This window comes from Halichoerus grypus, chromosome 11, assembly GCF_964656455.1.
Source record: "Halichoerus grypus chromosome 11, mHalGry1.hap1.1, whole genome shotgun sequence".
Lineage (NCBI taxonomy): Eukaryota > Metazoa > Chordata > Mammalia > Carnivora > Phocidae > Halichoerus > Halichoerus grypus.
Genome location: NC_135722.1, coordinates 25,047,118 through 25,108,065, shown reverse-complemented (window position 1 = coordinate 25,108,065; position 60,948 = coordinate 25,047,118). Strand labels below are relative to the sequence as shown.

General features: G+C 47.8%; 1 protein-coding gene across 1 annotated transcript; it reads right to left on the bottom strand.

The window, feature by feature from the left end:
• Positions 1 to 464: 464 nt before the first annotated feature.
• Positions 465 to 21,740, bottom strand: ELF5 (E74 like ETS transcription factor 5). The gene is made up of 6 exons (XM_036107014.2): positions 21,620 to 21,740; positions 11,710 to 11,943; positions 8,583 to 8,633; positions 2,559 to 2,627; positions 1,155 to 1,350; positions 465 to 708 (listed from the first exon to the last, which is right to left on the bottom strand). Exons 1-6 carry the CDS (start codon positions 21,738 to 21,740, stop codon positions 612 to 614), a joined length of 768 nt encoding a protein of 255 aa, XP_035962907.1. The 3' UTR covers positions 465 to 611.
• Between the last annotated feature and the right edge of the window lie 39,208 nt (positions 21,741 to 60,948).

The window sequence follows — 60,948 nt, the reverse complement described above, 5'->3', positions numbered from 1 at the left end:
ATACTTACTTTAACCTATGCTAAATCCAATCATGTCCCAGCTTGATGCATTCGCTCTTTTATTAATTAAGAAACGTTTCTATGGCATTTGACTTTAATGATTAAAAATCTACAGGAGGCTTGTCTTACCCACATCTCACCCTGTCCTACTATACTAACTACCAAAGAGTCACTTTTCCTGTTTGCCTTTGCCAGGTGCCACAGTTAAATATGTGAAAACTTTTGGGTCCTCGGAAGGGGAGCACTGGATGAGTCTCACATGGCAGAAAGGGACCCTTTTCCTCAGAGTAGGTACCAATAGCACGGGCTATTGTGTTTCTGCAACTCTTGATTAGGGAAGGAATGTTTGATCAAGGTACCACAAAAGATCATTCCTTCCTTCCCATGGGTAAGAAAAAAAGAAGGAATTCCTTCAAGGGTTGCTGTCACCGTGGGAGCAGACAACAACAACTCTGAGTCCAAATGTAAGCTGAGAAGTGGAGAAATTTTATCAGCACCTTTGCAGGTGAACGACAACAACAACAACGAAAAGACTTTCAAATGTCTATTGCAATGCGATTGATTGTTTTAGAAGACAAGAAATCTGTACAAGGAGTTTGACGACGGAGCAGATCATAGTTTGTCTTCCTGCCACCCGTGTGCGTTTTTTCCAAATTTGTACACTAGCCTTCGGTCGACCCGTTCCAAAATTCCCGTTTTGTAGTAGTACCTGAGGAAGATAGTAGAAGAGAAATGCGGGGAGGCCCACACCCCAGGAAGACAACAGAACATAAACACTCCCCTCATTCCTCTTGGGTGACCAGGCTGGTCTTTGGTTACCCTGGTGTTTTCACACCCTGTTATCAGCTTACACTTAAACCTTTCCCAGACACCTTGAAGACTAAGCCTCACCACACTCAGCTCAAAACGAGTTTTGTGTGTGTGTGTGTGTGGGATGGCCTGCATTCAGAGTGATCCCCGGGGCCACTGCCAAGAATGAGAAGGATGGCGTGTCCGTTTACAAACCATAATCCCACCTGTAACTAAGAACCAGAGTGTTGTCTCATGACCTTTCGATTATCAAGAAAAAAGCTGCAAAAACAGTTTAATTTTCTATGGCTGGCCATTTTATATAACTCTGCCCAAAGGCTCATGCATTTCATGCTATTAACTCACCTCAGAGCTCGGCTCAACTTTTCATACGTCATTCTGTCATTTTTCTTCCTTTGTCCCCACATCTTTGCCAGGGCTTCTGACTTTACCACCCGAAAAATACCTTGTTCCCTATCTTCCCATTCCAGAATGCCACAGTTTTCTTCAGGAGAGAGAAGCAGGTCTCGCACAAATTCCCATAGATGAGAACTTTGGAGGCCTTTTGAGAAGGAAAAAAAGAAAAGTTACTTACAAATTAAAAAAGAAAATTCTAAAAGTTGTACAATTTCTCATCAACTCATGAGAATTGCTGTTTTATTGGGGTTATTTTCTATATTATGACTGAGTGCTCTACTTGGACCCTCATTGGGCTGTGAAATGTCTGTCTTCTATTAAAGCAATCATAAGGGACACCTGGGTGGCTCAGTCGGTTAAGCATCTGCCTTCAGCTCAGGTCATAATCCCGGGGGCCTTAGATCAAGTCCCGCATTGGGCTCTCAGCTCAGCGGAGAGTCTGCTTCTCTCTCTACCCCTCCCCCCTGCTCCTGATCTCTCTCTCTCTTTCACACACACACACTCTCTCTCAAATAAATAAATAGAATCTTAAAAAAAAAATGAAGCAATCATAAAACACACGTATAGGGACACCAGATTTATACCAACTAGAAACGCCATGGCTCCCAGCCTGTCCTTGCTCTGTGGAACCATGGACTAATTCTTAGGAATTAATAAAATGACAGTCAAATGATCTTTCTGACAGACAGTATGGTGGTACTAAAAATCCATAGCCACACCAGTCTGGGCAGACCGGTCCTACAATGATGTTTTTCATGAAAAGCTGGTGTTTCTCCTGTTTCATTAGAGTTGTGGTTAAGATTGGTTCTAGGGTCCAACTGCTTGGGTTTGGGTCCTGAATTCACCTCTTCCTAGCTCTGTAATTGTAATCTCTTCAGTTATCTGTAAAACAGGATCAGAGGAGTACCTACCTCATGGCAGAAGTTGGAGGATTATGATTTTACACATACTAAGTGACTGGCACCAAGCCTGGCAGACTTGATTTGGCCCTGGGTAGGTCTGTCTTAGGGTCGGGGAAAGGCTAAGAGAATTGCCAGCACACGGTGTTTACTATCGTCTCTGAGTCCTTAAGAGAGAGGGACCCTCAGCAGACCAGGAGAAATAAACCCTTATTCAGAAATTCACCATGGTTAGACAATTTCTTTGCTTCGTCATTTTAATTCTCACAACACCATGTCCAAGTGAAAAGAAATGTAATTTTGGTAACAATTTATAAAAGTCAACTTCTCTGCTGTCTTCTTTGGGGGACACCTGGTCCCCTTCAAACATTCAGTGGTCCAAGCTTATTAGAGGACTTCGTCTCATGAATGGTTTTCAGAAATTAGAAACGAGAAAGGGCATGTCTACACTTACTCGTTCGACTATGACTGGGACAGTCTTGGCTTCTGACGCCACTTGTTTTCAAGCAATTAGAATCAGCATCTGCAATAGAATGAGTTACAGCAGTAGGACTGGTTCAGACCTCAAATCACACCAAAATGAGCAACTATGAACTGGACACCGTTGCAGTAGAAGACCCCACGTGAGGCTTTGGGGATAATTAGTAGGTGGGCGGTGTTTGCCTTTAGGGGGCATTTGTGTTCAAACACTAGGGGCCTGCAGGGTGCCAGGTTCTGGGCTCCGTGCTGGGAATAAGCGAGAACAAGACAGCTCTGGTCCCTGACTCACGGGCAAGGTGAAATACAAGTCAAACAAGTCACCCATAGTAAGTGTTATGAAGGAAGCAAGACATGGGGTAGAGAATGAAGGGTGGGGGGGGAGTGCCTGCTTTAGACGGGGTGGCCAGGGAGGGCCTCGTGCACAGGAGGCATCCGCACTGATGTGAGGGGGTGAGAGAGTCTTCCGGAGGGAAGAAGCAGCACAGAGAGAGAACCCGTGAGGCAGGCATGTGGTGTGCCCAGGGGCGTGGGGTAGACAGTGATGCTGGGGCCCGAACCCATGGATATCCCAGGAAAGAGCACTCAGGGCAGAGGGAGGGCACGTGCAAAGACCCTGGGGTGGAAGGTGTGGGGGAGTCTCAGAAAGAGCCAGGAGGCCATTATGGCTGGAGCAAAGTGAGCAAGATAAAATTCTAAGAATTTTATCCAGTGTGGTGGAGGCAGGGCTTGAACCAGAGCAGGTCCGTTCCAAAGCTAATGTTCAGAACTACTACTTTTATCTTGTCTTTCACAGTAGGTGTTCAATGAACACTTCGTGACTAATTATTAGCTGAGTTTGTTGAGTGTTTAGTATTGCCAGGCTCTCAATCTCACCCACCCTTGTGATGAATGTCTATTCCTATCCCCATTTTACATAGAAGTAAATGGAGGCAGAGCGAGGTCAGGGAGCTCACTGCAGCTCATTCACTCATTCGTTCATGAGCGTTGAGCCACAGTATGCCCACTGTACGAGGTGCTGGAGGCACAGGCCGAGGTGGGTATCTCCTCTTGGGGACTTACATCCAAGTGGGTAAGAACATCTAATGAACAAGCGATAAATGCTGAGCATATTGAAGCAGGGTGGGGGTGGGGAAACAGTGGTGAAGAGGGGTGAGGCAGCAGACAAAACTCCCTGACGAGGAGGTATTGGAGCAGGCAAGCAGCGAGCGCCGGGAATGTTTGGGGGGGGGGGGGGCGCCAGGGTTCAGGTCACGTGCCCGGCCGCTGGTGGAGCCCAACTCTGCACCCAAGCAGGCCGGCCTCAGAGCCCTCAGCTCTAGTAGCTACAGCGCATGTCCGCTGGAACGAACAACGAGACGAATGCAGGCCTTCAGCTTTCAGGGTCCCCTCTTTTCATGGGCTACAGCCTGGAATTGCATTGATGCGGAACACCAGGCCCATGCACCCAGGCAGGTGTGTGCAAAGCACAAATGGATGCCCAGGTGGAACCAGCTGAGGACAGAAGGTAGCTGCCGGCTGGAGCGGAGTGAAAGCAGCTGAGCAGGGCCGACAGCTGGCCGATGACCCGAGGGAAGACGGCCGCCCTTCTGTGTGGTGGAGCGCCCTGCTGCCTGGCGCCACCCGCAGGGCGGACCTAGTGTTGCTTTAACTTAATCTTTGAAGAAGAGAGAAAGCAAATGGAGAGGCGAGATAAACCAAGGTGAGTTATGAACCGGTGAGTAGACAGTAAGCTTGCCCTGAAATGCCGAAATGGCCAGAAGAGGGAGGGAAAACGCTGCCCTTTTAATTTGTGTGACGGCTCCCATGTGCTGCGGGTGAGGGATCTCTGGCTTGGTCGGCTGAGCCCAGCACAGGTCAGTGTGAGGCGGGGTTGTGTGGACTGTGGGAGCCTCTCCTGGTGGGGCTTGCCAGAGATATCCCTGTTTTATCTGCTCCCAGTTCCCCGCGGTGGCTTTGACGCCATTCATGGCTCCACGGATCGGAGGCCTCGCTCGGCTGGGGGTGGCCGTGGGGTGGCCGTGGGGGCAGAGGCCCTGCAGCCGTACGAGTTAGCTGGGCAGAGGCAGGTTACCAAGTCAGAACGTCCACCAGCGCCAGCTCCAGGACCCCACCGAACTACTCCGCAGATGCCCCCGGTGCTCCGGGCGACAGGTCCCCCGGACGCAGAACTATCTTTGTCTCGGAGGGGTCCCCGCAGCTGGGCGGTGCCTGGTGCAGGGGCGACGGGGGCATGGCCTGGGTTCTCTGCTATCCGAGCAATCTGGAGAGGTTTGGTTGCCTGGAGACTAGAGACTGTTAAAATGTGGCCACAGGATATATTCTCAGTCCAGAAGCCGAGATGGGGGCTGGAGGGGCAGTTTCCCAAACAAGCTCATGATGTCCCCCATGCACGGGTGGGGCTAGGGAGCCCACACTCTGTGACGGGAGGAGAAGCTCTGAGCCTCCGAACAGGACGCTCGCGGCAGCGACCCCAAGCCTGCAGGCTTGGTTTTCTGGCATTTCTGCAGTGAGGGTGGGAAAGGGCGGGTGGAGAGAGAGACAAGTGGAGAGTGGCCGGGGGGTGTCACTTGGGCCAGCCCGACAGCTTCAGAGCTTGTCGTGCCTGGGCCCCTTCCACAGGTACCGAGTTGGAAATCCTCTTGTTCTCTGGGTCACTGAGGAGCTGCAGACCCAGAAGAGTCTAGAGCCTTGGGTCTCAACTGAGGGGGCAGCAGAATGAAGAGAAGGGTCTGGAGGTATGTTCACCTGTCTGTGTGCATGTGTGTGCGTGCACCTGCGCATGTGTGCACATGTGTGCATATGTGTGTGCGTGTATGTGTGTGCATGTGTGTGTGTGTGTGTGCACACGTGTGGTGAATGGCCCAATGTTAGAAGCACAGACTTTGAGAAAATGAGTTGGAATCCCATCTTTGCACTGCTTTGCAAGTCATTGCTCTTCTGGTTCCTCAGATGTAAATGGGGGCAACCATCCTACCTCATGGAGTTAGAATGAGGATGAAATGAGTTAGAGCAGGTAAAATACTCCGCCTGGCACTGCCTGGGGCCCAGGGCTTCACAGGTGGTAAGGGTAGGTGTTCGTCTTCGCTGCAGACTGATGGGAATGCCGCTTGCAGCCCCGGGATGCCAGCTCTCCTCATTGGCCAGGCCTTGGCCTCTGGCCGGCACATCTCATTTCTGCATTGGGGGTGACTGGGATCACGAAACATTAGCCGGGCCATAGGCATTGTGATCATACGTCCTGGATTTTCTAGAACAGGCTCATGGTATAGTCTGTCAGTCTGTTGTCTTCATTCTTGTTAAACTATATGTTGGGGGTTCTGTCTGGGGAGAGCTGTGGGAGAGCCAGAGATGGGCCTCAGTGGCTCCGGCGGAAGGCCACGGTTTCCTGGTGTGGTAGTGGAGGCTGCCATTCGGCAGAGCTGGGGTGCTGCTTTTTGGTGTGCTCACTGGACCACTTAACCCTGAGTTCAGTCTAGAAATGGTGCCTCTCTCATTGGTAAGGCTGGGCAGGGCCTGCACGGAGCAAAGCCTGGGGCAGCCGCCGTCGTGCAGGGTTTGTCTCCGTAGAGATGCCAGCTCAGAGCCCTTGTCTTATCACCACCTTTACCTCCAGAAACTTCTCTCTGTCCCTCCCATCACCATCACTCTGCCTCCTGGACAGTAGCCTCCTAGCTGGGCTCCTTCCTGACCCAGACATGGCAGTCTGGGGCATCTTCTTAAAATGCAGATGGGATCTTATTGTTTCCTGCTTCAGCGGCTTCCCAGCCTGCTCAGAATGAAATCCAGACTCAAAAGCTGTATGTGACCTGCTCCTGCCCTGCTCTTGGCCTCAGCTTCCGCTTCTCCCTCTGCTGATGTTGCTGATGATCTACCAAGGTGCTATCCGAGAGAACCATAGTGATGGGAATCTGAGCAGTAGTACGTGGTAGCCACTAGCTGCCTGTGGCTATTGAGCACTTGGAATGAGCCTAGTGTGACTCAGCAGCTGAATTTTCACTTTATTTAATTTTAATTAAACTTAATGTGGCTACCGGTCACTGCATTGAGCCTCCTAGTGCTAGTTTTCTGATTCTTTCTCGAGGCCTCCAAAACTGTTCCTGCCTCAGGGCCTTTGCACTTGCCGCTCACTCTCTGTACCCTTTTCTTCCCTCTTCCTGGCTCACTTCTGCTCATCTTTTAGGCTTAATTTAAATATCTCTTCTTCCAGGAAGTCTTCCCTCATCCCTAATTGAAATGCAAACTGTTCTCCATCACACACACAGCACCCTGTCCTTTTTCTTTGTGGTATCATCATACTTAGCCATTACAAATTTATTACAGGGATTGTTTGTTTGATGTCTCCCTCACTTGCTTTATGATGGAAAGACCAAGGTTGCGCCCATTGCTGCAGCCATGGCACGTAGTAGGTGCCTGGGCCTGGCTCATGGTAAGGGTACACTAAATGGTTGTTGAATGAATGAATGAACGAAAAGGGAAAGGAAGGGATGCGTGAGGAGAGGAAGGGATTAAGGGCTTCGGACTTAGACACACCTGGGTTATCTGTCACCTTCCTAACCTTGTCACCTTTAACCTCTAAGCTTGGTACTAGGTCTTGTCTTACAGGGTTATTAGAAAGATTACCTGAAACAACGTTGGTAAAGATTCTAGCACAGGGCCTGGCTCATTATAAGCACCCGGGGAACGCTAGCCGCCATTATTATAGCAATGACTCTAATTGGGGCTAGTTCTATACTCAGGTAACAACTTCTACAGAACTTACGGGACACACTATCTCTCCCTAGCTGTGAGGGAGGCAGGCTGGCAAAGAAAGACACCCATTTATAGGCAGGAACACTGATCACTGGGAGAAGTTTGGGCAGGTCAAACTCACTGCTGCTTAGGAGTATGGCAAGCGCCTGCCCTGGGCTCAAGCCTTTAGACAGACTCAGTAATGGCCCCTAGGCCTCAGTGGGCTCATTTCTTTCCGGGGAGCGGGAGGGCTTTGCCTGGACTGGGCTGGGTGGAGACAGCAGGGTTTGTACCCCGCAGACCGTTATGGATGGATGGGAAACTCCACGGGAACTTTGTTCACAGGTAGGAGAGGCTCTGCCCTGCGGCCCGAGTGTGGGGAAACCGCACGGAAGGCAGAACTACTCCTGGGATGGCTGAGGGGCTCTGTGGGGCACGGCAGGCCTCCGTAAGCCTGCAGTGTGTGCTTTAAGGATGCAGCTATTCCTGGGCTAAAACCCTGAATGGAAAAATCTACATTAACCAGATAACCTAAATCCTCAGTTGATTGCTTGGGACTTTCAGGACAGGAAAAATAAGTCATGAGAAACCATCCATCTGTGTCTGCCCCTCAGAGACGTCACAAGTCCCCACCCCCCCATTCCCTATCCCCTCTCTGTGGATGAAGGGGCTGAAGTCCACGGAGGAAAGGGGCCTACCCAGGACCCATGTCTCCCGCTGGTCCCCAGGCCAGGGCCGTTGTGTGGCACTCAGTAATTAAAAGCAATAACATCATCCTCTTTTAAAACAATGAAAGCCCCAAAGTTGCATTTCCTAAACCTTCTCCATCTGCAAAAGTGAGATAGCGTTAATTCTCAGAATCAACAGGGCCGCTGGAGCGCCATCACCTTATGATTAAAAACTTAGGGAGCTCAGATCTTCGGAGACATGGACTCTAGGGTTGGTCATTATGGTTATTGTTGCTCACAGCTACCACTGCCTGGAGCATCCGTGTGGCCAGGCACTTCATACGCACCATTTCTCCAACTCACCACAACCGGGGACGGTCGCTCCATTGTACAGATAGGGAAACTGAGTCTGGGGGTGGACGAGGAATCCATAAACCCAGGCCCTGCGCTCTGCCCACCACATTTGCCCTTGCTGTCTTCTGGTCTGTGACTGGTTTATTAGGTCATCAACTTTTCGGTTGTGGTCACAAAAGAACCGTCAAGCCCATGGTGCCACCAGTGGCCTTGGCACCGCCTTGGGCCACGTGAACCTGGCTACTTACAGTCTTTGATGGCAGCCTTGGTCTCTTCAGTGTCCGTAAAGAAGGAGTAACCTGGGAAGGAAAAAGAAGTCCACAAGTGGTACCAGGTGACCCTGGGTTCCCCGACCGGGAGAGCGGGTACTGGGGAGAAGGGGAGCAACCATCTCCTCTGCGGGGTAGTTTTATTTCAGAAAGAAACTTTGAGACCACCTGGCTCTTATTGGGCCATGCTGAAGCCACCTTTGAGAGAGAACCATCTCCTGGTTTTTAAAGGGCTCCTGGAGCAGGCCCCGGGGCCAGGCATTCCAGCAGCCTCGAGGATTTTCCAAGGGCGCCTGTGCCCTGCCTGAGCTGGGCCGTGTCACCACCCCAGTGTGACTTCACTCAGTCTCCGGGCAGCATGTGACAAGACTCCCGCTGAGTGAGTTCCCCTTCAGCTCTGCTCGCAGGGTCTGTGATCTGTTTTGGGGCCTCCAATCCCTTGGGGGTTTGAATGCCCATTATGTGCTGGTAAGGGGAAAATGGACATAGGAAGCCAAAAGGAGTGCAAGACCCACCGAGAGGCTGTAATAAGAATTTGGGAGATTATGTCGGGGCCTTGGTTTGCTCCTCTGAAAAATGGGGTGGGCTGGGTGGGGGAATTCAGAGTCTCAAATCAAGTTACCATGTGGTGTCACAGGCCAAGGGACACCTCTTTTCTAGCTTGGTGTTCAGTAGGATTAACTTCCACTGACTGAGGGGCCTGGAACAGGACACATTTGTGACTGTTTATTCCCAGTGCCATTTTCTGATGGGTTCTGGTCAGCCAGGGCACCTGGGTGCACTCTGCCCGGAGGGCTGCCCAAGAACAGGATGGAGGACTGACCAATGAGGGACCCATTCCACTCCCACCGTGGAAGCCACCCACGGCCCCCCGCCCTCCCTGCTGGCCTCACTCTCCAGCGACCAGTGTCCCCGAGTTTCTGAGCCCTTGAATCCTATTGAAATACCTCCTGAGCCAGACAGCACACTGGACCCTATCCCCCTCCCTGTAGCTCCTCCCACTGTCCAAACTTACTTTTTCTGTGTCCTGTTCTGCCGGAGTCCTAATCCATGCAGTAAGAGAAGGCCTAAACTAGGTAATAACCAGATCGTCATCTAATTTATTGTACAAAGGCAGACACTTTTGAGAATGAAAGATAGCGCTGGTAATAATTAGTCTGGGATAACAGGTGAAACAGTGTGTCTTGGGCACATTGGGACGCTGTAAACTCTGGTCTTACTACATGTATTTCGATTCACGATACACAGTATACATTCCTGCTTGAAGAACATTTAAGGAGGAATTTCAGTGTGGAGCAGCTTGGTGCTGTAGGTTGTTCTACTGCTCAACACGGTTAACTACCCTGGCCTGAAATTCCACCATTGGAGTTGGCCTTGTGACCCCAGGGATTCCTCAGGATAAGAGGCAAAATATGGCCTGTTGGAAAAACAATTGTGTTTGGCTTGTTTTGCACGGGCCCTAAGGTAATGGCTCCAGGCACAGAGATTTGGGGATGAAACAAGGGTTAGGGAAGGGAGGCGCCCAGGCTGAGAGACCCCAGCACAGGGGCTGCTGGGGTCTGGAGACAAACTTGATTGACATGATGTTTGGTGAAGGCTGGTGATGCCAAGCTACATCCTCTTCCAGGATGGAACATCTCCCTCTCTGTGGCCCAGGGAGGGTTCTGAATGGAGCCCCTCCCTGAGCTGCTGTGATTTATTCAGACTTTCTCCTTTTCACGGAGGGCCCACTCTATGCCCTGGGCCACTGCTCCTGGCAGGGCCCTGTCACCGGCTATAATGAAGCCAAGACTGGACAATGATGGACACCAGGTCTGTTGGTCCCTTCCTTGCTGCACCTGGTGGGTTGTAGCTCCCAGGGCAGAAGCTGAGAAGTGCCCCAGGACCAACATCCATAGCTTTCCTGCCCTCAGGCACTCATAATGGGGGAGAGCAAGGGGAAAGCAAAGAATCTTAGAGTTGGAAGGTCCTCTGTGGTTTCCTGCCCAAACAGGAATCCCTGCCACAGCATCCCCATCAATGAAGGGCTATTAGCCTGCTTGATTATCTCCAGTGATGGGGAGCTTCCTACCTTTAGTATCTTCTGAAGCAGTCTTTCCAAAAAAAAAAAAAAAAAAAGAGGCTAACTTTTAGAAAAGTCTTTCTTAAAATTGAACTGAGATGTATTTCCTTATTTTTTAAAATGTCTTTCCCCTTGGTTATATTCATAATGACAAAAACGGCTGCCATTTACTGCATTTGCATCTTTATATGCTGCTCCGGGCCATGTTTCATGGAGTCCTGTCACCTGTGAAGGTGTGTATTATTATCCCAACGTACAGACGAGGCAGTGGAAATTCAGAGAGGGCAAGCCCTTTGCCAGAGGACCTGTGGCTCCAGAGCGTTGGAGTCAGGGTGGCAACACAGGCCTTTCCGAACTCAAAGCCCTTGCTTTGTGTTGACTTTCCACAAATCAACTCTGTGTGCTGTGTGACCTTGGAGAAGTCACCTAATCGCTTGGGACCTTAGTTCCTTTATCTGTGACATGGGGATACAGAATTATATGTTCTCAAAGAAACATTTCCAATCTGAAAACACCTGTTCTTCCACATTCTGCTCTTGTGGGGCATTGAAATGTTAAATAACGCCCCTGGCGCCACCTTCCGGCCGTTTGATCCCTGACCATTAGGCAAGCGGTAATGAAATGCTAATTAATTGGACTCCTCTGGAAACGGGAAGGGAAAGGGTCTAGTTCATTTTCTTCTCCTCCTGCTTAGTGAAAAGTCAAGCAGAAAGCTCTTTTTTTCCCCATGTCTTCTGGTGGCGAATCTTAATTAACAGAATACATTATTTCGTTGTCTCTGCCTGGTTCCTGAATGTCTTTTTAGGTTTTCTTTTCTTGTTAAAAAAGTACTCAACTTGCTTCCTTGTAACTTGCTCCCTTTGATCTACAGTCTCTAATTCTAGCAAAGGAGAACTTCCAGGGATTGAGAGATTTTGGTTAAGGGGCTTTTGGTGAATAGAGAGTTCCAGTTCATGAAATCCCACTTGGGGGGCGGGGAGGGGGAGCTAAACTGGGCCCCACCCCCGGCCCCTCCCCCGGGGGCCCGGCCCCCTGGACACTGACCTTGCGAGCGGATGTTCTGGAGGATGAAGTAGAGGTACTCCCCGCAGATGCCAGCCGCCTCGATGAACTCGTCCTGCGTCATGCTGCAGAGCTGCGGGCCGCTGATGTTGAAGTGGCAGAAGGAGATGCAGTTGGCGTCCAGCTTGTACTGCTCGCAGCAGAACTGGAGCCATTCCCAGACGTGGCGCTTAGTCCAGTACTCGGGGTGGACGGACGTCCAGTAGGAGTCGCAGGCTACACCAGGAGAGAGAGAAAGTGAGGGACTGCGGTCCCCAGGAAAGCCTCCAGGGGGCCCCCTGAAGGAGGCTTCCCATTCCTTTAACGTCCACAACCCTCGGCTGTGGGGTGTTCTCCGGGGGCCCAGGCTTATCTGCTCCACCGCCAAAACCAGAGGAGACTGGATCTTCCGGGAGCACCTGGGGGCGGGAGAGAGAAGGAGCCGCGAGAAACCCAGTCATGGCTTGGGAGCGCGGGGGCCTAGTTTTGGTGCTTGGAAAGAGGGGGACTAGAAGAGAAAGGGAAGAACAAGGCCCTTGAGCAGTTGGGTTTCAGACAACAGGGTATCCAGAGCACAGTCTTTGGAGGCTGACAAGCCTGAGTTCAAACCCGAGTTGGGCTGCATTTGACCTGGGCAGGGTCCATAGACAGTTAAGCCTCAGTTTCCTCAAATGTACAATAGGTGTAATATGCCCAACTCACAGGGCTGTTACACAGTTTGGAGTTGACGGGTGTATAGGCTGTGTAGTGCCTAGAAAACTGCCAACCAATTCAATAGTTACTAAATGCCTAGTGTGTGCCAGGCACAATTTGAAGCTGATTTGATTCCCTCTGCTCTTACACACAGTTGCCGACACTAGCTACTGGTTTGTGCACGGCCTCTGGTCATCTTGTGCAGAGGGCCTCCAGCTGGCGAGACGTTGCCCAGAGGCCAGCAGAGCTTGGGTCACCACAGCAGCCTCCGCTGGGGAAGAGGGAAGTGGGGGAGTAGGTTGTATTGTTGTTTTTGTGGTTTTGATGATGCTTTGAGGAATTTCCATCCTGAGGCCAGAGCCTCTTCACTGCTTCAGAGGAGCCCCATACAAACCCAGACAGAGGTGGGCACCCTCTTGTCTGGGAGGCTGGGAAGTGGCCATGCCTGGCTTGGAACAGAGATTGGGTGCTCCACAGTTCTGTCCCAATGCCAGGAGAAACAGAAAGGGGGGGCAGACAAGGGGTATGGAAGAAGTGAGGTACCAGGTACTTGGTTAGGCTCTTGGACACAAGTCTTGTGGCTGTCATGGTGCTCATTCATTCATTCATTCATTCAATAAATGAGCTTCAGTCTCCTCATTGGCAAAATGGGGATAATGATAGCACCTATGTCATAGAGTTGTTTCGTGGATTAAATGAGCTACCATATGCAAAAGTACTTAGAACAGAGCCTGGAAGATTCTAATGCTATTATTAAGATTGTCATTGAACACCTGTTATGTGTGAAGCAACAAATTGTGAGCTAAAGAATCACGGTGGGAGGTCTGGTCCTTGTGCCCTAGAAGGTAACAGATTATGAACCGGAGGGTCACAGAGGACTTGCCCCAAATCCCACAGCCAGCATGTGGCAGAGCTGGGATTTAAACCCTAGTTGGAACTTGAAAGCCATCGCTCTTCCCATTCCATCGCACCTGGTCCTCAGAGTGTCAGGACAGAGAAGAGATGAAACGTGGAGAGAGAGGCAGAGGCAGACAGCGAGAGTGAGTGAGAAGGCCTGAGGAGAACGGCGGAGAGGAGTGTGTGGCTCAGGCTGTGTGGACGACAGAAAAGGTCACTCATGAGTAAGACACCACAGCAAATATCGATGAGGCTGTTCTGATTCCCCCATAAATGTTGCATTTGCAGCCACTGTCCCCAGTGAATCTGTGGAGCTTCCAGTCCCAGCAGGAGAGATGTTCTGTGCCCTCTCAGGGGTATTGCTCCCTTGGGAGCTTCTTTGGCATCTCCTGTGTGTTAGCTTCTCACGTTCCTCAAATCCTCCCAAACAGGTATGATTTCACAAAGGAGAAAACTGAGGCTCGCCCTAAAAGTCAGAGCCCCAGAAATCTCCTTTCCCATCATGGAGTAGATTGAGGGGTGATCAACTTAAACAATAGATTTGTTTTAATTTATCTTAAATTTTTAATCAGAACTTTATATGCATGTGGATAAAGGGTCGGGGGTACTCTGCCAGGATGGTGGAGGTCAATGTCGTTGCCTCTCCCTGGTGGGTGAGGAGACAAGGGGGCTGCCTCTCTCCTTGCTTGCTGGTCGCTGGCTGGAGCCGGCTCACTAGCCTGTGGGGGGGGGCCCTTGTGGCCAATAGGGTCTCCTGAGAAAATAGGGCGGCCATTCTCCAGTCTGGTCTGTGCTTTCATCTACTGATTTCTGGCTTGAGTAAACCTAGGGGGCCTTTGACATTCCTGGTATTCTGATGAGGGACGTTTATGAGCCTTGAAATTCTTCCGCCCTTGGTCCTGAGCTGAGCCCCCAACAGAGATGGCTATCGGCGTGCAGCAGTTGGAGGACACACTTTATTTCTTTTCATGGAAAGGTTTCTAAGTCTCCATCCCCTCCTCTCTCCACTTCCACCCCCTTGTTATTTTCTTTGGCACGTGAAGAGGGCCATGTTGTTTCTGGAAGCCAAAGGGCCTAGAGGATTCGGAGAAACGCTGGGTGGGGGTGGGCACTGACATGAGGAGGTGTTGCTGGCAGGCTCCCTTCCCCTCAGCTCTTTCCTTTGAAGCTCACCCACAGAGCAGGCTTTGTGTGCAGCTCCCTCTGGAGGGGAGCCAGAGCCAGAGCCAAGCATGGCGGGCTCTCCTCACCAGGAAAGGCCTTCCCACAGCCTTGGGAGCTGAGAGGAAAATGGCTGTTCTCACTACACGGAGGGCAAAGAGAGCCAGCATCATGGGTGCTTTCTGGTTGCGGTGTGTTTCTGTGGTCCTATCCTCACTAGAGGGGCGCAGAGGTGAGGCTTACAGAGGTGAGGAAGGCCTGCTTCATCTGGCCCCTCCTCACCCCTCCCCTCAGGATTGCTTCTGGCCCAGAACAAGGTCTCCACCTACCTTCTCCTAACTAATTCCTACTCATCTTCAAGACCACAGCTCACTCCCCCCATCTCAGGGAGACCTCCCATACCTGCACAGCCCCTGCAGGTGTTCTTCTCAGAAGGATTCATACCTCACCCCCCTCCCCAAACCATGAACTCCACATGGCTGGCCAGCTCTGCTTTGCTCACCCTGAGTCAGGAGTGCTTGGGGACTGGCCTACCCTGCTGTGGGTGTCCAGTGAGTGTAACCAACTGGCCAAATCACCAAGGCCTATTATTCCCTCTTTACAGGGGAGGAAAAGGAGGTTCTGAGAGATTATGGCCTACTAAGGCCACATGGCTAGTCAGTTAGGTCCACATCAATTTTTCCATCTTTAAATGTGAGAATTTTGCATCATATCATGCCTCACTGTTCTTGGTTGAGGAGGACCAAGTTGGACACACATCTCCAAGACTGACTAAAAAAGATTTGGACAAAGGCATATACACACATAAAATTATATATATATCTTTTATACATATAAAAATTTAGGTTACAAAAGGTTTACAAAATCAGAAAAAGGATGAGAAACTGATGATGACAAGGTTTGCAACCTCTGTGATGATGTGAAGAAGACCCTCTTGCTACTTGGAAGAGATGAACTCAGGGAAAATAAAAGAAGGGGTAATGCACCCACAGAGTATGTTATCTTTAATAGATTATATTGTCTGGAAATACAAAGTGTTTTTCTCAATGCATCTAGCATTTATAAATAATCAAAACTCTTTGGAGAAGTTGAGCGTTGAAACCCTTCTGCCTATGTGTATGGGTTGGGGACGAATCACATCCCATGCCTTGTAGCCTTAATCTAAATGTCCACGGGCCACTATTAAGCACAGTCTCAGTCAGCTCCTTTGAAGCTGGAAGTAGGTCAGGACATTTGTTTAAGGGCCAGCTATACTGGGAGGAAGAACTGAGCAGCTAAGGGGGTTTTCAGCAATTCTGGGGGGGGGGTGGAATTCTCACAAGTGATGCTATAACTTGGGACGTATTTAAATTCAGAGGGAGGGCTTAAGCCTGTAGAACTGGGGTGGCACACTCAAATGCCCACACGGTCAGCAGGGAATGTCCACGGAAGGTGCTTAGAACAGAGGCAGGCATGTAGTAAGTGCTCATCAAATACCATCCATGTATACTTCTTAATATTGAGGCTACCCATACACCTACTTTATATTTCCTCAAATACTTCTAATATGTTCTTTCTCTCTGTGTGTGTAGGTCAGCAGCTTTGTTCCTTTCCAGAGATTTGGGTTTATTTTCTTAATGAAAACTGAGGAAGTTATATTATAAACGAAGCTAATTTGTCCTTGAATGGCCAGCCTGAGTTAGGCGGCCAATACTGTCCAAAATGTGGGGATACTGGCGAGTCTGTGTGATTTTGTAAAATGCTTGGTGTTCAGGACACACACGAGACGATGCTTCTGACACTGGGGTGGAGGGGCAGGGGCTAATCCCCTGCCCCGGGGCGGGGGAGTGGACAGAGGGTGCCAAGGGTAATTGAACCCACATGATTAATGCCTGTGCATCTCCCGTGGAAATGCCAGAGTGTGGGTCCAGTAATCCACAACTCTCTTTCTTCATTATAGACATCTATGGTCTTCTCAATCTTAGGCAAAGTGCTCTTAAAAAAATTCTAGGCGAGTCCCTTTGCCATCTCTTCCAAATGGATGGCTGCCCCTGAGCCCTTCCTACGTAGAAATTCTGGAGCCAACATTGTTCATTTTGGGGGAGCCTCCCTTCAAGCAAATATCTGGGGGGAGATTTTGACTTATTACAACAAAATAGATATGCAGCAGAATGCAAAATCTGTGGGACTGGAGACTGTGAAAATAATTTGAGCTTAGAGCTCTGAGTTCGGTCCCCAGACCCTCTGCAGGAGAACTTGGTCTTTCTCCTCCGCTGATCGGGGAGCCTCAGTGAGAAACTCTGTGAAGCTAAAGGAACCTGCCAGCTCCCAGAATTCAATCAGACTCTTGTCCCATCCTCCATTCTACAGTTCCATCGAATGACCTGAAGAGCAAGGGACCTGCAGGAAGGGACCAGGAAGGGAGGTGAGGATTGTGTGGAGTTAACTGAACATGGCCTGGGGAATGGACCTCCCTGATTTGCAGTCCTGGCTCTTCATCGTATTAGCTGTGCAACCCTAGCGGAGTTTCCTAACCTCCCTGGACCTCAGCTGCCTTCTGCAAAACAAGAACAATAGTGCCTACCTCATAGGAAGTTTGCTGTGAAAAGGAAAAAAATGGTACATGTAAAGAACTTAGCCCAGTTATCTGGAGGACAGTAAGCCTTCAATATAAGTCACCTGTAATTTGTTACTATTTTGGGACTGTGTTTTTTCTCAGAGAAATGAGGCCACGCCCCCCCCGCCCCCAGCCTCCATCTAGCTGAGGGACAAGCAGAACAAAGCAAGCCCAGGGCTAGGCGTGGGGAGGCAGAGAGTCTGGGTCACAGGAGGCCCAAGTTAGCCTGGACTGTAATTAGTGTGATTTATTAGCATAGGGAGTTGGGAAAGTTTTTTGCCTGGGGCCGCACTGAAGAGAGCCTGCGAGTGGACTGGGTAGCACGGGGCACCATCAATTGTGGCTTTGTCACTGAAAGGAAGGACTTTATGGGAGGCGGGGGGAGCCTGAAATGAAAAATTGTTTCCAGGTTTCCTCCCAGGGATGGTCGAGCTCCATCTAATAGCCCTTCTTGGCCTTCCTTCCAAGCCTGTGGAATGATTTAGACCATGAGATGGTGGAATGGGAGGGAAGCCCGGAGTAGTGTAAGAAACTGAATGGAGAAGAGACTAGAAGGGTTGGTGGGCATCACCAAAGAGCTATGGCCTGGGGCATGTGGGGTTGGGAAGGCGCAGGGAGCACCAAGCCCCTAGTGGTCCCGGGGCCACAGCTTCCCAGAAGGCTCAGATGTGTGCAGGGTGGGCTGCTGGTGGTGAGCACTGAGATCTCTCTCTGGGGGTGCTCCCGGGATGTCACCACCGCCACGGGCCCACCTCACGCTCTTCAATGATGTTATTTATCTGGTTTTCATTTAGAGATTCTTAAGACTCTTTTGCATGTGCTCTCAGACTTCTATACCCAGTGCATGGATCTTGCTGAGAAAAGCCCACGTGGGACCCAAATGCCTCTCTCCCTGATCTTTTGGATGTTAATACCCAAAAGATTTTGCACCTTTTCAAATAAAGTTCTCTTTTAAATAAAATTTCCCATGGTGTAGCAACAGCTAACATATTTGTGGAGCACCGAGGCTGTGGCAGTTAGCGTGCTCTCCTCTCTGCTCCTGTGGCCTCCCTCCCCCCGCCACCAGGTCCTCTGAGGGAGTGGCGGAGCCGGGAGTAGGTCATGTAGGGGTTCTCCAGCTCCTGCAGCTGGGCCTTCGTGCCTTCGAGGTGCAAGAGCCTTGCGTGACAGTGGGGATGGAGAGTGGCAGCTGGGGCCCGGCCTTCTCAACCGTCTCCCCAGGTTCCTGAGGGACCGCTCAGGAACCCCTGGAATGGCCCCAATCTAGAAACCTTTGCTGCAGACAAAGTAGTAACAAGAATCCAAAGCAGAGGGGGCACCGCATGTCGGCGTGGTCACCTCGGCAAACAGGGGAGGGCTGTGTGGGTGTGTGTAGGTTCAGGGCGGAGAGCCAGCAGCGAGGTGTGAGGCCGGGGTACTCCATGACTTGTCAGAACTTGAGTGGAGAAATACTTTAAAAAGTATCGTACGCTTGTGAAGTACAGATGGCCTGCCCTGCACACTTTGATAAAGTTTTCCAGTGTCGCTAATTCTTTATTTTAAGAGAGCGGAAGGGAAGCCCCACAGGGAGTTAATGAAATTCTAGAGTATTTTGCAGTCTGTGAGCATCCCCTCCCCAGCCTTGCGGGGAGGCCACGCAGAAGGCCCGCTTCAAAGAGCAGGTCCGATCCTTTGCGGTTAGCGCGTGGCGGGCACAGATTCGGCTGCTGTCAGCTACAGCCATTGGAAAAGGTTGTGAAAACACCTGGTTTTCCTGACTAAGTTGATTATTCCTCCCTGCCCTCTTGTAGACATCGGTTGTCTAGTGGGCACATCATTTCTTTCTCCCTTTCCTTCCCTTTGGTCTCAAAGTATCTAAGCTGTCAAATCCTGACTTGGAAAGGATGAGATGGGGCCCCTTGTTGCTTTTGTTCAATAGGAGAAATGAAGAGGGGAGAGAGACCGAGCTGTTTTTCCACTAACTGGGAGGCGTGGGGCTGGAGGGATGTCGCACTGGCCACAGACCATGGGGAGTTTGCAGTCCCCTGCTGCCTCCCTGTCTGCAGACGCTTGGATGGCAGCATCACCTCTCCGGGATAGAAAAGACAGAGGCAGGTGCTCTGAGGAGGGCCAGGGCCTACAGGGCCCACCCAGTGCCCAGGCAGCTCTCAACTATCCTTGCACATCCAACTTCTCTCCACCTTTAGGAGGTCAGAGACATTCAGCTCCTTCAGGAATCCAGAGAGCCAGGTGGCAAGTCAAAAGTCGGGCTCCTCCCTCAGGGAGGGTTACTCCTGCAGTACATTTTATTTTCATCGGCCTCATGCCTTGGTGGGATTTGGTCTTCTCTCAGTGGGTGGTGGAAGAAGAGGGCTACATCTGTGATGCAGGAAGCAGAGAAGCTTCTGGAAGGGGTCTTAGCAATGACCCGGTCCAACCTCTCATTAGACTGTTGGAAATGCAGAGGCCTCAGATAGGAGAAAGCTGTGTCTTTATGTCTGAGACTGTCAGGTATCAGTCCCATTGGCAATCCTACTGGTGATCACTTCTGTTAACCCTTCGTTTTTGTTTTTGTTTTTGTTTTACTGTGGTAAAATAGACCTAGAATTTACCATTTTAACTCTTTTTAAGTGTAGAGTTTAGTGGCATTAAGTCCATTCACATGATTGTGCTAACCATCACCTCTGCCCGTCTCCAGGACCTTTTCGTCTTCCCAAACTGAAATTAGTCCTTCATTTTTAGACGCCCATGTGTGCTTGTCCTGCACCTGACTGTGTCCCAAACACTTCCCACATATTCACAAACTGCCCTGATAACCATTCTACGAGGTAGGCGTTACTGCCATCTCCATTTTACAGATGAGAAAACTAAGGCACAAGAAGTTACAACGCTACAGTTATTAAATCTCAAAGCCAGACTGCATTTAGGATATGCGGCTCCAAAGTCTGAGCTCTCGATGACTACAGAAACTGCTCCAGTGCCTGGAACACTTCCCTGGGCAGACAGGCCATCCCCTCCTGCCACCTCTCTAGCTGCCACCTGGCAGAATGGGCAGGAAGAGGGGGCTCCCGGGATGGCAGGTCTGGGTTATGCATGTGTGGAGAGAAGGACCTTCTTTCTGGACCCTGCCATCATCAGACAAAGGGGGAGACAATGGGGACACAAAAGCCTTCATTTTCCTCCTTCAAACTTAGCCTCAACCAAATATTGAGGGGCAGAAATAGAGGACATTCTTCATTATCTCTGAATCAGAGTGTTTCTTAGGCCTAAAGGAGAACTGGAATATGTATCTGGCTGACTCAGGACCCTCCAGACAGGGGGAGAGACATCCTGTGCGTGTGTGAGCTCCTGCGTTGGTGGTAGGAGCAGGGGCAGGACTGGATTATGGAGGTAAGGGCCTCAGGTGTGTCTGTGATGCCTTGGCCTCTGGCCTGGAGGCAGGGGCTTCCTTCTGGTGGGAGACATTTTGCAGCAGCCTCAGAGGCTTGGCCTCTCCTGGACGCGCCCGCCTCCTGCCCCTGAGTGTGGACCATGCCAAGCCGGGAGGCACAGGGTTAAGGCCCCATGAGGACTGACAGCTTGATTAGGACTTGCATCACCAGCCTCGGGGCGTGCACCCGCCCTGTGAGCACTCTGCCAGGTTTGCTGTGATGTGCAGTCACCCGAGCACCTGGGGACAGAGGCCCTCAGAGAGATGCTGGGGCAAAGCTCAGCTGGCCCCCCTCTGGCATGGGATTTGCACAGGGCCCCATGCTTCCTTTTTAGGTGGAGAAAACTGGCCGAGAGAGGAGGAAGGGTGGGAAGGGAGGCCTGGTGGACAGTGTAGGGATTCATGTTTACCGAGCACTTGCTTTGGGCCAAGCTATATATTTTATGCAGTTTGGCTCTCGTAATCCTCACAGTGATTCTCATCATCCCTGCTTTAGGGATAAGGAAATAGAAGCTCAGAGAAAAACAGTAATATTAATAACAATAACCACAGGGTAACATCATTTATAAGATGACCATGTAGGATACTTAAGAGTACAGGTGCTCAAGTCAACTTGCATGAAACTTAATTAACCATAAGACCTTGGACAAGTCACTTGACCTCTCTGTGCCTCAGTTTCTTCATCCATACAGTAGAAATAATAATTGTTCATTTCTCATAGGGCTGCTGTAAGGATGAGATGGGTGCTTGGCACAGGGCCTGAACCATAGCTAGTATTCAGCAAATGTTAGCTAAAACCATGATGATCAAGCAATCACAGCGCGCTAGGCTCTAGGCTAAGGGTTTCTTTCCACTACATTGCTTAAATATAATAACTCCAAGAGATTGATTCTGTTAGCAAAACGAGGCTCGAAGACGTTAGTAGAGTCCCCCAAGGCCACAGAGCTGGGAAGAGGTTGGGGTGAGGATTCTGGTACTTTTCTCTCTGCAGAAGCTGCCCCGCCTGTTTCCCAGACCTCCTCCAGTCTTCTGCCCTGAACACTGGTGGAAGCTGGCATTTTCAGGCCCCCAGCATGGCCTTGCCGCCTCCTAGAGGCCAGCACCACCTCCTGCCCAAGCTCTTCCCAGCTCGGATGGGCTTCTCTGGATTTACGCACCTGTCTGATGCTCAAAGGCAGGATAATACTCTTCATTGCTGAACAGATCAGTCCACGACATCAGGGGGTCACAGAAGGACGTGTTGGGCAGGAAGGTACTGTGTGTCACTGAGTCCAACATCACCCTACAACGGCAGGAGAGGGCTGTGAGGAAGCCGACGAGGGCCACAATGCAGGAGCCCCCCACGGGGCACAGTCGGTTTTTAATAGCAAACACACAGCCTCCTAGGAACCAGGTACCTCTCTACGTGCTTGCCACAATGTTATTCAATCCTTGCCACATCCCGAGAAGTTTGTACATCTGTCCCTGTCTTACATACAGGAAAACCTAGACAGTGGGGTTGAGACAGTTGCCCACGTAACATGGCCCGTAAGTGGCAAAGCTCAGGGTTTGACAGGAGGCTCTTATGATGCAATATTGCCTCTTTCTTTACTTTTCCTACTGGCTCACATCTGACCCCTGAACTCTGGCTTGTAACGCTTAACCATATGCTTCTGAAGGCTGGGCAAGTGTTGCTGTATGTTAATACACCCCCAAACCCTTACCCACATTCTGAAATCCACAAGCTCTGAAGTTGAAAGTATGTGTGTGTGTTTGCAAACTTATTTCCCAGCAAAACACAAAACAAAATAAAATGAAAACCATCCTAAATTATTGTTATATAGTTTTATATACCGTTATGTATATATTACATCCATACATCTATACTCAGGCATATAAACCATGTACTAAACATGCATATATATATAGACACACACATATATATATACACACGTATATGTATATAAGCAATGTATTATACATATATACATTATAACTATGCTCTGTAGTTTTATAATTATAATTATAGTTTTATTTATTCTACTTGATGGATATTCATGTGATACATACAATACATATGATTCTTAGAAGGAATACCCAGAGAAAAGGATTCTGTATCCTGCAGTATATATATACCGTATAACCTTCCTAATACCTGAGGAGTTCTGAATTCTGCAGCACATCTAGTCCCATGGTTTGGGTTCAGAGAGTGAGGACCTGTGATAATTGGAACATATACCTACTACACTTTGGGTTCTGTGCTGAGCACTTCACTTTATATTCATTATTCATGGTCTCCTCGGAGCAAACTCTGAGACAGGTTCTGTTTTAGTGATGAGGATGGATGCTTAAGATTTTAGGTCGTATACCCCAAACCACCTGGTTGGCAGATGGTGGAGTTTGGATAACAACTCAGGTTTATCCACTTAAGAAGTCACGTTTCTAATCACAGGGCTCTCCTCCCTGCATACACTGGCGAGGAGGAAGATTTGGGAGAAGGTGTCTGGTTGAGGCTAGAAAGAGGGCAAAACGGAATGGGCTCGGGGCCCTCATTCATGTGCATTCCTGCCCATGCTGGTTTCATCTTTCAAGTTTGCTACTTCCCATATTCCCACAATTCAGAAAAAAAAAAATGAATTCATGTTTGCTAAATTAGAAAAATCTGTTTGCCCAACTTCTCTTTTCTGATTATCACAATAATGTTGATGAGATAGGGAGCTTCTACCCCCATTTTGCAAAGGGGACCCCGCAGCTCAAGGTCACACAGCTGGTAGGTTAAATGTCAGACCAAAGACTGGATTCTGGATCTTGGGATATTAAGCATATAGAATTTTCAGATGGCCGGGGGCTTAATAATCATCTAGTTCAGTGTTTTGCAAACTTTAGTCATTTGCCTACCATCCCGATAATTTACTTAACACGCTAAAAAAAAAAAAAAAAAAAAAAAATCAACTTTCTTTTTGTTTTAAAACAACTACATTTATTTAAAAGGAAAACTTTATATCACCATTATAGGTGGAAATTCTGTCTCCTTTTAACATGCAGAAAAATAAAGACAGCATTTAAATAAAAACTGTTGGTCCATGCATCACCTAAATCAGAGGTTAGCAAACTACAACTTACAGGCCCAATCCAGCCCACCACCTATGTTTGAATGGTCCACAACTGAAAATGATTTTACATTTGTAAATAGTTACATAGTAAACGGTTATATAAATACCCACCTACTATAATCCATTTTGCCTTTGGGCCTATATATCCTAAGATACTAACTACTTGGCCCCTGAAATAAAAGTTTGCCTACCCCTGACCAGATCTATTTCCTCTATCATGAGTGGTGTGAGCGCCATGTGTTGGAAAGTCCAGAGTTAGTCCAATCTTTCCCTTTACCCCATCATTGTATAGTTGAGACAAGTAAGGCCCAGGGAATTTGCGTAACCCGCTCAGGGTCATACAGTCAATGGGTGTCAACATTATGTTGTAGCGAGTTCTTAAGTTTTCCGAATTTTGGATCATCTGCTTCCTTTTCTAGAAACACTCACAGTCACATCTGCCTACAGACATATCCCTAACACACTTACATATCAGATGGAACCCCAATACTGAGAAGGGCAGGGGTTCTGTGATTCTAGAATCAAAGACCAGTTCTTTGGGGGTGCTTGCAAATCTACCATCATTATCTTCATCAAATGTGCATAAGAACCGCCCTCCAGTTATAGAGAAATAACCGAGTTCAAATTCTCAGACTCTGGCACCCTTTCTGGGCTGTCTTTGGAGAGTCACCAGATCCACTGGGAAGCCTCCTTTCTGGTTCCCAGAGAGGGTTAACCTGCCCGCTGGATTATCATGTTCATGGATCTCCCCCTGGGAGCCATATCAAACAGAGGTCAAGGCTGCCTGAGTTTGGACTCTGATTTTCCCACGGATTGGCTGGTTTTATATCCTGAGCAGGAGGTAGGATGAAGAGGGATGGGGGTGGGAGGTTATGAGGGAGGGGAGGGCCCCTGGAGCCCAAAGCCCCCCTTCTGCATTGTGTATTTGACCTCAGAGAAGCTCCCATAAGTGAGGGCTAAAGGTAAAGTCTCAGAAAACTGAGGAAGAAGATGGCCCACCTCTGACATGACCTTCATGGGGGTGTTTGGAGAAAGGAGGGGTGTAGTCCAAATGGAAGAAAATAGAACTGTCCCCAGGTCTTCCCCATCAATTAGAAATCCTCCAGGTAAAAAACACAATAGCAGGAGTGAGCACTTCCTCACTTACACCTGACCTATAGCTCTCAAAAGTCATTTGGTAAATTGAATTTGATTATCAAACATTAGGAATATTTCGGATCAATAGGATATTTACCTCTTTTAAGGATTTCTTTTCCTCTTTACAGCAACCTACTTACTTGCTGTACACAGCACCGGATCTGATTTCCTTTGGTAATCTCTTCTATGACGAATTATATCCATTGAGTTTTCTTAAAGGTGTACCAAGGGCTATTTTTTTTTTCTGTAATTATTTCTTGCTTCTTGAAAAAAAAATGTCTTTTATAAAAGCAGATTTATTTTTTATTTTCTGCTATTAGAGTTGGAGAGCGTATTATTAACTCTGGGCTTTCCACAAAAGACCTTGGCCACTTAGCCAGCATGTGCTAGGTGTGAGAGTTCAGGAATAATGGCTGCTTTGTATTCAGTAGCTTAGCTTCCTAGGCCCTTGAAAGTCCTTGCAATAATTGAACATTTTAGCTCTTAAGAGTTCTTTAATGTAGGTGGAACAGGGTGAGGGTGGGGGGAAAGAACCAGCTGTTTGGGGCCCCATTTCTCGGCCAGTACATTGAGGTCCAGCAATATGTAGGCCCAGGCTTGAAGTTTGACTGTGCGTTCCCAATGGGGGTGACATTGACGTTAGAGGGGAAAATTGGTTCTTGGGGGTCAAAAAAAATCTTAGACATTATTATGTCTCATGACCCTCTTAAGGGCCACAGTACATAAATGATATGCAGTAAGTACATTGATGGGGGGGTAATGACTATGACAAAATTATCTAAAAAGCCTCCTTAGTTGGGAGCGACAATGAAACAATGGTTGAGAAACACTGGGTTATATAGACCTAGAATCAGCAGCAGGACAGGAAAGGAGATCCAGGGAGGGTCCTAGGCCTGCGTCCTAGGCACATGTTTTTGTGTTTTGAGGGGCTGGCTGGTTTGTCATCATGGAAAGAGCACTGACTGGGAGTCATGATTCTGCCTTTTGTGCCTCCGCTCTTCATTTACTAAATGAGCACGCTGATGGGGGGACTCTGAGATGTGCCCCGGCTCCATGATCTTCTCCAGGCATCCGCCTGAATGGACCGGCACATCCAAACACGAGCACGCACACACGCATATATGTCTGCTTGTGGCCAAGCAAGCTCACTGAATTGGAGACAAATCCAACCACTACGAATGGAGATTAAACTTTTAGCTCTGCAAAGGCCCCCCGATTTCCTCTTCTCCCTTCCCTCCCATGTCCACTACCTTCAGCAGTGGGCTCTGGTCATTCTTTGCCTGGGCTAGCCCGGTCCCTTAAGCGCTTCGAACCCTCACTCACTGCCCATCCACACTGCCACAGCTGTTGGAATCTGTTTCCCCCAGCCACCACTGTAGCTGCCTAGTAAGTAGGAAAGGCTCAAGCACAGTCCACACAAGGGAAGGGAATCAGGTGGGTTCCCTTCCACGCGTGAGAAAGGCTGGCCGTAGGGACCTGTTGGAATGAGAAAGTGATAGAAGAGAAGCTCGGGTCCCCGACGCCTCCACCAGCTTCAAACCCCTCTGAGAGTCGGCTCACTCACCAGGTGTGCACAGGGGGGTCCGCACAGTCAGAGGGACAGGCCTGTGGGCTTCTTGCCCCGACACGAGTCCGAGGCAGCAATCACAGGTGTGGTGCCCATGGCCTGATCAACCAGGCACCTCTGCTCAGCCTTCCAGAGAGGGGAAGGAGCAAACCACCCAGGCTTGGCCAGTTTGCCAGAGGAGGAAAATTCCTTCCTGACCCTGGCAGAGATCATCAACTTCACTCTGGGCATGTGACCAAAAATCTACCCAATTAAGCATCTACACATTGGCTGTTTATGCACCAAAACATCACCAGGCAGAACCAGGCCATGAGGGTGGAAACCATGGAATGGGGGGCCAAGAAGGGCCTTCCCTGATCCCCCCCATCTAGGCAGTCCTATTGGGAAGAAGAAGTTTTTCCTCCTCCAAAGCCTCAGCGACACCTAAGCGTCCACCGGGTCCGGAGCCCTGGGGGCAAAACAGGGCCAATTTCCCACACTTTGGACCTCCCTAAGGAGGGACATGAAGGGGGGAGATCTCGGTAGATTATTTTGACGCTTGCAGTTAAAGAATTGGGGTGCTTGAATATTTGTTCTTCTGAGAGAAAGCAGAGCAGCTATGAGAATGGACTTGCTCATGTCTTGCCAAGTGACTCCTCCTTTTCCTCTAGCTTGTTTAGGGAGCTTGCTAGTTCGTTTGTCCTTAGTTGTTTCTCCAAAGGTGTGGCAAAGCCCCACAGAAGGTAAGCCACATGGTTTACTGGGGGTTCCGATGCAAAGCTCATCGGCTTTGGGTGAAATCCTTGAGGGGTTAAATCCTACCTCTGCCACCCACAAGGACAAGGGACATGGGACACTTAGGTGTCTTACTACTCAGCCTGTCAGAATTCTTTATTTTTGTTTCATACAAGGTACGGTCTGTAAAAACCCATGCTCTTTTCTGAGCTCATCTTTAAAATGCCTCATCTTTTAAAATGGGATTTTAACACGCCATCCTCAGGATGTCCTGAGGATTTAATAAAATCAGATCACATATGCAAGAGTCTGGACGTAACACCTCGATCGACGCCTGTGCCAGAGCAGGGGAGAATCAACTGTCGTCAGTGTATCAAAAAGCCTCCGACTCTGGTGACTTCTGAGAAAAAACAGACGACCAAACTGTGAAAGTGCCTGCCTAAAACGCCTTGAGTCATGAAACACATCCTCAGAGACCACATGAGGACAAAGAATTAAGCCTTCACTTACAGGAGCCAACGACCCCTCTCCCTGGGTCTTTAGACTAAAACACGAAGCTGTCTCCCTAAATCACTTTACCTTTCTGGGCCCCAGCTTCCTCATCTGTAAAATGAAGAGGTTGTACTTGATGACCTCTGACATCCTTTCCAGTTTGTAAAATTTTTAGTCCACCCGAAGGTGGGTCCCCAGCTTCAGGTGGAGACGGGGGCATGTGGGCTACCGGTGGCGGCCAGCAGGGGGCAAACGCACACCAACCCCGCACACTGCAGAGTCTTGGAAAGGTCTGAGAACGCAGCGGAAAAACCCTAACCACTGCTTTTCTGGAAGCCATCTAAACTGAGGTGGGGTGAGAGGGCAAAAAAGGGTTTCTTTTAAGCTATTACGTGCAGACAAATTCCTGAAAAATGCCCCCGACTGTAACAAGGCATCTGTCTTCTCTGTATCCAGGGGGAGCCATGAGCCAACGGCAGGAGGAGTTCAGCCAGGGGGCCGGTGGGCTTTCCTTGAAGCGGACTATTTTTGGGGTGCAAAATCTAGCTCCCCTTCCTAAGGACAGTTTTAGGAACTGAGTAGAGAATTGAGTGGCTCTACGTATTCTTTGCGAGTCGCCCTTGGTTTAGCTGAGGAGGGGGTGGCTACGCAGCCCCCGGAGGCAAAAATGACTCTCTCAGGCAAGCACTTAAGTCCCTGTCAAACAGCTCCCAGGAGGCATTGTGACTGATGGAACTGGCGGTGGGGGGGGGGGGGGGGCGGCGATCCGGAGCTGGAGACCAGCTGAACAGACCCAGGCCCCAGCCCTGGGCTCTAAGCCCTGACGCCCCTTACAATTCATCGAAAAGAGCAAAGAAAAGGTGCTTACGTGAGGACAGCGGTGGGTGACTAGGTCCAAAGAGGAGGCTTTCAAGGCAAGGCGCTCCCAGCCCCAGCGTGCGGTGGAAATAAAGGCACCTGTAGCCTTGTGATATAAGTAACACCTACAGACAGGTCCGTTTGGTTTTTCAGGTTTACGCACAGCCCCTTTGATGACGGTGACATACAGTGTGACACGGCTCCTTGGAGGGGGGGAATGGTTCTCACATGCAGAAAGTTTACCTTTATCCTGTTTTTGTGCCCAGCTCACCGCCCCCCCCAGGCCCCGCCCGCCCCCCCCCCTCCTTTCCAGGGGACTCAGTAAACAAGCTGAGAATTCTTGCCTCTGGGAGCTTTGCTGGAAGTGCCCTGCGTTTGCTGGGAATTCTCGTTCCTGCAAGCTGGAGAGGAAACTCGCCATCCAGCCCCGGTGCCTGTCTCTGCCGCCTCCCTCCTGGGCTGGCCGAGTCCTGCACTTGTGGAAACCCCGTCATTCTCTCTTTTTCCCCTCTGCAGGGCAAAGAGCAGGGGCAGGATGGGGCAGGGATTAAGAACACAGGCTCTGCAGCTAGGTGGTTTTGGGATTCAAATTCTAGGTCCTTCGTTTTCTAGCTGTGTCACCTTGAATAACTTAACTGGCTAGCTAATAGCTTAACTAGGTTGAATGCAAACAAGAGTACCTACCCACTGGGCTACTGGGGGTCACATGAAGTAATGCGAGGGAAGCACTGAGTAAGCCCCTTGAGAGCTGTTTTCCTTGAGGGAGCACATCAGTGAGAAACCCCCTTCTCTACCACTTCCTCCAGCCTATGCCGTGCAACTCGATGAAGGCCACAGCCGGCCTGTAGGAACGACGTGGGGCCATTCTACTTTGTCTTTCAAAGCCATCATTTCCTTGTTTTACTTCTAATATGAACTTGCTTAGCTTCTAGCATCTTCGGATGCAATGAGCCATGGGGAGGCTTTCTCCTTCCCCTCCCTTATGGATGGAGAGAGACGAAGAGGTTTAGTGGCCCAGCCAGGTGTCTGTAGCTCCGAGGCTGGGGGCCTGACTTGCATGCTGGCTCTCAGGTGTTCTGGCTGAGAACTACCCGCTTTGTAGTATCCCCCCCACCCCCCCCAAAGCAGAAACTCGACCTAATTTAGGCTGTGAAATGCAGTGTCCCTGGTAGCCTACGGATCAGCGTTTATAACGCTATGCCTCTTTGCAATGTGCTTCCAGCTCTCTTGGGCAACCAAGACACTGTGTCCAAACTGCAGACTCCAAGCTTTAACGTGAGAGCAGGGACTTGTTGGTTAGGTTTTCTTGGGAACTCTGGGCACGGGTACAAACGCACAAATACAAACACACATGGTTAGGAGAAACAAAAGGCAGTTCATTGGAGGACTCAGGGTGTCATGGAAAAATTGTTGAAGGAAGATAAGACCATACGGACTTGCTGTGTAACCTCAGGCAAGTCCAGTAGCATCTCTGGGCTTATTTCCTCCGTTGGCGAAAGGAGGAGTTTGGATTAGAATCACGATCTTCAAATTCGGGGGCACAAATCCTGGGAAACTCCAGGGATTCCCAGGAGGCCTCAGGGGGGCTGCTGGGGATGGGAGGCTGGGAGCCGAGGGGGTCAGGCTCTAGACCTCTCCTCCCTGTTTCAATAAGAGCACCTCAGCTTTTATATAAATCTCCAGGGTAGGATTTCCTTTGAACAAAAGAATCTGCACTTAAACAGAGTTTGCAAAGAATTGGATTAGATGGTCTTTGTGAATCCTTTAAGCTCTAAAATTCTGTGGTTTGCGTCTTACTTCTTGGTGTCTAGGGAACCAAGATGGTCCTACACACCACGTGTCCTGCTGCTGGGCACTTCCCATCTCGTCACTGGTTTCTGAAACGCTTCTCGTGTTTGGATCTGCACACACACACTCTTTTAAGTAGAGAGGTTTGCGAGGAAAGCACCATATTCTGCTATTGTATTTGGAATACAGTCTTTTGGAGAAATGACCCCCCCCCCTTTTTTTTCCCTATGCCGTCTCGGCTCAACTACTTCCGAGTGAAAAGTTTTCTGGCAGTTGACGCGTGGGACAACAAACTCTGTTTGTTTCCTGGTCCTGAATGTATAATACAGCATCTCTGAGGACCTATACGGGAAATTACAGGCTTCTGGACCAGTGGATAAAAGGGGTGATTAAGATAAAACCAAAATAAAAGAGGAATTTGACTCTAATTAAGTCTAACTATCACACTGAACCTAAATTTGATTGGAGTGGAGATCTTCGACAACATCAAACACTCAGTTTATAACAACCATATTATGAATGTCGATCAAAGGCAAGAATTGGGGGTGGGGGATGCGGAAGAGGAAGGCAGAAAAAGGTATGGAGCATTTTGGGATTTCCAGCCTGTCCTCCTGATGTCTCAACTGCACAGTAATAAGAGGTAACAATTAGGCTCGTCAGAGCAACGTAGTGACTAAGACCAGGTTTTGGAAGGATCTGGTCTTCTGTTTGAATCCTTGCTTTGCCACCTGCCGGTGGGGTGAGACTGGGAACCTTATTTGATGTCCTTACCTCCCAGTTCTCTCATCTGTAAAAGGGGGAAGAAGGGTACATCTCTTTTGGGGTTGTTGGGTGGCTTAAATGAAGTAAAACCTGGGGACGGTCCGTGTGCCTCTACATAAGTGTGTGCTCTCTCATCGATGTGCTGTAGATTCGTCAAAGTAATTAAATGAGGACACCACTAGACTTTGGTCACTCTAATGTCTTGGGACCCTGCACAAGGAAACCAAAACCTAAGCCAGACTCAATTATGAATGCAATGATATCCGAAAAAAACGAAATTTAAAAGCCACCAATCACAAACTGCCAAGTAGCCTTTTCCAAATAAGGCAAGCACCTAAGCTCTAGCCTATCAAATAATTCCCTTACTTGACTTCCACGTCTGCCCTATAAAAGGCCTTCCCCTAGCTCTTGTCGGTGGTGGAGTGCCCCTAACCACTTTCAGTTTGGCGATGCCCAACTGGAGTTGATGTTTGCTCAAATAAACACTTGAAAATTTTACATATGCCTCCACTTATCTTTTAATACATTCATGCTATTAAATTTTCACAACTTTTTGATGAGGGAGTTATTTATTATCTCCGTTTTACGGATGAGGGGATGGAGGCACAGAGAGGTTAAGTAACTTGCCCACAGTCACACAGCTCATAAATGGGAGAACAAGGATGTTAGTCCAGGCTGCCTGCCTCCAGAGCCCATCCTCTTAACTACCATGATAACCAGTCTCTGGGTGCTCCTGGGGTGGTTGTGTGGGGTCAGAGAAGAAAGAAAGAAAGAATCATAAATACATGGAGCATCTACCATGTGCCAAGCATTGTGTTAGAATGCTCACCTGTCTTACCTTGGTTATTTTTCACAATAATCCTGGGAATTAGCTATCACTACCCTCTTTTTTGGATGAAGAAACAGAGGCTCCAGGCTTGCTGGGTGGTGGCCAAGCCTGGGTTGAAGTCAGGCGTGCCTAGTGTTAAAACCACGCTGTAGACACAGGAGCTCAGGTCGTCCTGAGCCTCTCTTCTTTTGCTCTGGCCTCAGCACTGCCTTCTGAGGGGATCCTTCCCTCTCTGTTGGTTCAAGATCCCTGGGTCTTATGGGCGTTGAAGGCATAGTCTGACTCTCACTGTAGAGTGGAAATTCTGGTACCTCATTGACTCCCTGGTACCCATGGTGTCCCATGGTTCTTGGGACAAAGAAGACACTCAACACATGCATGTACTATGGAAGTAAATTCAAAGACAAGTCACTTGACATAAGACCGAGACTCCTACCCAATTCTTTTTGCTAGTTATAATAGGTTCCGTACTTTTCCGAGAACCTGCCCTCTTTAACCTGTGCCAATGTTTCTCTAGTCAAATCTTCTCTCCTTCTACGTGCCACCCTCACCACCAGCCCAACTGGCAGCAGAGGCTGAAAACAGAAGGGGGTTACAAAACCACATTTAGGTAAGATTCATAGATGATGCCATTAGCAAGAGAGATTTATAGGGTGATGGTGGAATGCATGAGTTTTGGATCAGGATCCCTGTTTCTATTATCCTGATGCTATTTTTAGAAAAGAGTCTGCTGGAGAAATTCTACTTTTTAATGCCCTATTGACTCCAACATTGAAGAATGAAAAGTGTTCTGTCAGTGAGTGTTTATGACAACAAACTCCTGGCATCTGCCACCTGGAGAACATTCGATGAGGCACGAACTTTTCAGGGCCCCAGGTTCCTCATCTGGAAGTATTTACTGTGATTTCTGGTGCACAGTCAGTTCTTGCCAAATGACGACTATTGTGGTCTCTGGAGAGAAATGTGGATGTTGGTCGAGATTGCTGACGTTTGAGCATTATCATACTGAGTAGGATAATGTTGCCCTTCTGCAATGAATAATGGTAATCACTCCCATTTATCAGGCCTTTACTGGGTGCCAGGAACTGTCTAGGCATGCTACATGTATTAAATCATTGAATCCTTACATCATTCCTCCAACATAGGCGCCATTATTATTATCCAAACATTTCTAATGAGATAGGCATAGAGAGTTCAAGTAACTTGCCCAATATCACACAGCCAGTAGAACACAAAGCAGGAGTTGAGCCTAGGTGGTTGCTCCAGGGTCTACAAGCTTCACCATCTTGCTAGGATTTGGTACCTCTGGAGGAGGCAGAATCTAAGTTGAAGAGATACCAGTTTTTTTAGGCATCCCGTGTTGCTGGCAGGATCACGGGATCCTTCAAAGTAAGGACAAGAGTTGTAAACCTATTGTCCCCTAAAACACCCAGCATGGACTTAAGCACAAGGAGGTGCTCAAGAAGTTCTTGCTGGTTGATTGTGTATTTGCTTTACTTCCTCTTGGGGTATCTTTCCCCAGTCCCCTAGATCCATCTCATCCTTCAGCTCTCCATGCTGTCCTGACCAGGAGCCCCACCTCAGTGGATGACCACAGTGAGGTAGCTCCCCTGATAATCCCTCCTTGGCCATGAGCCTCACGAAGGCAGTGGATCTTTGTGTGAGTTCAGCACCGAAGGCATTAGGGAAGCTAAACAGTGGCAAAGTCAATGGTTGGCAGACACGTAATGAAAGTGAAGATAAGAATACTGATTTTGTCCTTATAAGGTTGAATTATGACAATTCTTGTGAAACAGCTGTCACACCTGCTCAACTGTATTTCTAGTCTCCCTTTGTCCTAACAGGACACTAGAAGTCAAACTAACCAAAGTTGCCATGTTTTGGGTCAGCCTGAATGAATCTGAGGCAAAAACAGCTTTTTAAGGCTCAGATCTCAGAGGCCCAGCAAAGGGAAGCCTTCTCAAAGGGAGAACTCATGAAGACAGACTTTTCTTCTATTGTCTTCCTACCAAACATCAGTCCCCTGGTAGGCACGAGGGCTTGATTTCTGAAAGAGTTGTTGGGGGTGACAGTTTGAGGAATGGATGAGATTCACTCCTAAGGCCGGTCCCTGCTGATGGTTGGAGGATGGCATGGTGCTCGTGGTGCTGCCATTGGCATCTTGGCTGTTGAATGGACCAGTCCCTCCAGCAATGGATAATTAGCTTGGTTAATCCAGGAACCCTACTACTGAAGGTTAGGCTTTCAGTAGAAAATCAAATCATTACATTATTAGAGCCTTACTCTTCCTACAGGTGAGCTGACACCAGATTTCCTGGGTAAACTTAGCTATTTGAACCTCAGTTTCCTTGCCTCTCGGTGGGTATGATCACACACGTTGTTTGATAATGTGTGTGACCACACTGACTTCCACGTCTCCAGATTGAAATCCCTCATGCCAGTTGTCATCCAAAAGCATGTCTTTGGTCAAGGGATGGGGGCTACAAAGGGTGTGAGGATGGAGAGTGGAGGGTGAGGAGTGTTGCTAGTGGAAATTTGTGGTCAGAGCCATGCAGATCTATCTTCATCAATCAACTAAATCTTATTTCTAAGATGCTGTTGATTATGGTATACATCATTGATTTAGATCATCATCTTGGGAAGAAAGCATTATGTTAAATGTGCAGATAGATTATAAAGCTTATCCTGATTTCAGAAATGTTAAAATGTGAATGTGGTAAACATAGTAATTAAATATATATATTTATTTATAATTATTCAATATATATATTCAAAAATATATGTTTATATAGTTAATACATATTTATATTTAATAAATAAATATTTAATTACTATATTTACCTTATATATATTTTTAAATGGGCCAGTATGCTCAGGAATATTAAAAAAAAGTAAGACCTAGTTGTGTCTCCAACAGAGAATTCATGAGGAAACACTTAGAGGTAGTATATAATTCCAAGCCAAACTTTGAATTACGGGCTGTAGGATTTCAGAGAGAGTGTGGTCAGTAAGGGCTGCAGCCATCAGAAAAAGCTTCCTGTGGGTTGTGGCATTTGAGCTGGGCCATGAAAATTGGAATGACTAGCTAAAAATGGTTGCTTATTATGTGTCAAGCACAACAACTGAAGGAGTAGGGGTTGTTATTATCCTCATTTTACAGAAGGGGAAACTGAGGCTCAAAGAGCTTCAGTAATTTGCCCAAGGTCACATAGCTAACAAGTAGCAGAGCCAGGTCCAATCCTTGGATGGCCTAGCCACTAGGCTCTGGGATGTCTGGGATGACCAGAAGGAGAGGCTCTTTCCAACAAGAGGAAGGCTACAGGTGAGTAGGAGGAGAGAACGAGGTGGAGATCCCCCAAGACAGCTCGTGGAAGGTTGGCCCTGGAGTTTTGAATACTGGTTATGAATGAGGGGAGTCTCTGGCCAGTTGATGAGGACTTTGAGTTTGAGGAGGTTCCTCGGGTCTTGGCTGCTCTCCTGGGGCAAATTTGTGCAGGTCAGCAACGAGATCTTGTCAAAAACTTTGATTTTTCTCTTACTTATTGTCCATGTATTTTTCTAGCATCATGCTGTTATTTCTTAGGGAAGTTTGTTGCTGGGTTTTCTTCTTTCACCAAATGTGAACTAATATTGTTTCCAAATAGCTGTTTCCTTGCAATCCTTTACTACTTTCCACAGTTCAATTTGCCATTAAAAAGTACAATGGTCCGAATAACACTGAAATTTCCTGAGTTTGATTTTGTCCAGGAACTCATTTAGAGATATAGTCTCCGTTGTAAATACAGAATGCATAAGAATTTAGGCATTATGCTTTTTCCAAAATTTCAGTCTATTACTATTATAAATTTTCCTGATTTATCCCTTTATCAGAGTTTGTCATCATATCCTAACCCAAATCCAGTGATTCCCAGTACTTATAAGTCTGAGGGAAGAGCCCTCAAATTTGGGAAGATGCCCAGGCTCACCAAGAGGCTCACATCAACACTGACTCCCTTGTGCCTTGAACTTACAAACCTGAGGAGGTTCCAGTTGGAAACTTGGCGCTCCCCAGGGTGCTTGTCCAGGGGCTCAGAGTACTGGGAGGAAATGAAGACAGGTGTCTCCTTTGGTTCTTGCCCACATCTCTTTTCATGAAACAATGTTTCAGTATCTTCTCCCTGTGGGAAGGCTGGTGGGCAGGATTCAGTTTCATTTTGAGTCAACAGCTATCCCTTTGGTTCCAAAGAACCAGTGAGATATGGGACATGGCTGAACATTTTCAGGTGATTCAACAATTAAACATGGTGTTGCTAGGAGCAAAAGCCAAATGAGAAATTGAAGGAAAGACCAGTACTAGAAAAAGTGGGTAGATGTGGATTCAAATCTCAGTGTTATTACTTGGTAGCCAGTTACATATCTCCTTGAGCCACAATTTCCTCATCTAAAAGCCTGGGTAAATAAATTGTTGCTTCCTAGAGTTTTGGTGAAGAATAAATGAGATAATGTAAGAAATACTTTGCTCAATGCCTGGCATATATTAAATACTTAATAAATTACGGTTGTACTACTACTACAAATTATTATTACTATTACTATTAAACTTATCCAAGCCTTAGTTTCCTAATCAGTAAAATGAGAAAAATATTAGCTACTCACTAGATTAATTGAAATAATATGGCTGGATGCATCTGGCACATAGATATTCATCCACCCATCCATTCATTTTCAGTCTCTTATCTGGTATCCATCAAAAGTTTATCAACCTTGGGAGTTAGGAGAAGGCCACGATATTTGACAATAGTTCTTAATTATCTTAAATACAGCAATACTTTTAGAAGATGTTTATTCCCTCATCCAAACTTTTTTTTTTTCCTGAGCTCCAATTACCCTTCTGGGAACCAAAGTAGCCCCAGGAACCCCCACAGCTCACTTTAGAGAATGGCCAACAGGTCTGCCCCATGGTCATCTTTCTACACAAGCCCTGTGAGTGGGGCTTTGGCAGGATCACCTTCCCTCAGGACCCAGGGGAGAATGGTTGCCACCTGGTCTTATGGAATGAAATAACCACACAGGCTTCTTAGCTTTCTGGTTGTATGCCCCCTAGCCTGCATCTGTCACTTTGAGCAAAGTTCAGGTGGCACCTCTGCATTCAGACAGAAGGCAGATTTTGCACAAGGTCTTCTGAGAGAGGAAATTACCAGTTGGGGTCAAGCCTTCCAGCCAGAGGAAGCAGCGAGTTGCGCCATTGGCCAGTAGATACCGCCGTGCAGAGTGGGGGCCAATCCGGGTCTCTAATGCTGCAAACAGACTGGAGGGAAGGGTGGAGATGGCCAGGCTGGCTCTGTGCCTGGTCCATGGTCTCGGGGCAGTTGTTCACCCTCAGAGAGGGGGAACCTGGCCTGGGAGTGTTACCGGCCACCCATCTGACCACTGACTGTTTAACCAAGTTTAAACCAGAACGGAGACTGCATGTGGCACAGCTCCAGGGGCTGGGCCCCAAGGAGTTCATTTCTCCTGCCCAATATTCAGGAGGAGTCCTGCTCTTTCGGGATCTCTTGCCACTGACAAACCGGTTTAAGGTGATGGACATTAAAGGCATGCTAAGATAGGTCTGGAGATAAGATTTGAAAATTGCTGACAGTTAGGAGCTGAAGAGGGTACCTGCCGGTGGAATATGCATTTGGGAACTTTATAGACTCCAGCCAAGTGCAAATAGGGAAAAGTCTATTTTTTGGGAACAGAGTTCTGACAAATGCAAGGTGTAGTAATAGAAACAGGCACAATTTCAAGTCCAGTTGTGTGAGCCTGAGCAACACACACACACACACACACACACACACACACACACACACGAAGGCCGTCAGTGCTACCACATGTACTCCCACCCCTCATGTAGAGAGCCCACATAACACTGAGATATCACTCCTAGCCACACCCCCATATCCACCATGCCCCCCCCAGACATCCTGTCCTCCCCATAGACCAACCCCACACAGCACAGAGCACCCCCCCCAACACCATGCACACATTATACACACAGCCATCAGATAAACACAGTCTCCTTAGGAAGCCGATTAATAAAACTATGTTATCTTTAATTACACTTGACTGATAATAATGTCCTCAGAGCCCGCACAGTTAGATTGGCTCAGATTGTAACATCCAGATTAGGGTTGAACTCCCTTTGAACTCTGGCCACACTGCTGGGCTCTCCAGCTCAGAGATTACAAATGGCTTCAGCTGGATTCACCCCATGGCACTAGGAGGGTAAGTAGAATTCCAGCTCTCCTTGGTTCTCTTTTCTTTCCGACACTGGACAGATGATATCTCTAAAAAAACACATGGCCAAGACTAGGAGGAAGGCCCAAATCAAAGGACCTCCTCCATTTCACCACTGTGTACCCTGGTGAGTCTACTTCCAAACCAATGTCCATCTCAGACTCCACGAAGGAAGTTACCGTGAATGCTGTCTTGAAGACTGACACTTGAAAGCAAACAGTTTAATTCCTGGATCTTGGGCTCTTGGGGGCAGGCTCTAGTGAGCCATAATTAACTCTTTTCAAGTCTTCACTGTGTCCTGCAAATAGTAAAGTATCTGGTTCTTTATGATGTAACGCTGAATGGAGGCAGCGAGGAGGCTCTTAGGCTAATTACATGCTGGAATGAGGTTAACGACATGCCAAAGATTCTTTGCACGGCTCCCCTGACGTTGACAAGTCACTTGGTAACATGCTAGGGCTAAAGACAGGGATGACTTTTAAAGAGGGCGGGGGCTGGAAACTGAGCTAGACAGGCTGCTGACGTCATTCCCCAATCTTGTTTCTCCCCCGGGATGAACCTCCTCCCCGTGCCCCCCCCCCCATTTCCGGGAGTTAAGAGATCTGGATTTTAAACTGGCATTCAATGCCCTCTGCCTGGTGATGTGCGGTGACATCTACAAAGGTCCCAGCTCTCTCTCATGCATTTTATAGCAGCTGAATTTAGCCAGGGATGAAAGCCAAAGCCCCCCATCTAGTGGGATGCTTTTGGCCTGAGTAGAAGGTATGTCAGTACAAATAAGCCAGGTGTACATCAAAAGGACAGCTGGATCCCTGGAAAATGCCCAATAAACAGGAATGAGTTCTGGTACCGGCCAACTGAAAGAGCTTAACATTATTATGATCCCATTCTTCAGGTGAGCACACAGGCATAAGTCATACAGGGGCCAACTGCTCTTTCTCCATCCTTCTACTCGGGGCCAGCCATGACTTTAGTCACCTGCAGGGCTGTCCCAAAGGACTGAAGCCTGGGACTTGAGGGTGCCACATCCCGCGTTGCCCATTCCCCAGCATTCCCTATCGGGATGAAATTGGCTAGAAATGAGTCTTCTCGGTAGACCAGAGGGGGAAACATAGCTATAAAAGACCATTGCGCTTCATAAGGAGACTTGTCCTACCCCTTAGGAGTGGTGGTGGGGCTGGTTCACAGGTGAGAATGGATGGATAGGAGCCTCAAAGTTTCCTTGAAACTTGAAAGAAGATACCCACTTTTCCTCCCTGGAAAAGGAGCCATTCCCTTTTCTTCCCTGGCGGAAGGATTGGGGCAAGGCTAGCTGGGCACACTGCACTCCTCTCCCAGCAGGGACCCTTTCCTCTCCCTGCATCCACAGACACGTAGCACCCACCTCATCTCACTCGTCCCGCCAGGCTGGGCTGGGCTCGGGTCCTCTGATGTCGTCATCAGCCCGTCCAGAGAGGGCCCTGGTTGGGTGGGCCCCTCCTCAGCGAGAAGGACACCGCATGGCTGCCTCCAGGCAGGGGCTGCCTCCTCTGGGTGTCCCAGCCCCACGCAGCCTCCCAGGTGCAGCAGGGTCCTGGAATGGCAGGTAGGTTTCCCACCTCTGCCAAGGTGTTAGAAGAAGGGTAGGCGGGTCTCTTGTTTTGACGGGAGCTACAAATAGAGAGAGGCAGACCCCAGCGGAGAGGCACCTGCTTGCGTGGGGAGCGCTGTTGAGGTCCGGGCACGGCTGCAGGGGGCTGCCCACGGCCGTGGTCTCCAGTGGAGGCGAGGTGTGGTGACTGGAGGAGCCAAGGAGAAATGTGTCAGACAGAGTTTGTCAGCACCTCAGCACCCTGCCAAATAGTAATTACTAGAGCCTCGTGCCACCCAGGAGAGGGAGGGCAATATTTTATCCCCATTTTATGGAAGGGTAAGTGGAGGCCCAGGGAGGTCAGGCAACCACTTTAACCAGTCAGTCAGAGGCTAAACTTGGCCCTGAGGGGAGCTGACTCAGAGGTTACCAGGGGAGCTTGGGTGAAGCCAGGCCTGGGGGAACAGTCATGACAGCCATGGGCCCCAATAGTTTTGTAGTCTTCTGTCCTCCTGGGCGCTCCCTTATCTATGCCAGCTGTGCTTCCTCTGTAGCACTTATCTGACCCTGCTCTCTATACTGGCCCATCTGGCATTTGTCTAGAACGCAGTTCCCCCCGTCCCGGGAGAAATGCTTGTCTCCTAAAATACTATGAAAAATGTCCCCAGCCAGCTCAGTTAGGACAGGCATGTGAGCCTACTAAAGCTCTGAGAAGTCTTCCAGAAAAGAAACCTGTTTAATTTCTCTTAACCCAGCATTTCCCAAACTTATTTGAGCCACTTTTTCTAGTAACGCCCATTAACATACCACCCAGCTAGTGTTCCACCAGACGCACGTTGGGAAATCCTAATGGAGATGGTCAACTCCCCAAGAGAAGGGACTGTGCCTCTTTCGCTGGGGTGTTCCCTGCACCACCCATTCATGGCAGTCTCAGGAAATTGGGCAGAATTGAGTGGTACTGTCATTTCTCTAATTCCTCAGACATGAAAGCCTGAAGTCATCATTCCTCAGAGCCCTTGAGTGAAGCCGGCCACCATGTCATGTTGAGTTGACCCCTCCTTGCCCCGCCATGATACTTCTCCTACACAGATCCCTCTTATTGCCAGTGCCTCTGGATCTACCACCTCCACAGAGAGGCCTTTCCTGACCACCCTTTCTAAAACGTGGCACTTCCTCTCGGGGTGGCCATGTTGCTCAACCCCAAAGGGTGCCCTTTCCAGTAGACCACAACACCGATGGTACCTGTTGGAATTATGCAGTATGATGTCCCCCTTATTCTCAGTTGCCTTGTTCATGTTAGTTTTCTTCCCAGTACTTTATACTATTTAACATGTATTTACTTATATATTGATTTACTTATTGATCATCTTCAGGAAATCAACTAACTGTGCAGGTTGCTTGCTGCACTAGGAGATTGAGCCAGGCATTGTCTTGGGTCTTTTTGTATCATTCCCGAGTCCACACTGAGATAGCAAACTCCTGCACACATTAAGGGAGAAGAGGCTGCATCTTCCCCTAAAAATGCTTTGATTCATTTGCACAAGAGGGATATTTGTTTGTCCAGCTGTGTACCTGTGGGCTGTGTCTACTCAGCTGAGGACCCTTTGTCTTATTTACACAAAGGTGCCATGTAGGGTAGCCTCATGGTCTATCCCATAGAATGTAAACCCCATGACCTTTGGGTGACCATTTACTTTTTTTTTAAATTATCCAAACCAGGGCAATTTTGAGGATAAATATGGCACCATTTAATCATTACGTGGGGACAACAGACAAAAATTAGGACAACCCTGGGCAAATCAGAACATATGGCCACCCTGTTTGTGTGGAGCAGACTTTACCCCCATTGTCTAGAGCACTATCTGGCACATCATATTTGTGGAATAATGATTGAGAGAATGACTCCTGCTATAATCCCCAAACTGGGCTCCCTGCTTCAAGTCTCTCCCCTCTTCTAATCCATCCTGCCAGATTAATTCTCCTAAAATACCACTGCATGTGCATATGCCTCCCACTCCAGCATCTTCAAAGCTTCTGCAGCTCCGTTTCCCAAAGTGTTTTCAAAGAAACACTAAATCAAGGTACCTGGCTGGTTCATTCAGTAGAGCAAGTGACTCTTGATCTTGGTGGTGTGAGTTTGAGCCCTATGTTGGGCATAGAGCCTACTTTAGAAAAAAAAGAAACACTAAATCTAGTGAGATGTATTTTTTTTTAAAAAGAAACAAACAAAAAAAAAACAGGAGTGCTGTGAGTTAATACTTGGGAACATTTGGATATCCATGATGACATGGTAGAGGTGAAAGAAAGAATTACAGAAAGGAAACTTCCTGACCTTTGTTTAGCTCAGTGATCCAAAAATGCATTTGAACCTGGAATTTCTGTTTTTGACTTACTGCATCTGATGGAATTGGTTGGGAAACTTTGGAATACTTTTCAATAGGCCAAAATCCTTGGTTGGATATTCAAAGACAATCACATCTGAGCCCACGTACTTTTCACACAGAGCTCCTGCAAATTCTCCTACAGGAAATCTTGGTCCACTCATTCATCTAGTAAATGTTTCCTGAACACCTATAATGTGCCAGGCCCTGTTCCAGTTGCTGGGAACACAGAGGTGAACAAAGCAAACAAGGTCCCTGTCCTAGAGCTCGCAGTCTAGATGACAATGAAGGAAAACAAATCCCTGTTTTAGCTGGACTGATCAGGGAAGACCTCTCCAAGGAGGTGACAGTGGAGCTGAATGTCACCTGAACAACTTCAGCGTTAGCTAAATTGGTTTGCTTTCGGTTCCCTGAAGACATCCGGTGCATCCTGTGTGTCTCTGAGTGTTGGATCACACTCTCCTTTAAATTTGGATTTTTTCCCCTTTTATCCTCCACTTCTCTAAATCTTATTTTTCCTTGAGTGGTTCCCTATAGTATAATTTCTTCCAGGAGTCTTCTTGGAGACATCTAAACTCCCCCAACACGTTGACCTGTCCCATGTTTGGCCCTTAGCACAGGCTACCTGGTGTTGCCTTGTATCTCTTTTTTTGTGGGGACCTAGACTGTAAACCCTTGTATACATTAGGAGCTCAATAAATGTTTGTTGATGATGAAGATATATTCTCCAACACAGGCTAGATGAGAAATGGGATGTGACTTTTATGTCCCATGTTAAATCAGACTGATGTCTATGACTGTCCTTGGAACTGTTTGGAAGGGTCCCGATGCTGTGTGTAAAGAGTGCCACGATCTATTAGCGATGTTTTCCATGTGTGTGCGTATGTGCATGTGGCAGGCAGAGCATAGGCACACCTATTTGCTATTCCCGAACTAGACCTTGCAGAGGTTCAGTGTTATCAGCTCAAAGGACATTCAGTGAGTGTAAGACTGAAGGAATTCTCAGGTAGAAACTCCATAATATAACCCACTCTCAGGAGCCCAGCCTCTGGGTGTGATTCTTGTCAATGTTCTCTGTGCCAGAAGAAAGAAGGGAAACTGATAGGACAGTCTTATTATTATTATTTTTTTTTAGGGAGGGAGAGAGAATCTTAAGCAGGCTCCATGCCCAGGGCAGAGTCCAATGCAGGGCTCGATCTCACGACCCTGAGATCATGATCTGAGCTGAAATCAAGAGCCCGGCACTCAACCGACTGAGCCACCCAGGCGCCGCACATGAGTTCTTATGAGAGGGAGAGGCCATTTAGAGACAGGTGCACAGAAGAGGCGAGGTAATGTGAAGATGGCAGTGGAGACTGGGGTGATGTGGACTCAAGCCCAGGACCTCTGGCAGCCCGCTGAGGCTGGAAGAGGCTGTGCATGGAACCCCCCTCAGAGCCCTTGGGGGGAGCATGGCCCTACCCACTCCTGATTTCAGACTTCTGGCCTCAGGAACTGTGAGAGAAGAAATCTGTGTTTTTGTAAGCTACCAAGTTTGTGTCAATTTGTTAGGGCGGCCCTAGGAGTCCAGTATACAAAGTCATATGTACTCTCTGCCGAAAATGCAGGCAAATCCAAAAAGAAGAAAGGTCCCATTAATTCCACGGTTAAGTAATTCTGTGGTTAAGGGACGCACACACACACACACACACACTATGGGATTATTCTAAATACCTTTCCGTGTCTTATTGTTCGTTAGCCTGATTTTTATGACTTCCATCATATTCAGTCTTATGCAAGTGCTATAATTGAACTGATAATCCTCCTGTTTGGTGTTTTGGTTATTTCTGTTGCCAACACCATTGCAGGTCTTTTTGATGATAGCAACTGGGGCCAGGGCTGGATAGGCATCTCTCCACTGCCTCGAGTATTGTGAGCTTCCCAAAGCTGAGCCAAGGAACAGGCAAGTGGCAGGAAGGAGCCTGGGCAGGGTGGGGGCAGGGTGGGGAGGGTGCACAGGACGGGCCAAGATTACTGGGAGGAGGGAGTGGTTTCAGAGCCACAACAATACTTTTTTTTTTTTAATGAATAGGATTAAGAAAAGATTTATGACCCAAGTGAGAAGAGCAGGAGGGTATTTTCAACTTTGGATTCAGAGAAATGAATGTAGATTTTAGATTTATGGGCAAATGTAGATTTATGGCTATGCTTGGAGTCAATGTTGGTTAGAGGCTCCCTGTTGCTTCAGCCCTGCCCCACCCCATGGGATGCAAAGCTTCACAAAGTCATTTCCTGCATAAAACACATCCCTCCTTTAAAGGGCAATGGGTGGCCATGGGGCCTTCAGAAGAATTTGGAGCTATCACCGAATGCTATCGGGAAGACCATTTTGTGTTTCTTTGGTATGTAGTCACTGTCTCATGCATTATCATGTCTCCATATTTCCATTTAGGAGGGTGACCTAAATTGGTGGTAGAAACAAGGAATGAACTTAGAAGGAAGTTGTCCGAGAGGGAAGTTCTGACCCATGCTACCACCGTGAGACCTAAGACGAAGCCTCATGACATTACACTGAGTGAAATAAGCCAGTCTCAAAAGGACAAATACTGTACGAGTCCACTTGGATGGGGTAGTCAAATTCATAGAGACAGAAGAATGGGGACTGCCAGGGGTGGTGGGAGAGGTGGAAGGAGGAGATCTTAATTAATGAGAATTTCAGTTTGGGAAAGTAAGGTCTGGTGATGGATGGTGGTGGTGGTCACACAACACTGGGATTCTGTTTAATGTCACTCAACTATACACCTAAAAATGGTCCAAGTGGGAAATTTTATTGGCTATATTACCAAAAAAATGCTCTTGTAGGAGTCCTAGACAAGAAGGTGGAAAAAACCCAGAGAGTCATAGGGAGACAAAGGGCCCTGTAGATTGGACTAATGGAACAACTCCCCGAATTTACACGGCAGGGTGATGCCAAGCGCTTTATGTACCCATCTCATGAATTGTCTCGGAGGTAGGTGGTGATTTTCCCCATTTTACAGACGTGGGGACTATGAGTTACTGAGGTCTAGCGGCTTCCCAAGGGGGCTCTGGGACAGCTGGAATTTAAACCCAGGTCTGGCGTGTGCAGAGTAGCCCACTTTCAATACATTTATGGAGTCTTGACCACCACAGGATGAGCTTTGCATATTTGTTTCACTGAATTCCCATAACAAGTGGGTCAATTTGTTATGGGCTTGTCTCATTTTATAGACAAAGAAACTAAAGACTTGGATGTTAAGAGGTTTGCCGAACTGTGCAGCTAATGAGTAGCAGGGTCTGGATTTGAACCCAGGTCTGTTGGGATTTGCAACCCACATGAGGTTTTCCTATGGCTTACTGGCTTTGACCAAGCTCCAGGGTAGAGTTTCTTCTACATTCTCCTTTTGGTCTGGCTGTCTGCTGCAGCAGGAGGGGGGAGGTTATTTGCTGTTGTTCTCTTAGATTAAAGATGGTCCCTGGTTTATAGGGTCTTTTCTCCAACTACAGAAGTTGGGCAAGTCTTAACTGGCCTGTCTTCCTTACTTTTCTAAGAACTCCTGATACCAACACCCTTGACTCTGAGACATTGTATTACAACGATTTATTGACTCATTTGTCTCGTCTACCAGGTTAGAGGCTCTAAGGGGTTATGGGCTCTGATTTCTGTTTCCTGGGTGCCTAGCACTGTGCTCTAGGCATAGGAAGGGCTCATTAAATGTTTGTTGAAAGAATGAACAAATTAAGCCAGGGGGCCAATTAAAGATTTTTATGAACTCTTCAACATAAGCCTGATCTGGTTCATAAATAGAATAATCTATGAAGAACAGTGGTCCCCTTTTGCCCCTGACCTTGGTGTTCACCTCTATTTATCTGAGAGACATTGACTGAACCCTTGCTAGGTGGGCTGGGAAAACAGAAATCAGTATGATAAACCCCTGCTTTTAAGAAGCGTGTAGTCTAGAAGCATGGTGCAAAATTACATACAAATCCTTAGAATAATAGTCACAAGGTAAACAGTGTTGAGTGTCCTGAAGAGAGACAGGATTTCTGGAGAAAGACAAGAATGGAGACGAAGTGAAGTTGTTAAGATCCCAGGCCTTTGCATTCAGGCAGTTTATGAGCTGTGTGACTCTGGCAAATTACATAAATCCCCTAAGGTTCAGTTTCCTCCTGTAAAAAAAAGGGGGGGGTTTAATCAGTCAAATTGTGTTCCTCCATAAGATGTTGAAGTCTTAGCCCCCAGTACCTGTAAATGTGACTTTATTTGGAAATAAGGACTTTGTTGATGATCAAGTTAAGATGATGTCATTGGGCTGGGTCCTAATCCAACATGACCGGTGTCCTTATAAAAAGGATAAGTTTAGGATTGCCTGGGTGGCTCAGTCAGTTAAGCATCTGCCTTCGACTCAGGTCATGATCTCATGGTCCTGGGATCGAATCCCGCATTGGGCTCCCTGCTCAGTGGGGAGTCTGCTCCTCCCTCTGCCTGCAGCTACCCCTGCTTGTGCTCTCTCACTCTTTCCCTCTCTCTGACAAATACATAAATAAGATCTTAAAAAAAAAATAAGGGTAGGTTTAGACTCAGAGATAGACATATACAGAGGGCAGATGATATGAAGACATAGGAGAATGCCACTTACAAGCCAAGGGAGGCCGGGGGCTACCAGAAGTTAGAACAGATTCTCAGTAATCAGTTCAACATCTTGATTTCAAACTTCTAGCCTCCAGAACTGTAAGATAATAAATTTCTGTCGTTTAAGCCACCCAGTTTGTGGTACCTTGTTATGGCAACCCTAGCAAACTAATATGGGGCCAATGCTTATCTCATGGAGATGTAGGGATCAGATGAGATAATAACCAAGTACTTAGCACGGTTCTTGGTACATAGTAAGTGCTTGATAACTGTGGGTAGGATGAACACCCTGGATCTGGGGGAATCAGGCAAGGCCTTCCAGGGGCGGGAGCATTTGGATCAGGGCCTGAGGCTGTGTAGGCTGTGGGCATTGAGAAGGTGTAGGAGGAGGGATTCATGGGACTCTCATTTGCAATGAAATCTTGCTCCCAGAGAAGACAAGATTGAGCTCTGAGGTGCTTGCCTTCTGGCCCAGGGGCAAGTAGCCATTGGGGAATGTGGAGGATTCGTGTTATTTTTACATTCCTTTTCTTTTGATAACGGTCGAAGGGAAAGTCACCATTCCCCTGCTCCAGTCATGGCTCTGTCCCTCCTCAGACTGGCCAGTTAGAGGTCTCGAGCCTGCTGGGACTCACGATGAGTCCAGGAGGTGGCAAATGCCCCAGACAGGGCCTATCAGAGTTCCCATTAAGGATAGGACTGGACACTGAGAGAGGGAGGATTTCTGTTCCTCCAGCATGGGGAGTGGTAAGGACAACAAATCTGGTGCATCTTGGGGCTATTTCTTGACTGCATGGAAGAAGCCATCTTGGGGATGAGGGATGCAGGCTAATGTGCAAATGGAAGTAAATCTGAGAGTTGGAAAGTGGATGGATGAATGGATGGATGGTTGGATGGAGTGAAAGAGAGAGAAAGAGAGCAATCTGAAGACAGTGAAATAGTGTTTGAGGCCCAGGATCCAGCATTCCTGAATCCAGGTGCCCATGAACCTTTAAGTTATGGAAACATATATTTGTTTATTTGTTTGTTTTTCTACTTACAGTAGTTCATGTTGGGGTTGTTCGCATGCATCTGGGAGAATCCTGACCTAGTTATTGTCTTTAGGAGCTGACCTTGCCTCTGGGTAAGCAGCTCCCGGGAGTGAACTTTCAAGAGGGTGTGAAGGTGGTAAAGGTGGTGATGGTGGTGAAGGTGGTGATGATGTCATGGTGTTCATGGTGGTGTCTGTCACAGTCCAGTGGATCACAGAGGACAGGACAAGTCCCCCCTGCAATTTCATGTCAAGTCTGGCATCTGTCTATGACTTTCCCCACCCATGTCTTCATCATGCTTTGACAGGTATTTGTGTCTTTCTTTTTGGACCCAAATCCTCTGTGGAGAATAAGGCCAGTCCTGCCAAGAATTTCAGAGGTTTTAGGAAGGCAGAGTCCTTACTTCTCACATCAAATGGAGACTTCCAGGAGCCTGAGTTGAGAGACCTTCGGGCCCCTCAGAATGGCTGTGGAGAGGCATCCCTTTTCTCTTGAGGTGTCAGGGAGCTAGATCTGCTTGGCATTTCCACTCAGGCGTAATTTCTAGTGCCCTTCATGTGTCCACCTCAGTGCTGATTTAGTTGTTTTTCTCATCCAGTGGGATCACAAGAAGCTCTAGGGTCCAGATTTCAGTCTGTCGACCTTCACTTGACCACTTGCAAGGACTCCTATGCAGATAGAACTCCAGTTTGTCCAAAGACCAATCATCTCAAAATGTCTTCTGCTAATAATTTAATATATATAGTTCCATTTAGCCCTCTAGTCTAAAGGTGATTTGTTAGTGTACAAGGTTATTGAAAGAATTGAACACTTTCAAAATTTTATTTCTCAGTTAATGAGTTAATGTAGGAACACATAATATATACGAAATTCTAAAGTTATACTTACATTGATCAATTCTGTGCCAGGAGGCTTGAGGGAATGATGGGTACATCATGGCTGCATTTTTTTTTTTTTTAAATTTTATTTATTTATTTGACAGAGACATAGCTAGAGAGGGAACACAAGCAGAGGGAGTAGGAGAGGGAGAAGCAGGCTTCCCGCTGAGCAAACCGGTTTTGACTCCATGTGCATAAAAATCCTAGTTACTGATTGAGGGCTATTGGTAAATTCTGCCCTTTTATTGTGTACTCAAACTAGATACATTGTCTATGGCTAGAAGGGTGCCCAGTACAGGGTAGGCACTCATTAAGGAGTTAGTGAGTAAATGAATGGGAGATTGGTAGCGAACTCTATTTCTCTTCGCTCTCAACATTCCGGCTTTGTGGGACTTCCCCTATTGGTTCCCAGAATGCTCTACACTTTTTCTCTTCTCAGGTCCTTTGCACATGTTAGTCCCCCTGCTTGGAACACTGTGCCTTCATCCAACAAATATGTATCAACTGATAATTATGTGCCAGGCGTTAGTATAGGTACTGGGGCTCCCAGAGGGAGCCAGACAATAAAGCTTGCATTCTAGCTGGGGGAGACAGACAAGAAAGAAAAATAAGTACGTCTGATATAGGTTATATCAGATGAAGACAAGAGCTGTAGAGAAAAATAAAGCTGGGAAAGAAGAAGTTGTGAGTGTGGGGGTGGGGGCTGTTGTCGAACATTTTAACGAGAAAGTGACAGCTGACCAGCTAACTCCCACTCCTCCTTCAGGTCCTCCCTGAACCCTTAGACTGAGTGAGTGCTCCTCATTTCAGGTTCCCAGATTATCTTTACTTCCTTTGTCATCACACTCTTCCTAACTGCAATGATTTTATGGAAATGTTTTCCCTGCTGGATTGAGCTTCACAAAACTAGGGGCCATGTCGTCTTATTTACCACTCTGTTCCTGCTGCCTGGGACTGCCTTGCCCTTGACAGACCTTCTGTGAATATTTACTGGGTGAACAGATGAATGAAAATGGGACATCATTTAGAAAACATCCTGTTATCCTACTCACTGTGTATTCTGTATAAATGACGTATTGACTCTTTGGTTGTTGTACATATTAGGAAATTTGGAAAGCAATGTATCAAGTAGTGAGCCTAAAATTAGTGTAGTGCAGGGCTTCTCAAACTTGAATGTGCGTACCAGTCACCTACAGACCATACTGTCTAGAGATGGCTGTCTAGAGATCCCAGCCCACGTGCTCTTCTTATGGTAACTTCTTATGGTAACGTTGACATTTCTCCCATTGAGACCTGGGGTCTATTTCTCTCCCTTCCAGTCTGGGTGGAACCATGACCAGGGGAACTGACATTATGTGACTTTTTGAAATGTTTACTTTTGGAGATTAGTCACCAAGCTGTGAAGAGACTTAATCTCAGGATCTTTCTTTGAGCCATTGGAAATAATTTCTCTTTCTTGTAGATTTGTAATCCTGGAGCTGCTGCGAAGGGTCCATCATGTGGTAGGAAACTGCTCTGAGAGTGAGACCCATATCTAGGGAAGCCGAGCTGACACAGAGAGACCAAATCCTGATGACTGAGCTACATGATCCAGCCATGCCTGAAGTCCCCTTAGAGTTTTCAGTTAGAAAAGCCAATGATCTCCTCCCCCTGCTTTATTAAAAACTACGTCAAGTTGGGTTTTTGTCACCTGCATCAGATGATTCATGACGAATATGAATCTGTGCCAATATTATTGGCAGCACAGAGTCTATAAACTTAGTTTTTGAAAACAATTTAACGCTATAAAAAAACAAGGATATTGCTAATCCTACTTCCCTAAGAATATCCTTGAGGAGCCTTATCCATCAATTACTATTAATGAGCAATCCCAAATGCCAGCCCTTTGATGATCTAGGCACCCTTGGTTAGTTATTTCCGCCTTCCTCCCTCCATGACCCCTGCAGTCTCCCAGGTTATCCTGACTCAAGGATAATCTACACCTGATCTCAGCATTCCCTGCTGAGGGCAAGACTGGTTCAACCCAGGCAAACCCCTTGGAGCTCCTGAGTGACTCATCTTGAACAGAGCCCCAGGTTTGCCTGGGGACTTTCAGGGGAGTTGTGTGAGAAACTCTAGAATACACATGAATGAATACATTGGGACTCAGTGCCAATTTGGAGCGATTAAAGGATCCCGTGAAAGTTGAACCTCTGGAGAGATGTATATGCTTCTGTTGTATAATCCTCTAAATGCGAAGGGGCAGAGGTGTAGCCTCTTTGGATCGAGCACCTGTGCACACCCACTCTTGCCCCTTGGGTTCTTGGCACCAGCAAAACTCCTGTCATCATGGCGGCCAGCCCCAGGCTCTTTCCTATCACCCTGGGAGTGCCTCCTAAAGAATTCCTCCAGAGATGCGCTTCTGGGCTGTGCTGATTCCTCTTAGTAGGTTTAGACCTGGCCTCTGGGTCTTAACAGCAGGAATGAGTTGCCAGAAGGATCACATTCTTCCTTGGAGGCAGTTCACTCTTCTTTTCTTTGAGCAGGAAGTGGTGATGTGTTCTTCCCTATGTGCCTCTCCTCTCTTTCTAAATCCCCATCTCCTTCAAGACTGTCAAATGCCACCTTATCTGGGAATCCATCCGTGACCCTCCTTTCTCACTCAGGCCTGTCTAGTTTCTGCAGCCTTAGAGCTTCCAAGACTCGTTGTACAGGCTTCGTGAATGAAATCTTTGGCACAGGGTCTGTCACAGCGCTCCGTAAGTGTCTGGTGGTGATGATCCAGGATTCAGAACAGCTTCTTCGACTCCCATTTTTCTGTGACAGCCTCTCACGAGTGCCCAGTGGTCTGTGTTGTAACCCTTGGGGGCTCCAGCGAATGGACTCACCCTCCTCCCTTCTGGAGAGCAGGGCGGCTGAACTCTGGAGACCAGAGAACGGCTCCAGCCCTTTCTGGCTGTGTGAGCTTTGGGGCATCTACCTCAACTTCTCATCCCCTCACTTTCCTTATCTGGACAATGGGGATATAACGATGAGTCCTACTCCTCAGCATTGCTGAGGCATAGCACTTCCGTACAGCGCATGGCACGTAAGAACTCAGTCTTGCTATCGTTACTATTATTAATCAATACAAATCTGTTGAATATCAAATAGAGGGTAGGGCAGAGTTTTAGGTTCCAGCCTCTGAGGGCAGAGTTTTAGGTTCTGTGTGAGCACGGAATTGACTTCTTGGTGACTTGAGGCAATGTCCAGACCTTGTTGTGACTCACTGCATGTTTTCTCACCATTGTATTCATTCATTCAAAATGAATGCCTCCTGCCTCCTGTGTGTCTACCGTATATAAGCAAAAGCTCCCATCGTCGTGTTGCGGGAATCAGGATTAGGGCCAGGAAAATATTTCGCAGTTTTGGCTGAATGATGGATTAACATTCTAGACTGTTTATTTCTTTACTAGAATTTACTTTGCCAGCTCCCAGCCTTGTGGTCAGGGACAAGAGATCTTTGCTTTACTTTAAAGGAAAGCCGAGGATGAAAATAATACTCCTGTTTCTGCTGTTTCTGAAACAGGAACCGTAAAGGAAGCTTCAGAGAAAAGTGTGTGGGTTCAGACAATGCTTTCTGGCTGGTAAGGAATGAAACCATGAGGATTAGGAGGTACACTGCACTTTCTTCACTTTTTTTTTTTTTTTAAACAGGAACAAGCAAGGGACTTAACTCTTTGTGTACTGCGGTGAAGTTCAGTATTCATAATCTAGTCTTTGGCTAGCGGTAGTTTGGTGTTCGGTATATATTTATATTTATTTAGCATGTATTGTGTTCAGAATACGGAACGCTTTGCCTGGCTCTAGATGGAGGAGCATTTGTTATATGCAGTGCTTTGGCCATAGAGTAGGATTCTGTAAACAGAACTTTCCCCCTTAACTTCTTTCTGCCCCTTAGATTCTGCCCAAATATTCAGTGGCAAGCATCATATAAAACTCTGGCCAGCTGGGGTGGCTGGCTGGCTCAGTCGGTGGCGTATGTGACTCTTGATCTTGGGGTCATGGGTTTGAGCCCCACATTGGGCATAAAGAGCAGCAACAACTCTGGCAGCTGTGGTTCAACATGCAGACCATTCTGTCTGACGGTATTTCAGTGTTGATTGCTTAATTCTCTAGCAAATCCGAGTGCTATTACCGCTTTGGGTAGAATGATTCTTTTTTTTGCTGGACTGTCCATTGCATTCCCACTAAAAGCCAGTTACCCCCTCCAGTTATTACAATTGAAAATGCCTCCCCCCCTCCCAGTTTCCAAAAGCCCCTGTCGGGGGACGGCACCACCCCCTCTTGATAACCACTAGATAAGGCGGCATGTCTCTAGCAGGTCATCTTTATTAAAGATGGTGCTGAGTGGAGTTCAGAACTTTCCCCACGGGACTAGAAGCTCCATGAACCCTGCACAGACCCACATCAGGTTTTAGTCTCTTATTTTTTGGTTCTAAGAACAGGGCTTGACCCTTAGTGGATTCTCAATAGATACTGTACTGGGATGATGGGAAGACTATAGAGTACAGTATTAATTTTGCATCACTTAGTCAAACTGAAGTGTGGACTTTTTTTTTTTAAGATTTTATTTATTTATTTGACAGGGAGAGACACAGCGAGAGAGGGAACACAAGCAGGGGGAGTGGGAGAGGGAGAAGCAGGCTTCCTGCAGAGCAGGGAGCCCGATGCGGGGCTCGATCCCAAGACCCTGGGATCATGACCTGAGCCGAAGGCAGATGCTTAATGACGGAGCCACCCAGGCGCTCCTGAACTGTGGACTTTTGGTAAGCAAGGCTGATATTCAAAATATTTAACAACTGATATTGCACAAGTTCTGACCAATAAGAACTCATTCTGGAGAGTCTGGAGGCCCCCTTGCTGGTACAGGAACCTTTAGCTGCTAGCTCATGGGATGGTCCGGAGGGTCCCAGGAATAGGAGATGGGGAGTCAGGGGACAGGAGGGGGCAGTGTCAGACAAATTTTAACAGCCAGCAAGGCACTATGAGAAGCTGCTTCTGACTCTCATCAGGGTGGCGACTGTGTAGAGCGCAGTACATAGAACATTTTCAGGACACCCTGGTAGCTATTCATTCATTCATTGACCAGATATCGTGAAATATCTGTACCAAAAGTTCTCCTCTGGTTTCCAGGCTTTCTCCACTTTGTTTCCAGAAGTCTCTCCGCCCCTTGTTAAGTCAATGCTAGTTTAGATTGTTCAGGAGAAGAGTGAGAAAGAACATGAGGATGCCTCCTGTATACCACGGACGTAACCCACAGACAAACGCCTGCTCCTCGGGAGCCTGGCAAGGTTCCCCCCCCAGCAATACCTTCTCACCCACCTTGCTCCTGTCGCCGAGGCCCTAACCCTTTTATCCAGGTGAACCTCGTAGTCTTCTAAGTCTCTAGAATTTGGCTTGGCAGCTGACTGTGTAGGAAGAGAGGGATAGTGACAAAGGTTTGGATTCCTGGAGACCTGGATTTTAGTCCTGTCTCTTCCCTTACCAGGTGGGTAATTGTAGGCAAAGACAGAATAAGCACACACTCCCCTTGGGTACCTGTGGACAAATCACTTAGCTCCTCCGTTCCATCTGCTGGAAAATGAGGGATCCACCCTGGCTGCTTGCTAGGACTCTCGCTGCTGAGTCCTTAGGTGGAAGGCATGTCCCTGTTTGGGTCCCACGCCCACTGCTCTCTGGCCTCAGCTGTGTGGCAGTTCCCCTCAGGCCCATCCATGGGATCCGGGTTCTGTCCGCTCTCCTTTGGCTTGGGCCCGAGGGCCTCCAGCCCTAGACCTCAGCTCAGAGGCTCTCCCACTGGAAATGATGGCCATGCATCCCCCTCCATGTCTTCCCCTGTACCCCTCTCTCCTCCTCTCTCACTTGCTCAAGCTCCTGCTCTTTCTCTATTATCTCTTTCCTTTCCCGTTTCCTTTCCTTCTTCAACACTCGGGGGACCTCATCCCCTCGCCTGCTTCAACTCCAAAGAAACCCAGACGTTAAGGCCTCCCTCCCGGTAGTCAGACTGCCGCTTTCTTATTCTGGGTCCTTGGGAAGTTCCCGAACCCCTGCCTGCCTGGGTTTCCTCATCCAGACGTGATATTCCGTCCCACCTCATAGAGTTGTTGGGACATTTCAATGGGATTGTATCTATAAAATACTATAGCAGTGTCTGGCAAATGGGAATTGGATCCACGTTAGTTAGTATTTCTCTTTTCCCTGCAGCAAGTTGCCTTGGCTCACTGAATACATATGGGTGTGATATGATTAATCTGCCCTGGAAAGTTTGCATTCTCTTTCCTTCGAGCATTTAAAATATATGAGCAACCTACTCGCTGACGTTTCTTTTCTCAGTTAGCGGCCTGCCGTTCCTATTCCTTCCTACAAACACACATTCCATAGTTTGGCTGAACTATTTGGATTTTGAAGACTTACTAGACTTTCTCATTTTTCCTTGTTTTTGTATTTGGTCAGCATGTTCTTTCCCCAATCTATCCTCTTTGTCTTTGGTGGTGGGAGGACAGGTTGACCTCTTATTAATAGATGCTTCAGGAATTGGCTCACATACCACCTCCTCCAGGAAGACTTCCGTGGTTGCCGTCACTCCCCAAGGCAGAGTTAAGTAGTGTTTTGGTTTTTTTTTCTTTGGTTGTGCTTTTTAGATACTGTTGTCACAGGGCTTACACCATGGCAGTACCATTATTTCTGTTTACTTGTCTCTCTTTTTAAACTGGCAAGTCCTTGAAGATAGGAATGTGATTTTGTCTATTTTTATGTCCTCAGCACCCAGCCTTTTTTTTTTTTTTTTTGGAATCTATTATGTGCTTAGTAAATGTTAAATGAATAAAGAGGATGGGAAAGGATGTCCTAAGAACTCACGAGAAAAGTCACAGTCATTGTACGAGAGGACATTCATTTTACTAAGAGCAACACTTCTCTCTGTTCCTGTTTTTTTTTCTGGATATATGTGTCTCCTTGGGGCACAATTATAACAACTTCGATTTTTAGAAAATCTGTAGCTGTTGGAAAGAACAGATTAGAAGGAGTGGGGAGACGCTGTTAAAGCTAAGGATACGGAACACAGAATTGATACTGACGGTGATAGAAACAGAAAAATTACAAAACACACAACTGGGTGCCGAGCACGGGGAAAGAGCTTTATGGAGCACAAGATATACCTACACAGTCCCGCAGCTGATCTTCACAAGGAATGGCCTGAGTTACTGAAAGGTTAAATTATACTTTGAATACTCTGCTTAAGAAAACAAAGCTTTAAAACCTATTGAGTTTTTCATGGAATAAGTTTCAGTCCCCGGGAAACAGCGTGGGGCTATTCAGTCATTAGGATGCCATTTGGACATTTTAAGATGGAAACTATGTTGCGGGTCTGGAGACGATCCTGTAATCTCATAAGTACTTTTGGATATGGAGGGCATCTTGGCAAAAAACAACAGAACGGTAAATGAAAGATATCTTAGGACATTGCTTTTTGAACTCATCTCTTTGGAGCCCTGGGGGTTGCTTGGCATCCTCTTGAATATTGTTGAATGTTGATGCTGAGATCTGGGAGCACGGGAGCTACGTTCTCTCTGTTGCCATCTTCCGTCTCCTATTTTCTATGCAACAGGCTGGGAGTAGGATTTTGTTTGAAGGAAAGGGTCCTCTGCTAAAAAATGTGGCAACCGTGTTCTTAGAGCAGGTAAAATGGGTATCCAGATACATGTTCTTAGAAGGCAGCGATGACGAGCATCGTCTGAATGAGTTCAAGTCCCAGCGTCTGGGCCTCACCTCTCTGTACCTCAGTTTACCCATTTGTAAAATGGGGATAATTATAGTCCCTGTCTCACTGGGCTGTTGGGAGAGTTACATTAGTTAAAATAGGTTAAGGTGCTTAGAAAAGTGCTTGGCATGTAAGAAATCCATCCAAGTGTTTGCTATTTACTATTTAAGCAGCCTCTTGCCCAAGCCTGCCTTACTGTAAAGAGTGAGGCAAAGCTTTGAAAGCCGGAGCTACCTGAGCCTTGAAGAATATAGGGAGGGGCAGGGCATTTTAGTGGAAGAGCAAGGCAAGGCGGGGGAAAGATCACAGGTTCAGGCCCCGGGTCAGGACTTAGGAGAGGCACACTCAATGGCAAATATGTTATTACTAAGCAGAGTGTCAGGCCAGCCAGTGTGGTCGGGATGTCAGGGTGAGAGAGGGGACTGAGCACAGCTGGAGGGAGAATGGGGAGTGGCTTGTGCCCCGCTGTGGGGCTCCCAATCTTGCCCACCTTGCTCCCGAGCCAGAACTTTATTCCAAGTGACATCTTTGGTTTTAGAAAGGCACTCTGGCAGTGCCGTGGAGGAGAGAGAGATTAGAGGGAGAAAAGGAGGACTAAGTCCATGGCTATTTCAGAGATAAAACGTACAAGGGGGTGGGGGCGGGGAGGGGAGGCACGGGAGAGGTCGAAGATGATTCCAGAGTTTCCTGGTTTGGGCAACTGGGTGGATATGATGCTGTTCATCAAGATAGGGAAGGCAGGAAGAGGAGCAGGTTTGGGTGGGGAAGGTAATGAGTTCATTTCTGGGACAGGCTGCATTTGAGGTGCCTAAGGGAAATGGAGGTGGAGATCCCCAGTAGGCATTTGGAAGGCTGAGTCTGGAGTTCAGAACAGAGGAGCAGGGCCAGCGGTACTGATTGCAAATGGCCAACTTAGAAATGAGAGTTAGAACTTTGGGAGTGGTTGGGTTCACTGAGGGAATGAGTGCAAAGTGGTAGAAGAACGAGAATGGAATGCCGGGGACATGGAGGGCTGGGGGTGGGCGCGAGAGGCCAGGAGGGGCTGCCCGTGGAAGCGAAGTCCTTGGCTTGAGCAGGTGGGATGCAGACTGGACCTCGGAGGGGCCCTTCCCACTCCTCTGCCGCCCTGATAATTTAACCAAAAAACGTTATTGCTCTCAAAGGGCAAGAAGGGATTTATGATCTTGGAATTAGTGTGCTCTGGAGCTGGAGAGAATCTCAGAGGTTTTATGGTCCAGTGGTTTTGGTGTGTGTGTATGTGTGCGAGTATTTTTTGTTAGGTGTTTCGAACAGACAACTTAAAAAAAAAATGCAACCTTGTTCCAAATCCCAATAGATGATAGAGTGATCAACAGAGGTACTGTCCCTGAAGCCCGGGCTGGGTGGCTTCTCCCAAATGTCTCAGAGCAGCATATAACCATTCATCCCACAAATATTTATTGGGTGCCAAGCGTCCAGCAGACCCTGTGCTGAGCTCTGGATATAGCTGTGGACCAAACAGTTTCTGCCCCTGAGCCTCACTGGTTCTCAAACTTGGCCATATCTTAAAATCCTATGGGGAGTGGTGAAAAATTCCCAATGCCTAGGCCATGCCTCATACCAAAGAAATCAATATCCTTGTCAGTGGGACCAAGTTCAAGTAGCTGTAAAAGCTTCTCCAGGTGATTTCAACATGCAGCTACATCTGAGAACCAGTGGCGTGTAGACAGTCTAGTGCCCAGAAGTATTTCCCCTGAACCCAAACGGCAGACTCTTGAGTCAATCCACTTGCCTCAATTTATCCACAAGGGGCCAGGAGGTACGTTGGCCAAGGTGGCCATGAAGGGGCTGGGCCTAGAGCCTCTGGACCCTGACTCCCCAGACAAGGAGGAGTCTTGCACACCAGTGTGGCCTCAGCCCAATCTGTGGGGTGGCCCTTAACCTGGTTGGTCACCCAGCTTTGATGTTTAAGTAAAAATCTGCTGAATGATCTGCATTGTTCTCTCTTTCCTCTGGGGCTGTCTTCTTTCTCCGTGAAAAACCAGTGGAATTCTTTGTCTAAATGGGGTATTCATTCAGAGGACGCACAATGAGCCTCTTTCACTGGCAATTCAATCTCCAGTAACAGAGACCACGGGGCCTGCCAGCAACCTCCTTGTGTAAATGGCCTGCACCAGGCTTCTGAACATGAACCATGGGCACTGACGCCTGGAGAAGCTGGGGCCCCACATTGTGTGTGTGTGTGTGTGTGGGGGTCCCTGAGAGCCATGGACTGCTCTGACACTGTGGGCAGGGCTCCGAGCTCACGACCAAGCCCCTTTCTCTAGGGGACCGACCGAAAATGTGAGTCTGGTGACCACTGTCTAAGCCAGGAAGGGTAGCTGTGTGGCATTGCGTTGGCGGCGTGACCTCTCTGAGCCTTAGGTTCAGGCTGAGACACTGGGGATAGAGGATTATTGGGAAGATCAAATGACATGATATATGCAACATGCAGGGCGCCTACCCTCATCTGCCAAGTGCTAAATGAAGGCCCTTTTATATCTAATCCATAATTGAACCCAAAGAACTAAATCAGCAAACTAGCTATTGTAGCTTGTTATCCCTAGTTTCTTTTCTTTTTTTTTTTAAAAAGATTTTATTTATTTATTTGACAGAGAGAGACACAGCAAGAGAGGGAACACAAGCAGGGGGAGTGTGAGAGGGAGAAACAGGCTTCCAGCTGAGCAGGGAGCCCGATGCGGGGCTCGATCCCAGGACCCTGGGATCATGACCTGAGCCGAAGGCAGACGCTTAATGACTGAGCCACCCAGGCACCCCTGTTATCCCTAGTTTCTAAATGAGGATACTGAAGCCCAGAGGATGGAGGAAACGTGTCCCATGTGGCACGGTCATGTGAGCAGCTGGACTTGGATCTCAGGCCTCCCACAGTGAAAGGACAACAGTGGGTTAGAGATTACTATTCTCCGGCTGTTGCTTAGAACAGACAGGAGGAGAGAAGATGGTATGGGGAGTGGGGAAGACTTTTCTTATGACTTTGGGGGTTGTATTCAGAGCCACAATATTTAAGCTGCAGAATTTCATCCTGGGAACAGAGGAAAAGGAACCAGTTTTTGCTGGGACCAACTAAGTGCTAGGCAGCTTGCAAACCCCTTTTTGTGTGCACTTCTGCATTATTTGATCTACAAGAATAACCCTGCCAGGGAGGTGTATGGACTTTTAGCCCTAATTTGGGAGGGAGCATTCAGAAGCTCAGAGAAGTTAAGCAACACGCCCAATGTCACAGAGTAAGTGCTGAAGCCAGACTTTGAACTAAGGTCTGTCTGGCCTGAGATGCATCTGCCGTTTTGCTTTTGCTGAATGTGTCCTGTTGACCCTGAGAAATGAGGTCACCTACGTGTTTTCGGCTCACTCACTTCACATGGATCTCGTCTCTATTTCCTAGGTCCTAAACGACCAGAGAGGCCAGTTTCCTGGGCTGTTTTCTTGGCAGCCACGTTGGGAGGAGAGTGGCACTGATATTAATATTAATAATAACAATAATTATAACATTGAACACTGTGTCCCAAGTGCTCGATATGTTCCAGACACTGTTGCAAGACTCAGCAGACTTCATCTCATTTAATCCTTACAATACTCCTATATGGTTGGGATTATTACTCCCCCTGTTTTTGAGGATGGGAAACCGGCGCAGATCAGTTCAGCAACTTGCCTAAGGTCACACAGCTAGCCACTGTGGACCTGGGATTGGAACCACGAGGTCAGACCCAGAAGCTACTTGGCAGAGCTTGCTGGAGGCAGATGTTGTGGTCTTTGTGGCTCCTGACCTGGCTTCAGATTGGTGGCTGCCACAGGAGGTGTTCCACGGGGGAACGTTCGCTGGAGGGTGATTCTCCTCTCACTTCATTTTGAGGAAAGGGTCGTTCCCGGTATGTGGAGTTTCAGAGTGATGTTGAGAGGGCTCTTACTCTTTCTGCCTGTAGGTTTCCACGGACTTGGTTTTCCTTTTACTTGGCCCTCCATGCTCACTCAGCTGGGCTCGGTCTCCTGTGCCTTCTTGCCTTGTTCCCAGGCTACACCCTCCTCTGCAGGCTGCCTCTGCTCCCCAGAACTTAGATCCAGGAGCCAGATCAAATCCTGTCTTGGATGTGGCTGGAGAACCTGGCCACAGTGGGCATATCTGTATCTATATATATCATATCTATATGGGTCATACCTATAACTATGCACCTGGGGCTGATACTTTGGGGTAGGGAGATTCTGGTTTTCCTCTAAAGGGCTTTAACTCAGTCTCCTCACTTTCAAGAGGGTGCGAATCCAGTAGCATTCTGTGCTTGCATTCTGCCCTTTGTATTCTGTACTTAAAAATACAAAAGATAAAAAAACCCCTAAATGTTGCCTCAATAATATGAGCAGCAGTGATTTATTGAGCACCTACTATGCGCCCAACATTTCACAAACATCACCCCATTTTAATCCTCTTACCATTTTTGAGGGGAAGGCCTTGGTTATCCTGTTTTTATGGTTGAACAAACCGAGTGTGGAGAGATTCATTTGCTGAGAGCCACGCAGTAAGAAGTGGCCGAGCTGGAATCTCAGTCCAGGTCCGTCTGACACCAAAGCTCTTAAGCACTCTCCATACTAGCTTCCACTTCTCTCCTTACCCATTCTCCCTCCGCCCGGAAGTCCAAAGTGTCACACGGATGGGCGCGAACTTGGACGATCTGGGCGACAAGAGGAGCT

What these genes read in the sequence shown, in the direction of transcription:
- ELF5 (XM_036107014.2), bottom strand. Translation starts at nt 21,740, where the DNA reads ATGTTGGACTCAGTGACACACAGTACCTTCCTGCCCAACACGTCCTTC. An exon ending in CCAGAACATCCGCTCGCAAG is followed by an intron (nt 8,634 to 11,709) that starts GTCAGTGTCCAG and finishes TTTCCTTCCCAG; the next exon opens with GTTACTCCTTCTTTACGGAC. An exon ending in AAGTTGAGCCGAGCTCTGAG is followed by an intron (nt 709 to 1,154) that starts GTGAGTTAATAG and finishes TATCTTCCTCAG; the next exon opens with GTACTACTACAAAACGGGAA.